Raw genomic sequence first — 72,089 nt, 5'->3', positions numbered from 1 at the left:
AGTTTTCCAGGTAAGGAGAGACGGGGGACGTCGCGGCCCATCCCCGGCCCCAAGTGCAGCTTCCGGGACAGAACATCTATGGGATTTTCAGCAGGTTGGGTGGCAACTTTGACCATCACATTACTATTAAAGATGTAGGCTGAGAAGAACACCTGGGGGAGAGAGAGAGAGAGAAAGAGAGAGAGAGAGAGAGAGGAGGAATTTAGCCGCTCATGTCGACACATTCTCATCTCACTTTTCCAGAGGCCAATGATGTCTTATCATTGATTATTTTGTCAAACATACCGTCATAAAACGCAAAAGAATTGAGTTCATAATCTTATGAAGACGAGCAAGAGAACACCCATTTTTGAGAAGATGTTGCCAGTTTGGTATTTGAATAAATTAATTAGTTGATCAATACATTTTGCCATTAATAGTTTCAGCTCTAGTTTATGCGGCTTTTGTATCTGTTTTATATCTTAATCACTCAGTCGCTGCTTCAACTTCTCAAAGCAGGTGGAGATGATTTATCGGATTTGTCTCACATCACATTCTTGTGAGCATAAAAGGTCAGCGGGGAAATAACACTGAAGGCAGCTGTGAAGTGAATGTGTTCACCGGTAGAGCCTCAGAAGAAGCCGTTTGTTGTGCAGCGTCAGTGATGATTAGTTCTGTCTGAGATCAGTTTGTATTTGTGTGTAACATAGTTTCACTCCGTCTGGCAAAACCTGTGAGAAGCCGTTTTCTGTAGTCAAATGGCAATGCTTATCGTTTTTTATCCTTTACAACAAGTAATGGCAGCAACTATTTAACCAAATGTATAATTATATGAATGAAACTGATAATACATCTAAAGCAGCAAGGTGCTCATAGTTTCCCTCAGATTAAGATCTTCACTGATTACTTTGTTCAGTGGTTTAATGAAAATATGGAGAAAGAAAATTACGTTTGCAGTTCATCAAACAACTCAAACAAACAAAAACAACACAAAACATGACTTCCCACCTCTGTCTATCACCAACCCACTGATGCACATCTTCATAATAAAATCCCCATTTATGATACCGGTTCTCCTTGACTTTGGTGCCACTTTAGCTGCTAAGTGGCCATTGCTTTTGTGTCTTGTGCCCAGTGCGGGACCGGATCCAAAATAGGGACGATGCCAGATATGGATGATAAATCAAACCTGAATCTACCAATGCCAGAAAAAGACAGCTGGACATAAATGTTTTATAATTTATCAGAGGAAATTGTGATGGACCATCCTAATTATGGCTTGTAACATGCTCGCCTTCCTCTTCATCATTTATCTTGTTCCTTTGCATTCATGAAGGATGAGTTTAGCAGAAAGCTCTCTTGTATTAGTTCAGCCATAGTGATGATCACTGCATCATCGCTAACTGCCCACTTCTTTTAAAACAGTGTGGCTGGAACATGTTAAAAATGAGTCACTTCCAAAGCAGCATGTAATCTAGCTGGCAAGGAGGTTTTTGCTCATGTATGTTTAAAAAACACACGTGGGCGTTCATAAGCTGAATCATTACTATTCTGTTTTAGGTTTTATAGAAAGCTACTATTTGTAGACATTCTTTTAATGATTGTAGATGTCAGCTGTGATAGGGCTGAAGTTTTGGATGGGAGCATAACTTACCCAAAATACATCATAAATGAGCAGTCCTGACAGCAGCAGGCAAGACACCTTCAGACTGGGAAGCCGCACAAAGGCGATCATGGCCACACACAAGCCCATGGCTAAAGCTGCAGAGAGGAAAAACAAAAGATATTAAAACACACAGTTCCACGTCTTAAATGAGCTGAACTAGCAACACAGGCACTGATTCTAGCAAGTTTATTTAAGAAACATTAATTACTGTGCACACAGGCCTAATTAATTAGTCAGACAATTCTGATAAAATTCCTGTTTTAATTCACTTTTGGGAGCACATGGAATGATCTGACGAGACAAGATGGCGTTGAGGTGAAACATGGGACCATGTAAGGGTTTTTATGCATGGAAGCGTTGAGTCATTTAAAGTAAATGTTTACTCGAGTAGAAGTGTATATAAAATGGCATGCATTTACTATAGCCGGTGTAATGGTGATAGGAACCCAGAGGGGCACTGTAACATTACTGTGGTTCCAATGCAGGGACATATATATCATGCTTGTAGGTATTTTTTGTTCTTCTATTGAGTTTATTGTCATTACATATATTTGTTATTGTAATCATATAAACATAGTTTGTGTTGTTATAATGATGTTAGATTGCAGCTAGACAGCCCCATTTATACAGGTGTGTGCCTCTCTTATTATGAGGAGTGTGGAAGAATAAACCGCAGTTAAAATGCTATATTATAAAAAGGTTAAAAGCTCACGTATATGAATTCAAGCTGAATTTTGTGTGAGATAAAAACATTTTAAATGTTTGGATCGCATGATACAGTTAGTCTAAAACTAATAATATTACTAAAGCCTGATGTTTATCTGCAACCGTGCAGAAACACTGGGATAAAAGTGAATGAACAGATGTGCAAAAAAAAAGCTGTGTAGCATTCAAATAACGTTTTAGAAATTGAATGTCAATTTTATGAATGACGCTTTGAAGCTTAAGTACAGCCCTGCAAGGTTGTTTCAAACTCTTCTACACATTTTGTCAACTTTATAATCAGATTTTGATTCTTCGGATCATTTTCTAATTAAAATGGTTTGATCTTTGCATGTAATTTTATTCGTAATGAGGAAATGCTGCCATTTGCATTAAGGCAGCGGAGTTTGCATTACTGAAAACTGCCAGTAATATGTTTCAAATTAAATAAATGAAGTACACAAGCATTTACTTTTCTCTGTTTCGTTGGTGCCTCACTAAGATTCCAACTTTGAAAGGTCAGATAGCTTAAATGCCAGTTAGCAGCTGACTAACAGTGTTAGCATGCATCACACTGCAATAAAAGCCTTAAAATAGTGCTGCGAAAAACTTCATATTGTATGAGTCATGATGGCAAGTTCCTTCTTCAACTGAAGATGATAAACTGAACTTTGTCCAGCCTCTATTGAAGATTGAGACGGCTACCTACGCACTTCAAATCATGGTCTAACAATTGACAATGCAATTAATGTGAACCACAAACCACCCTGCAGTTCAGAGTAATGTGACTAATCTTTAGACTAATCATTTTTTGGGAACCATGAATAAAAATAAAAAGTTCTGATGTGTACTGAATTCTGGTGGATGGAGCACTTTGTAGTTTGGCTTCCTTGAAGAAATTGTACTTTCTTGATTCTTGTTCTTCTGAGTTTGTACTCATGGTTGAATGCATTTATTGTAAGTTGCTTTGGATAAAAGCGTCAGCTAAATTAAATGTAATGTAAAAAAGAGTCGCAGCAGAGACGCACCGTCCATGAGGAGCCAGTGTCCAGTCAGCACCCAGATGAGCACCAACAATACGGAGAGGGAGAAGGACAGGAGCTCAGCCAGAGTGAAACGCCCACAGCAGCCAAAGGAAATCCTGCAATCAGACAAAGAGGAGACACTCTCAATCAGCCTAAATCATACAGAGCCAGGGTGAGAAGACACCAGAAAGGTGAGGAGAGACGGGTGGAGGGAATATCCCTGGGATTTTCAGTGTAAGAAGATGTGCAGGCAAACATTTACAGGCAATTTACTTTCAGTGGAGCAAGTGAGTCCCAGAGTTCGTAATTCATGAAACGGATTCCTCCAGTAGTTTATGGATACTTGTCAGCTAGCTAATGATGGCTAAACTGTTATTGTCGTAGCTTAACAGCGTAAGTGCAGAAGTTGTTCTTCTTCTTCGAGTTTTTGTTTGGTGACAAAACAGCTTCAGGTGCATTACCACCTCTGGAGTGGTGCTGAGCCTGATTGGCATGTAGCCAGAGACATAGGGCTAAGTGTAAATTAAATGACAAGGGGACTGAGATGTGTAATTAATAAATGTGCAAACTACAGCCTGAGCAGAATTTATTTATGTACACAAAATAACAACAACCTTAGCACCAAGTAGAAAAGGGCTTTTGGGTTGGAGGGTTATTACTGATTCTGTAAAGCAGACAAACGCTTTAGTGAAACGAGATAGAACGCTCTGGATCTGTAACAGAGAGGAGGCGATCATTTTGGTTATGGAGTGGCTGGGTTGTGTTGCTGGGGATTCCTTGTGCTTTAGATGTCCAGACACCCGATACCAGCGGCTAATAAAATGCTTTGTATTCCGTAAATTAAAATAATTAATAAACTGACATGGGTCTAGTTTGGCTCAAATAACAAAATGTACTTCCCACTTGCTCTTAGTGGTGTTATTAAGCCTTGCAGGCCGTTTCAGTTGCAATTGACCGGAAGCTGATTTATGCTGAAGCACAGACCGTTACACATATTTGTAAAAGAATACGAAACAGCTTAAAGCAGTTGCAGCGACAACAGACGTGATGTAAAGACACACAGACTTCGCATGATGTCCTTACTTGTTCTGTGGGGAGCAGGGTCTGGTCAGATACTGGCACATTGGCAACAAGAGGAATGCAAATGCAATTGTTGCAAGAACTGAGGAGGAGAAGAACAAATTACAGCAGTGAAACGAAGGCCGAACACAACTCGACTACTACGTCCAGTCGTTTTCTGTCAGTTTCACGGGGCAGCTAACGGTGGCTACGTTACGTCGCTTCAATCTCACGGGGAAGAGGACTGCCCCAGTGTCTAACTACTGAACAGAAACATGAAAGCCTTAGTATTTCTACTGCTGTTTTGTGCTATGAGCGGTTCTCACCTGCAGTGCAGATGGTGAAGACCACCTGTACCGAGTCAAAGAAGAAGAACATGACTAGCAGAGACACCGAGGCTCCTATGGGCAGGAACAGGGCCTGTGTGGAGTCTATAGTCTGAATACCTGCAACACAAAACAAAACAAAATGATAAGCGATCACTTGTATATTCAAAGAAAATAATTTGTTGTGTGGCAAAATATAAAATATACAGACACTCACTGTTGTTGGAGCCGTTATTGAAAGCTCCCGGCATGGGGTTACCGTCCTTATCCTTTTCCTGGTTCTCACAATCCATGTTTAATGATCTGCAGGAGGGAGGGAAAGAAAGAAAGTGTGTTAAAAATACTTATTCTACGGTGAATGAATTAGTGTAAGTAAGAGTGAAATGTTGAAAAGATGGTTCCATTTTGCAGAGTTGGAGGCCCTCGAAAACTTAAGCTGAACTGTGGCTCTACTACGAAACCTTAACATGTCTCACATCAAGCCCACAAAATATTTCCTTTTCCTTGCTTTTATTTCCTATTCATATCTGACATTAACAGTCATACCAAAATTTGCTTATGAAAATCCCTAAATATGCAAAAAAATGTAAGTTATTTCTTTACTCTCCATGCGTATTACCCTCTTACAGAGATTTTACTGAAGACATTTTGACACGTCACAATAGAAAAAACACAAGAGTCAATAATTAAATTAATGATGGCTGAATTTTATTTAGCTGCTTCAGTTTCAGGGTCCTGGTATTGTGCATGCTGGCTCACTGTAAAGGCTTACAGAGACACTTGAATAAAACATTAATGATGAGAGCATTAATGTTATTAGTAACACCTTTGCTTTTTCCACTAAGACAAATAAAAATATCTGCTGTTAAAACTAATGTTGGAAACGTGAACAGCAGAATCCTTAAACATCACTTTTCTATTCAAATGCAGCGCAACTTGTAAACAGAATATCCAAAACAAAAGCAAACTGAGGTAACTTTTCGTCCACTAATATTATGCAAGTGCGATGATAAGAGCCGTGACTGAAGACTTTATGTTTTCGGGTTGTCCGGTCTAGTTTCTTGAATGTGGTCTAAGTTTCGAAAGGATGTGATTTCTTCAGAAAATAAGACTAAAGGATGCAGTTCAAAGGTCAAGGTCACTCTGACCTCACATCCATCCCATTCTCCTGATAGGCCAAACATTGAGCAAATTTCATGAAATCACGCACTTGCACTCAAGATTGAACCGATTATAATTTGGTGGTCAAAGACACTGTAACCTCACAAAACATGTTTTTTTCCCATAACGCATTAATTGATATGATAATATCACACAGATGTATAGTAGGGTAAAATGATGATGTGAAAATTATGACATTTGGGAGTATAGGTCCTCGCTTGTGTGGCAAACAAGACATCATTGTTGACAGCTGAAGTGATTGTTTATTCAGAGACACTCACCTGAAGCTGCCATAGACGATGAGGAGGATGGAGATGAGGAAGGTGGACACCTGGCTGGAGTCAACTAGGGAGTACGCCCTACAGAGGACAGAGAGAACAATACTGAAGTTATGAAACTGCTCAAATAAACATCGCCATCACCTTTAATGTAATACTGGAGACAAAAGCAGTGTTTTTGCTGGTAAACCTTTAAAAGAAAATTGTATAGTTAATAATGTATTCCCTTTGTAAAACAAGTATGTTTATTGACATTCCATTGATTAATTTTCTACTTGACAGAAGATGCCACTTTCTTCAACATGAGATGAACAGCAAAATAGAAAATTAAATTAAATCAGCCTTAAATACACAAATGGTATTGTGAAAGGACTGTAAGACTAAAAGTCATTGTTACTTTGCTGCTTCCTCTTTTTGTTAGTCCGAACAGGAATCTTTTACACACTGCATGTTGCTCTGAAACCAGTTAGCTGACACCTAACTTGAGGACATTTTCAACTTCTCAATTTGATTTAATGAAAATATGGTTTGAACCTGAGATAGTACAGCATATCACAGTATGCCAAATACAGGAATATTCCCTTTTACACTCAATTAAAAACCACAAAGTGCATCTTAAGGACACAAGGTAATACAACAAACATAATCATTTTATAACTTCAGCCTTTTTTAACATAACATTTAAAAAAAAAGGCTGGGAATGAAGCGAACTATCACAAATAGTCCGGTGTGTAAACTCACGCAAGTAAAGTGTGTTGTGAACGCAGCATTGAGGAGCATTGAATTTAATTGAATTCAGTTTATTTTGTATAGCCCAAAATCACAAATTAAAATGATCCTCGGAGGGCTTTACAATCTGTACACATAACATCCCTGTTCCAGGGCCTCACAACGGATCAGGAAAAACTCCCCAAAAAATAGTAAAAACCCTTTCAAAGGGAAAAAAGTAAGAACCCTTCAGGAGAGCAAAATGGAGGATGCCTCCATCAGGATGGACAGAAGCAATAGATGTCATGTGACCAGAATGAACAGAGTTACAGCACATTACATGAATATGACAGAAATTGAATTGAATAAACGGCACTCTACTGCACTAATAATTCCCTTCAAAATAAAAGCACAGGATTTGTTTTTGCCCATGCAAAGGCCCGTGACCCGCGGGCCTTGAGTTTGACAGCAGGTGTAGAGAATGGTTAAGATTAAGTACAGTATGGATTTAACAATGTATACAATGGCCAACTGACCTGCACCTTCTGTATATGGGGAACTGTGTCGAATCAGCTCAATTTAAGTGTTCAACTAGAATCACTGTATTCAAAATGACTAGATGAATTTTAAATCTTTTTTTAGTCTACAAGAACACACAACACATTGATACCGCCCTCTTAAAGAAAATGCTGTATTGCAGAGACGAAGATATTCTATTACCCTGACATCAGTGTGCTTAAAATAAAAAGTGCAAATTTTGTCGGGAACTTGGGAAAAAACAAGCGATCGATTATTAAAATCAATAAGGCAAATGTGACCTATATGGTTCTCGGCACATTGGAAACTCTCTACAAAGCAACAACAATATTGTCTTCTACATTTTTAATTGGGCCTTTTGATGTAATTTGAGAGCATATGACTCATACATAGTTTACAAAAATAAGCATCAAATAGCTTTGGTTTAAAAAACAAACAATGAAAAACATGCAATTCAAATCATTTGGCAACAGCATAGAAGAAAAGAGGACAGTCTACTTCTTAATACCGCAAGAAGAAATACATTTTTATATTCATATATTGTTGTATTTGTTATATTGTACCTTTTTGAAAAGGTGCTTTATAAAGTGTAGCCCTTATTCACAGTTCAATTTGAATCAGTATTAAACATTATAAATCAGAATGTATAAGTTTGTATGGTATTTAATGAAAACATAACAAGACCCTGTCCTGAAACATCACACAGATATAAAGTAACTTCACAAAAATAAATGCCTGAACAGCCAGAAATGCATAAGGCAATTGACCCAAGTCCCGCCCCTTGAACGCAGACTGGCCAATCATTGCGTAGCATCGGTCAGCACCTAGAGAAAGCAGACATCTCTACGGGCGATACTTCCAAAACTAGGCAACTCACACCGAAACAATCTAGATTGATACATAGCACTACAGGGAAGAGGAAAAATGTGCTTTTTTTTAAAAGCTCTAGTACCTCCGTATACAATAGTGCATCCAGCTCAGGGTTCTCTCTGCCTAATAATGGTGGAGATTAATGTGTTGTGGTCCACTTGGAACCCAAATGTTTGCTCCATTAATATGTAAGTAATTTTTACAACAACAGTATGCAGGATTCTCTTCCTTCATTCAGCTTCATTGTTCAACTCCTGCGTGCCGACACCCAAGAATTCTGCTTACGGATATAGTCCAGTGTAGTTAAATTAAACTATTTGTCAAACTATTGTCTTAATCTAATAACTGTGGCCATGCATGCAATCATAGTCAATGTACAGCTCAAAATACCTTTTCACTTTACTTGAAACTGTTCACTTTGTTAATTTTGCAAGTTCTTAATTAAATGAGAAAATATTTTGTATTTAATTCACAAAACAGTAGTTTACCATGTGGTTATTTCATATAGACTATTTCATTATTTATTTACCAGAAACATGCTATATTGTGATATAAATATCATTATTGAGATATGAAAATACTCATTTAAAGTGTTATTGTCCTATTTCAGTCACTGTGGGTAATTAGATTTGTAACATGTAATCATGTTCTAAAACATGATCATGCAGACTTCTCAAAAGGTGGTGATAGCATTAATACCAGCTAGTGAAGAATAAGGGTCTGAACGTCAGTGGTACTATACAAAAGGCTTTTCCTTTATACTGTTTCTCTTTACAGCCATCTGAAGGCAGAGATTGTTTGGGTTTAAAACTAAACTTTAAAGATAATTCCCGTCCCAGACAACAATAATTTCCCTCCAGGAAAACTCTACAGGATTCCCTATAACCGTCAGTGTGTCATGTCCAGAAGAGCTCTGTGATTAACGGGGGTAAAAGTAATGAATGTGATTGGCCATGATTGTGACAGCCTCTAATGCACCAGCCTAAAATGTGCTCTTACTGATCCCAGGTGCGCCAAGCGAGCCTGGCAGTGAAATTACCACACACCTAGTGGTAGGCTAATCAGTTTCAGTTTTTTTAGCACACTGATGATACGTACGTACTTATCCAGAGTGCAAAAAATGGAAATAGCTTGAGTGCCACAGTCTGTGTGTGAGAGTTGGAAACCCTGGAAACAAACGTGTGGCACAGCAACGACAAGTGCTTATGTACTGAGGAAGTGGATCCGATGGTTGAACTCGGACGTAAAGACGTTACCAGTTCATATCAGTTCAAGGCCGTTCACTTTGAAGGAGCAATGGCCAATGAGAAAACTCCAACACTCGTCTTAACCAACGGTGAAACTTTATCACCGAGTGACTCAGTCAGTCAGCGACAGACTTGTGTGTTTATTGAGCTGGCCTCGCCTAGCCAAACATAATCTAAATTCCTCTTGACCTACATCATCCCCTTGCAATCTGTTATTGTGTGTTGGGAGAAAGATGAGACAAAACAAACAGGAGCTGATGAAGGACATCATAATGCAAGTCTTTGGCCAAGGGATGCTGTTAAAAAGAAGTATCACTTGGATGGTGGCATCTGCCTTCTGGTCCAGGAGACAAAGTGCACTTTCTAGATTAATATGGCGTTAAAACGTTCTATTTCTACAGCTATACACATCTGTTAATCAGTCAAACAAACAGATTTTTCCAAACTTTCCAAAACAAGAGGCTGTAAAGATTACAAATCTAATTAATCCCAAAATGTTATTATTTCCTAGTGTAATCAGGCTCCTAGTTTGCAGACTAGATGCAGCATTTAAGCACCAAACTGTTCCCATGTCAATGATCTGGGGCCTTGGCGTAGCGGAGACTTGACATGCGACCTTATAATGCAGCCTTTTCTGGGGGCAAAGACAAGGCTGGCATTGTGAAGTGGCTTCATGTGAGAGGTGCAGATTTGACCCCAATCCTGACCTGTCTGTCTCCTGTCAAACTCTCTGGCTATGGGTGAGGAATGCAGTCTGAAGTTAAAAAAACAAAAAAAAACAGTGACCCCTAATAATGTTATCACCATCTTAGCTCTCCCCAAATTTCATCAGGGACTTAAAAAGCCCCAATGCATCAACCGCTGAAACGTATTGGCTATCATCAGATCCACATGGCTGTCTAAAGCACTGATACCGTTCTATTTTTGGAATAAACCATCATTGGCTGAGTCTGAAATTGGCATTTTATTTAAGTGTCTGAATTCAGTATTGTGCCCTAAAAATTAAGGGGATGCTCCAATCGATCAGTTATCGGTTCGATTGGTGGTCTTTATAAAGCTTGATCAAAAGACGCAAAACAAGCAAGACAATTTTTCAAAAATTCCGCTACACAACCTGTTCAAGGTGGGAATGTTGTGCCGTAATTTCGCCTGGCTGTTCTGTATCAACAGTATACAGAATGGGGGGGCATTGTTGCTCCACCACTAAGGCGGCACTGTAGGAAGTCACAGAGTCAAATCGCCTTCTGGGTAAAAGGGAGAGCCGGCGTGGCGGGACTCCACGCACGCACGCACGCACGCACGCACGCACGCACGCACGCACGCACGCGTATATATATGACTGACAATAGATTAAATGTTGTCAATTCATGATACTTTCTTATCATTTAATTGTACTACGCCATGTACCATGTTTTTAAGAACAGCTAAATAAATAATGTCCCACATTAAATACAGAAGAAGGCTTCAAATAAATCCAATGACCGGTGTTTGTTATCGGCCGATACGGCTTCAAGCGATTGTCCCCAAAAATCATGATCGAAGCATGTCTACTATAAAACAACCCCCAATGCATTAATAATAAAAAATACAATAAAACTGTGGCCCAGATATGTTAACTAACCCTAGCCCAATCCCAAAATGCAATGCATCGCATTTTATACAAATGCCCTTGTACAACAACCTGAGTAACACATATGAGCCAATGTTAGCTTGCAGATATATTGTATTGATGAATGTTGGCCGATAACAAGTAATTGAAGCATATTATTGCCAAATATATGTTTGAGGATATTACTAAATAGTGTCACAATTACATAGTTTGTCCTCCACAGAGCAAACATATGTTTTAAATTCTAAAATGTCCGCTCCCTACTAATTTTAGGGATCGTAGGCAGATTTTAGAATCTCTCACATCTGTGAGGTGCATATAAATTCGGTATAGTTTGGGCTATACGAGTGAATGTTGGATTGCAGAATTTCCTGCTCACTATCTAATAAATAATTGAGTATTTATTATATTGAGAATAATAAATGAAACAAAGAGAGCCAAAGCTACAGAGGGTGTAAAGTGGCATAGGGAAAGCCTTTCAAATCATGATGACAGATGCACAGCACAGGAAACCACATTAGCAAAAAGGTCACAAAAACAGTCACAAGTTGACCCGGGTCATCTATGACTGAATGAGCTTAACAGGACATTTGTTACACTACGAGATATAGTAAAAAATAAAAATAAAAAAAACATAGAGTTGAATCAACATTTGGAACAGTTTCTGCTACTTGTTTCCCCCACTACTGGCATTTCTTTCTTTTTTATTAATGTATGATTTAGTGAGCTCTGGGTCATATTTTTGAAGGCAAAAATCTCCCACTCTACTACTACTCAGCTTGGTTAAAGTGCAGCACCACACATTGAATATAAATGGTTTTCCTCTGCAATAGACGGTATCATGCACTGCCAGCAAAAGTCGAAGGAATGTAGCATGGTAAAATGTTGATTACATTAAATTGATAAGAACGTATATGAATGTCTCCCTAACCATCGGTGCAGGGAAAATGAAAATGCACAAAATACCTACACAAGGAAACGTATAAAATCCATATAGAAAACCTTTATGGAGCATGAACATGGAGGGGTAACGCCATCATGGTCTGAACAGGGCTCATGAGTAAATGCATTTTGGTTTGGTCAGTAAAAGTTATGTCATTTGGATACTGTAAGCTGGGTTATAAACGGGGTAATAAACTATCTAACAGGGTAATCAAAGGGCACTATTTCTCATGTGTAGAAATACCAGGACCGGCAACGTAACTCTGCCATTTTCTGCTGGCATACAGTGAAAACTATTTCAGTTACGAGTGCCACTGAGCTGCAATACTAGTTTCCATTCAAGTACTGACAGAGACAACAGCCCTCGCATAACAAGACTCTGTGCTCTAAATCGTTTTTCATTCTGGTGTGCATGTGACGCAGGAATTCACAGGTTTCATTGTGATGCTGAAGGGAAAAAACAAGAATCTCCCGTCTCCTTTCATTCATTCATCAGTACAGGAATGACTGCCGGGTGTTTAGGAGGGGAGGGGTAACATGTAGTTCACTGTGGAAAAGGGACACTGGGACAATACTGCATCATGCCCTGGTCTTGTTTTATCCCATACAGGCCTCTACAAAATGACTAATACACACACTCGGCAGCACACTTAACAGATTTGACATACACAACAAGGTCGTTATATCCCAAATAAAGCCGAACCAATCACGAAACCATGTGTGCGTTTCATTTTTGTAAGTACTAAACTACACAGGTTAAATGTTTTGCCAACAGTTTAGCCTCAAGCATTAATACAGTGATTAAGAAACTGGCCTTGTTCTTCTACACAGACCCTAATGATGTCACTGCCTCACTGTCAACACAGCCAGTAGATAGACAGCTAGTTTAATCTACCACAGACCTAATTCATATTCTAGCATCGAACTGGTTCCTCTGAATTCTGCGCACAGCCGCCTGTAGAACATGGGTGAGATAGATGAATGGAACATTTAAAAACAAAATACAATCCCGGACTGTTGAGGGCTGGATGGCAGCCCAAAGTGCCATAAGACGTCCTTGTTCACTGACAGACTAGGTTTTCAATAACACAATTCCAATACCGTCCTCCATCAAGCCAGTTGCATGCATGACTTGACCATTAAGGGCCAGGTCACTAGCCTACAATGAAGACTTTTACGAATGCTGCCCTGTGTGTATTAAAACAAAATAATGTCTTACTCAGTTCTCACCAGATTATACACATGGAGAAACAAAGTGAAAGATTCTGCATATATATTGACTTAACAAGCACTATTAGTTACAGTAGCCACTGGTTGAAGTGGCCGCTGGACCTCCTATAGGGAAATAACATGCATATGCCTCCACTTTCTCATCCAATTATGGATGTAATGGGTTACATCCAACCGGTAGAAGAATGTAATTTGCAATCAACAATTACCTTTGTGCCTTTCTAAAGAGAAATACACCTCCCCCGCATTGCTGCCCTGTTGTGTGTTTACACCCTACTATGTTTCTCTCTTGTTTGAATGTGCTGATAAGATTTCAACATAGAAATGAATATAAAAGAATGCCATAATGGCATGTGAGTGTTGGGCATGTCATCTCATGTGCACAAGTACGCCCTGCAGAATTATGTCTCTCGGCAATTTAGAGAGAATATATATTTAAATTAGCTGCAGGTCAACATTTTAAGATTTCAGATTGAATTATTTTGTTATTTTTTTTCAGAACACATGGCTCAAAATGCAGTAGACCCCTGTATGTTCAAATCAAAACTATTTAGGCTTTGAAATTCTGACGGCTAATCTTAAATGGAGCTTCTGTTCAAGATGCAGGCAACAGGTGTTCAGTAATCTGTCAGATTCAAACAAAGCAATGAATGCTCTTAGCAGGACACAGAGGCATTAGTTGTGTCAATATAGTTCAAATATACAGTCGAGAAGAACCACAAGTGAGGATGTGACACAGTGCTTGCTGCCATTTGTCTTTTTTGGTGTACCACATATTCTTATTGAAAAAGACTGCAGACGCTCATTTACACTAGATATTTATGTTAATTACATGTATCGTTTTTAGTCTATAGTGAATGTGCTGAAGGCAATATTTTCACGCTCAACCTCACCTCCTGTGCCTAGAAATGCAGAGCTTGAACTAGATTGTACCGTGCATAGTCTAAATAGGATTTTGGGATAAGATCTCAGTAACCGTGTTTCTTGAGGAAGGATATTTCTTGAATTATTTAATAAAAAGGCAACAGTTTCAGCTATGATAGCATGTAGGATGTTATTGGATATCAATAATAAACAAGATGATTTCAAATTACATTTTTGAAAAACCTTTATCAAATCTGTGTGATAATACTTTCTGGAAAATATCCTCAGAAATTGTTGTTTTTACACTAACGAAGCAGCTGTTGTTGGTTTGTATGTACTCTGAGGTAATAACAGTAATGACTAATGTCAGGCAGCAAAAATCACAAACGATCTCTCTCTAAAACTCCCCATCTCTAATACAAGCCTGTGTGGAATTGCAGATGAAGAAAAACTATTGTTGTTGAGGGCGAAAATATTGACATATTCGCTAATAACCTTGCACACTTGCACAAACCCTGATTAGCTTGTAAAACATTTGCATACCAGTAAAAACAAGCTGCAGAGACGAGTTTGGCAGGTAACATGCTCGGTTTCTGCTTGTGATACCAGAAAATAAGGATCACATGTGTTAATGTACATCAAAGGATTTTCTCCATTTTCTTTATCAAGTAAAGTAACAATGGTTGTTAAACCTTCTTCTTGTGAGTATTCGTCATTATTTTTGACATTAGAACTATACTCAGCCAATATTAACCTCCATGATGTGTGGGAAACACATATTTCGAGGCAGAAATTCAAACTTTCAATTTGATTGATGTGGTTTTTCATACTGGAGACTTCAGCTCGAAGTGTGGGAAAAGTGGTTTCACTATAGCTCGGTCATGAAAAAAGATGATGCCTTTGTTTACCAATGTGTTACAAATACGTGTTGTCTGCTACTTTACCAACAAATCAAAAGGCACAATTGGGCAAAAGCAATGGCTGCAACAAAAGTTGTTAATTAAATAAATGTTCAGGCAAAACATAATGGTTTACTACTCAAGATAATTTATTCTTTCCCTTTCAAATTACTAGATTAAAAGATTCCATGTTATGGCACCAACAAGTGCAGAGACTGATCAATGTCTCCCAGATACAAATACAAAGAAGAGTGGCATACTACATTTGTCCTTTGCCTTTAATGGACAAGTATATTCAAACACTATAAGAGAACTGCATATGTCTGCTCTTACTTACACATGGCACGCTGCACAAATTAAAATGAGGAAGCGAAACTAGGAGAAAACAACTCCATTAACAAATAGCTGTACCAGTGTGACGATAACATAAAGCCACAGTTTGGACTCAAGCAAGCTGCGATAAAGCCACATGCAGCCATGAAGGTTGTTGAACATGTCATCAAACTACAACTTGCATGCTCTCAAAAAAGACACATACAAAACCACACGCCTTAACAGGGGTGGCTGTGGTTTATTTCTGAGCAAGTCATCCAGGCAGGCGATTGATAAATATAAAACTTGCAAACGGAACATGCAAATTCTGCCAAGCACAGCATCAAATTCAAACGCCTGCACATGCAATGTCATTAGGTCTGCGTCTTCTAAAACCTGCTTTAGTCAAGTATCACTTGTACAACAAATTATATTATCAATGTCCATGATCACTTAACGTAATGGTTTCCAAAATGCATTATTGCTTTTTTTATGCCCGTAAAGCAACACTTAAGTGAGTGGTACGTCACAACTTCCTGGGTGTTTGTACCTTTTCTGCTTCCAAATTGATGGGAGCATGGGGTTGCTTTTAATGGCTCAAGATGTGGAAGAAACACAGACACAACTGGAAGAGGTAACATTTTCAAACGACTTATGTTTGCTGAGGATGTACAACTGTCATCTGTTCATTTAAAAATAGAAAAAATAAAGCAGAGCATCATGTAACTTTAGGTTAGTTTAACTCACTGATGTTGGTATGAAGTAAAAGACTTCCTACTGAGCAGGTACGGTAATATGGAAGTGGTGAAGTTAAATGCAACAGCATTAACATTTTTCCACCACAATTACAACCACGCCAAATGCCGTGTTTCAAGAATGTTTACACTTCTGCATAGGTATGAGAACGATAACATTTTGAAAATGTGCAGCTTTGCAGTCTTGAAGCAACATAACTTAAGACTGGGAGCATTTCCATTGCCAATCAGCAGCTCCCAACATGGCAACGCTTGAGCCGGCGGCTTGTAGCTAACTGTTCTAACAACACTACCACAAAAGTGCTGACAGAGCTACCAGTGTTTACCTGAGGGGGAACCTGAGGGTGGGTACTACACTTTTACAACGACTAGACGGCATTATTATTAGCTGTAACTGGCGAACGAGAGCAGTGAGACGCAATAATGGGGCACGCTCACATGCATGAAAATGCACTAAAAGTGTGTGCGGCCGGCCCGGCTATGTCAACAAAGCAAAAAGAAGCTAGAACAACAAAACATGCAGAGTGATTTCATTCCCTGCTCAGGTAGACATTACTCTACTATATCTTCACATAGCAATAGTTGTTTGCTGTTTTATGAATGCTCTGAATGTCACATATTGTTCCTTTAAACACATACTCGCTCACAACCTAATACCTTTGAAATAAATGTAAGGAATTAAGCAAATAATGCAACCGATCATGTGACACTGTTCAACGATTGCATCTTGACATAAAGTGCATAAAGTTGGGCAGTCATTTGACCACATTGGCTGTCTTGAGGCTTTGCACACTGCAGTGATAAAAGCAAGTGTGACTTATCAGTTTGGTTGCACAGCAAAAACTAAATTGAAGCATGAATATAAGCTTCGGCTGTTTTGCCACCTTTAATCATCGCTCAAGGTTCATACACAGTTTTACAATACATTTTACGAGATTTTACTGACCATACATTCTCTAAAACTTCTGTGAAAAACAAGAATAAAATGTTGTGGTCTGACGTTAGCGCACAGAGAACAACGTAACATCTTATGAGCTGCACAAACATTTAAGCATTAGTTCAACCAGTATAGATTTTTCTCAGTTGATCTTAACTGAACACAAACACTCTATTATACAGGATTTAGGGAAGTCAATTACCATGACTTTTCCAAAGATTTCAGGTTCATTTATTTTTCCAAAACTTCTACAGACATGGAAATTGCTTTTGTTTTATTTTTATTTTATTAAACATGTTCAGGTGTTTTATGACCATACACAATGTGAATAGTGTGTGTTAACGAGAAATTGTAATATTACATCAGAGTGAAAAATCTGCAGTGGTTGGGCTTTTTCTTCTGCAAGCAATTTCACCAACAGTGCAGCTTTTTTTAAATGAAAACTACAATGACAAAAGCCAGCCAAAATATAAAAAAAGTCACGATGTAGCAGGACAAGCTTTTGTTACTTCATCTGAAACGGATAAAAAGGAAATACTCGAAAGAACACTGTCATTTCCAGGAAATAATCACAATGTGACATTAAACGAGATTTCGGTAAACCCATCAAATCAAATCACCACATTTCTGTGGACCTTCACTATTCAATAGACCTGGTCTGCTATTGGAGACGTATTGGTTTGGACTATTCATACATAAGACGATGCTGCTCTAAGCGGTGTGCCAACATTAAACCCGTGTTGCTGGGATCAAACAAGCATAATTGATCCCATTTTATTAACTAGGCCTCACTAAAGTCAGGACATATTAATTCATGGGGGCAACGCATTTCAGTGATCACAGCATCTCTGTCTGGCTTCCTTTCATCCATTCCTCAGCAAGCAGTAACATACAACTACAACGTTCATCTTGTTTCAAGTCAGTGCACCTGATATTTCCGCACATATCATTTGTGACACCCTGTCGTGTGTCACAAATGCCAACCTCACGCTCAAAACTGGCATTTGTTGGACACGACTGCGATGCCAGTGAGCTAGCTTAGCTCCACGGCGGAACCTTTGTTATTGTGTGCAGCGGATAGACGACGAATGCTAGCCATCTAAAGCAGCTAACGCCAATCCGCTGGCACAGCTAGTGTCCAATACTCGGCTTGACGCCGGCATGCGGTGTCATTACACTGACGATGGCAGCAAACTGGTCATTCCCCGACTGGTGAATACACTTATCAAGCCGTTAGCTAGGCAACTAGCTCACAATAGAAGTGGAGCTAGCTTAGCGTCAGCTGGTGGATCTGATTAGCCGCAGCTAGCTAACCAGTTAGCCGTTAGCAACATCACAGCTGCAGGGGGAAATGGGATTAGTGACATTTTACACGCCACACGGTGATAAATGCACCAGAAGGAGTCTGTGTGAAGAGCATTTCCGTGAATTGTGATAAATACAGTTTATTGGTTTAATGACCTATATCACGTAGCGGCGGCGGCTTGCGCACGGTAGCTACTAACGTTACTACTAATCGGTAGCGCGGTGCCTGTGCGCACTCACCAGGATGAGTAGCCCTGCTCCGCCATATCGCCGAAAACAGTGGGTTCCGCGACTGTGGCTAACACAGATTCAGGTCCCGGTGACAACCCGATGGGACCTCGAAGAGGTTTTCTGCGGATCCGTTCACGATCCAACGTCCTAGCAGTTACTTTTAGGTGACAACATGACGATACATCCCGGCAGGCAGCTAGCAGTCACTAGCTGGATCTCTTGCAAATTGAAATGGGAATGATGGTTTGCTATCGTTAGGTGGACAAGACAAAGCACCCCGAGAAAAAAAAAACACTGATGTTATTTTCGTCAGTTTCGCTAATGTCCCGCCGTCACCCCAGCCGTGAAGGCTCGGTCTCCAACGATGCTACACCCAGTGTAAATCCATATTCAACATGATGTATCCAGAATAAAATTCAGATATTCCTCAAGTCTGCACCCCTAGCTGTTATGGGAGACGCTCAGCTTTGTTTTCTATGGCGAGTCGCGGGAACGCGCAAAATCGCCCTGCTGTAGCGCTACACAAGTAGGACGTGCACTGAAACGCTTTCGTACACTGAAACGCTGGCAATGGTTTCCCTTCAGCGAGCAGCATTGTCGCTTATTGTATACACCTACAACTGTGGCCGCGGGCATTACATTTAGAGTAGAACATTTCATTTATGGTTATACATATTTTTGTTATTGCCGAATAATTTGATATAATCATAAACGTGATTTGGGATTACTGACAAAATACTAATGAACGGACAGCCCCTCGGTATTAGACTCATGTGAATAACCAGACAAGGGTTACACAAAACACGTCTTGTGAACAAATTGCAAGTGTTTGTATATACAAAGAAGATCTGGTATAGATTAGCCTAAATGTGCGTTAGGCTTTTTAATGTTATTTTTTTTTACAAAGAAAGACTGGCCCATTGGCTTCTGTCACATAATTGATTTACAGAATTATCTGAACAATTTTTTAATTAGTTTTACTCCAGGGTTTAAGGCCCCCTGGTAAAAAGTCATACATCATATATCAATTAGGCTATAATACATTATAAAACACAGTAAGATGAAAACAATAACTATCTTTAAAACATTATGTTGTGTTACGAAATTTTATAAAATTAGAATGTCCCGAAAATACCTGAGGCCTTACTCCTTTATTTATTTTTCATGTTTTCATTAGCAAATACATGTGGCGCCCCCTTAGGCGTATCAATGTAATTACAAAAAATGCTGTATCCAATGGTAGCCAAAAATGTAAACACTGTATCGTTCGGGTTTTAGCAGATGATTAATCGAAACAAGTATTGGAGAAGACACATTTTTCTACTGGAGACAGATCCTAAGAGTTCTCTGATCAGTGTTCGCAAACGTGTACAAGGAATTTTGTCGATTTTATGCTCTATAATAAATGCATTATTGTATTTACATATATCTTAAGATCCTCAGCGAAAGGGCAGGTCTTTATTGTTACCTCTTTTTTTTACATGTCTAACATAGATTACCATTCACCTTCATGAAACTTTCCTTAACACTGCTTGAGTTTTGTGTGTGTGAACAAACAAGATGATTCCCCACTTTGGCCGGTTGTACTACAGCCCCACTGGCACCCCGAGAGGCTGCAATATACAACGCTCGATATAAAACTGTTGGATGGAACAAACAACACACAATTTGTATTAGCCACGCTAGAGGCTCAAGGGATGGCAATGTCCGTTATCAGTCAGTTTCAACTTTGGTCCAAACTGATATATCTCAACCACCACTTGATGGCTTGCCGTTAAAGTTTGTACAGACATCCATGGTCTTCAGGGAAGTCTCCATACTTTAATTATCCCCTGATGTTTCCTCTAGTGCCACGATGAGGTTGCCATTGTGGGTTTGTAGTGAACTATGGGGTAGCTGCATTTGGTGCAAACATTCATGGTCTTTCTGAGTTTGGTAATCCCCTGACCTTTCATCTAGTGCGATCATTGTTTCAAAATTTCAAAATTGGCTAATTGAACCCATGAGCATGGCTTTGGACTCTTTGTCTTGTTTGTCTTGTTCTAAGGAGCCTTATCAATACGCATAAATTACATAAAAACAATGATGTAATATGAAAAAAGAAGCATATGGTCACAGTGATGTGTGCTTATACCGGAGCATGATCCGGTAGTGTTGGCAATGGTATTGCTCAAAAGGACATTGTTTATATTACCAGACAAATAAAGAACCTGATGTGTGGTGTAGACACAGCTTACTGTCAAAACTGTTCAGTAAAATTAACCATCCTTGTGAACCCATGAGCGTGCTATAAATCACGTGCAATTTGTTTTGCCTCATTGAAAGTCGACCTCACGGCTGCAGGCATAACATTGCAAAGCTTTTAATTTCCCGTCCTGATGAAGTTAACATCACAAAAAAAAATTCAGGAAAGCCATGTTTTTTCCTTTGTGTTAAATATGTGTATTAATCTGAGGTACGTTTCACACAAAGATTCAAGCCCAGTAAATGAATCATCATGCTTGACAATAGGACACTTTATTATAGGAGTTTAGCTGATGCCAGACCAGACAGTGTCTTTCCTGTAGATAAAGATGGCATCAGGGTTTAGAATGGGGTCAACGGGATTCCCTCTAGCCCAAGAGTGTGGGGGATTACCAAAGCCTGCAAAGAGCTGATTTTCTTACAGATTACGTGCATTCTGTTCTCAGAACCTCATATTCACCAGACATAGCAGCAGCATTAATCAAAAGGTTTATTCATTTAATGACAAAGAAGTTTTTTTTCTCCTGCAGCATCCACCGAGCTGCACACTTTGTGACACAAAACTAAATTAGTTGTATTTATGTAGTTATTTATGTAGTTAAGTTAACAATAACTCAAGATATGACAGGACACCCACAATATGTAATTTAGTCCACATGATAACCATGTTGTTGGCTAAGTAGTTCATATGAGAAGAACACTGTTCTCTGTTGATTATATGTATTATAAAAAGTCTTTATTTACATTTAACAACTTGACAAAGAGAATAATATAAAAACTGCCAGAGGGGAGTATTTATTGCGGCTGTGAACAGACAACTTTGTTGGATCCAAAAGCTGTTCATGAGTATAGAGTTAGATTGCAGGCAGCCACACATGTGAAATCACTGATAGTCTGAACCAAATACTGAAGACCAGAGGTTTGCTGTTAAAAAAAAGTTTGGCATTCTTGCTCCATCTGTACAAAGAAAAATAAGGTCTGATGGAAATATTGTTAATTCATTCTTGATTTCTGACAGGATGTTTCAAGTATAGGCTTCAAGTGGCTGTCATTTATTTTTTCAACTCAATTTGCTTCATATTGTTGTCAGCTACTAAAAGAAAGGCGCTAGTGTAATGATATCGTCCATTAGCTGGTTCACTGCTGTGTGAGTACTCAATACTAGCAGAGGTGTAGCTTTTATTGAGTAAATACATGAGCAACTTAAACCATTTGGATACTACATTTGGCACAAGTTTGGCCATCTCTGTCTTTCACTTTCAAATTCAGTTAGTTTATTTCTTAATTTGAGGTTGAATTGATCGTCCATCCATCCATTATCAGCCGCTTATCTGGGGTCGGGTCGCGGTGTATGGAGCTAAATCCAGGTCATATGTTTTGTTCATTTGAAAATAAGATTTGAACCTGAAAAATCAAGTTTTGTTGTTGAACTTTGAAAAAATATTTTTTTTTTTTTCAGTTTTCAGTAACAGATTTTATATTTTCAACTTTCACTCTTTCATTTGATAGTTTCAAATCTCTTTATTTTTCGGATTCAAATCTTTTTTTCAGGTTCAAATCTTTTTTTCAAATGAACAAAATATATGACCTGGATTTAGCTCCATAGAGGTGGCAGCAGGTTCAGCAGGCCGACCCAGGCTTCCTTCTCACCCGCAACACTTTCCAGCTCATTCTGGGGGACCCCGAGGCGTTCCAAGGTCAGCCGGGAGATATAATCCCTCCAGCGTGTCCTCGGTCTTCCCCGGGGTCTCCTACCAGTTGGACGTGCCTGGAAAACCTCTAATGGGAGGCGTCCAGGAGGCATCCTGACTAGATGCCCGAACCACCTCAGCTGACTCCTTTCGACACGAAGGAGCAGCGACTCGACTCCAAGCTCCCTCCTGATGTCCGAGCTCCTTACCCTATCTCTAAGGCTGAGGCCGGCCACCCTGCGGAGGAAGCTCATTTCGGCCGCTTGTATCCGAGACCTCGTTCTCTCGGTCATGACCCAGAGTTCGTGACCACAGGTGAGGGTTGCGACGTAGGCCAACCAGTAAATGGAGAGCTTCACCTTCCGGCTCAGCTCCTTCTTCACCAAGACGACCCGGTGCAGCGCCTGTTTTACAGCTGCAGCTGCACCGATCCGCCTGTCGATCTCCCGCTCCACCTTACCCTCACTCGTGAACAAGACCCTACTTGAACTCCTTCGCTTGGGGTAGGCATTTTGTCCCCACCTGGAGGGAGCAATCCACCGGTTTCCGGCAGAGCACCATGGCCTCAGATTTGGAGGTGCTAACTCTCATCCCTGCCGCTTCACACTCGGGAGTGGGGATACTCCGCTGTGTTGGAGTTTTCCCCGGAGAACGAGAGGGTCGCCTCCCTGCGCCTACAGGTTGCGGGGAGTAAGGCTCTCACTGTTGTTTGTGCTTATGCACCGAACAACAGGACATGGAATCCGAGTGGACCATGTTCAAAGCCTCTATTGTGGACGCGGCCGATAGGAGCTGTGGTCGGAAGGTCATCGGTGAATTGATCGGGATTTGTCTGAAACATTCAATTAAATAATTTTGAATTCATATACATCGTATTTTTCATACTTGAGGTTTTGTGCTCAATTACAAAAAAATGCATCCAAATACAAAACCTTCCCTCTGTACGGTGTAGTACCTCCGTTTGGCCGTTAGATGTCAGCCTTTACTTTGAGAAAGGTGGACAAGCGACACAGAGGGGCCGACCACAACAAGTCATGCAAAGGGAAAGAGTTGTACAGAAAAGCAGGAGGTGCATTCTTCAACAGTTTACTTACACATACAGAAATGTACTCTCCTTAGCATGTTCTCACTTTCATCTTTGTACCATTTGGTGCTGTAAGTAATGCCACATCAGTTACTTTGATGTACTTTGTACAGGGCAATGTCTTGTTCGCAAAATGTACATGTTATAGAACATAATTATGAACACATATAATATCAGAGTTGGCCCTCTTTCGTCTTCAGTTGAGGAATGGAGCTCATTAAACACATTACATGTTTCCCTTTCCACAGACTGCCGGTGCTAGATGCTTCAGTTGTCTACCTGATGAGCCAACACATCCTAAACTGATTTAATAGGGAGACTGAGTGCGCTGTCAGTATTGTTGTAGATCTGCAGAGAGTTCTAACTTCCAGGTCATGTGATCGTGAGTAGCAAAAAACTTTATGTGCCGTTCCTGTTGGTTCTGCATGTATAAGCACATAGTGTATTACTCTTTAACAAGATCCAAATTTAACAATGTAGGATACAGTTTCCACTAAGAATATATGCACCACCTATACAGATTGTGTGCACAGTTTGCAGTGATACATTAATTGGTTACTTCTGAGTCAGTCAATACCTGTTTTTACATAATCATTTCGCCTTCAAACACTCATGTGAAGTGAAAGCAGCAGGTTGGTTTGAGTTATTGTTGATCATTCCAAACATATCTTCAGGGTAGGATATTTGGATTAAATAAAATGTGGGATCAAGCACAACTCGCTTTGGCACAAAACAGTGTGTGTATTTTGTTGGGATTTTGTTAGGGGCTCTGTGCAATGCTGACCTTTTAAGAAAAGCAAATGTTCCTGCATGATGCATTTGTGCCACAAGTTCACCATGTGTTTTGTGACATGCCTCCCACTCAGGCAGGTATCATCCCTTGCTGTGGATCACAATACCAAAACACCAGTGACACCGATTATATGCTTACTGTCAAGGACACCGCTGACAAAAGCAGAAGTGACTTTCACATCCCTGTGCTGCACACCGTTCCCAGCCTCAAATGGCCTTACACTGGCTGCTGATCTCTTTTCCCGCAGCAAGTTTAACTCATGCAGAAAAAGTCTATCCGAAAGCAAAGGTGCCATCACAGATACTTGGTCTTAAAATCAGGATGTTTGCTGAATTAAAAGAAAGAGACACTGATGGCTTGCAGTTGAGTCAGGATCTCTGCAGCCTCTCTTCCTCTCAAGCAGAGTCAGGGGATGAACGCCTGTTTGAAGCTCTCCCCCTGGGCTCCAGGGTTCTGTGGGATCCGGGTGTGCTGACACTGTTATCGCGCCTGATATGAGAGCCTGATCAAAGCTGGCTCATTCTGCCTGACCGATTTCCACAGGATTAAGGATTAGGGAGACAGGAAGCTGGGAGAGGCACAGAGACAATCTGGGAGAGACAAAAAGGGATAGTGAGGTTTATGGGGAGTGAAAGGGATGAAAAAATGTTGAAGGGGTCATTAGGCACTGGCAAAGAACACCTTGAGAAACTACAGAAAAAGTCAGTGAAGAAATAAACCAGTTCACTAATAAGAGGAACAAGAAGTACAAATACAATAAAGGCATGTTTCTGGATAACATGTCTTTTCAAGCGATTTATAAGACAATGCAGCTTTAGTTTTTCTGGCTGGACCTTGTGGGAGCTCAGTCACCTTCTGTTACAAAGCAAGCTCTCCCAGAGGACTGAGCTGTGCCGCAGCTGAAGTGTTAAGTCTGACAAAGCCTGCTGTGCTTTAATAGTGAAATGTGGAAATCAATTCTAAAACTAACTAACTAAAACCAGTGTAGAACTGCTTAACGGGGGGCGAAAAGATCTTTTGTTCTTCGTTTGGCGAACAGCTGTAGTTTGGAAAACAGGAAGGAGAATAATATAGTCATCTAAAATGCAATGTTTTACAGTCACCAAATGACACAACATTTAATTTCAGAAATATATTTTAAAGGAAGGAAGCATAGACTGAGCACTTTTTTTTTGACAGCAAATATCAGAACCAATCACAATCAATGGTATATAGGGTAAATGTTGCTTGATAGGTTGCACAGTTATTAAAACTATTGTCGATAGTGAAATAGGAGACCTGTGATTGTTACAAAAGTGTTTTCCAGTGGAAAATAGCATCTTTAAAAGTAACAGGAGACAATCATAAGCAGGTGAGCTAAAAAGCTAATAAATTTGGGAACCTTTTTAGGAGGCACAGTGGTTGTTAAATAGCAGAATGACATATTATCATTACCTGTGATCATCAGGAACTTGACTGATTCTCACTTTGTATTTTGTATCAGCCTAATAGATCTTCTCATTCAGGATTGATTGACACATTTCATATTCAAGAACTTCAAAACATACGTAATGTTTCTATAGCACCTGTGTGATGTGGTCAGGTGGATCAGGTTTGACGTTTTGAAGGTGAAACATCAGCTATTGAGCCTAAGTGGAAACAAATAGTTTAGAACCAAGGCTATGTTGCTCGTGCCATCTTCTCTGAACAGGCACGTGTCAGATGTGTTTTAATGTGACTGAAATGGAGAGGGACATCCCAGTGTGGTTTTGTGGCAGATGGCAGTTACATGCACCTGACTTACATTATGCACTATTGTCTGCAGGTTTCTGTAACTCATTTTTGAGAAGTTTAGAGAGTTCACTTCCCAAGCCGAAACCGAGAGCTGATACATTTCTGCAATATTAAATGGCCACTAAAGAGGAAGCGGCTGTAGGTTGAGATTGAGCCTCAGTTGAAGGTAATTGATGTTCATAGTGAGGGAGAAAGTGACAGGCAGAAAGAATGGGGACAATTACACCACCTGCCTGCCAGAACGGATTAAAAGGGCTGGATGAAAGGTCAGGGAGCGGCAAAGTTGCTCACCCCCACCAGATGTGTGCTGGCTTTGGCCTATAGCCCATTAATTATCTCACAGTCCATGACACCAGAGTTGATGTCCGGGCAATTTCATTACACTACACACCCTGAGCAATCTGATCTGGGGATTTTTCCCGCTGTACAGTGTGTTTGTGTGTGTCAGGAGGAAGGGAGGAGTCTTTTTACACACTGGTGGCATCCATGATGACAACGCAATAATTCACATCATGCTCCAGCGCTGCGATCATTATGTTTCCATGTGTTCATCCATGCATGTGTTCTCTGTGGCTGCAGTCAAGCAAAACACATACATTGTTTGGTTGTTCCCAGAGATGAACAAGGAGTGTAATAAATAATAATAAAAAAAAAAACACCCATTCACACCCCATGGCATGCTGCCTCATTTGCCCAAGCCGCTATCAATGCTTGGTTATAGCCAATAGCAATAAAGGAAGTGGTCCCACTGTCACAGAAACAGTTGGCACGGAAACAGCACATTACACCATCGTCCAATCCCCCTCCCATTCCTTTGTCGTCATTTCTCCCCTCCCCTCTCTTCCTCTCCTCTCTAGTCCCCTCCTCTTCTTTCCTCTCTCCCTATCTTGTATGTTTTTTCAGTCATCAATGAAACACAACCAATCCTGCTGCTGGCCTGTCAGCAAACCATATAATAGATTAAGAAACAGATCTACTCACTGTATCATCTCCATTCCAGACGGAGGGGCTCAGATTTCTTGTATATTTGATCATTATAGCATGAAATAAAGATACACTGGGTGGTAGCTACCCCATCAAAGCCTGTTTTTCTCTCTCTGTCTGTTACTCTCATAATTTAATCCTGACCATTTCCCCCTTCTCTCTCTCTATCCCGGCTGACTCCTCCCTCCATTTCTGCCCTGCACTCCCTCTCTCTGCCTCTCTGTCTCTGACACACTCAAACACACGCACACATATATACACGCCCTCCACCCCCATCGCTGCAGTGTCTCAACTGCCTTGGAGCAAACAAGAGAGGATATAGAACGCAGACGTTAATAAGACAGAGAAAGAGGGGTGCTGAAAGAGACAGAGAGAGAAATGTGCTTGAGTGTGTCTGACCCTGTGAGTATGAGGAAGATTTGAAGATGAAGCAGCAGGACTAAAAGGTGGATTGCACAGAGCCTTTCTCTCCCTGTAAGGGCTTGTCTGCAGTATCCTTTGTAAATGGATGCTGGCTTGTGAACACGGTAAGCCTGACTATTCTCAAACAGACACAACGCTTCTTTTTTTGCAATCAGCGCAAGGCGGGTCTGGTTTGGACACAGAGGAAGAGCAAGATGCAATTTCATTGCAGTCATTCTGTGGAGGGCGAGTATGTTTTCCTGATAAAATGGGGAAGGTGATGTTCAGAGATGGCACCAAGGCAGGCAGCCTGTCCAGTCCCCTCCTCCACCCTGCTAGCTCTGTGCCAACGGACGCTGCTATATCTTATGCTTGCAATTTGACTCATTATCTCCCCAGAGCATCCTCGATCCATGGAGGATGCTTTTATCTGAATGCTTAGTTCATGTAATTACTGTATCTTGGACAAGTGAAGGATGCATCAAAGATGTGTGTGTGTGTGTGTGTGTGTGTGTGTGTGTGTGTGTGTGTGTGTGTGTGTGTGTGTGTGTGTATATGTCTATGTGAGTGTCTGTCCAAGCCATAAGCTAAGAAATGGAAAGAGGGTAAATGAGCGTAAAAGCACACTATCAGCTGTTCAGTACTTACAACGGGCTTCACAAGATATTGAATGTCAATTTGCTGTGGGAAGTGTACAAATCCCGCGAAGCTCGCAGGCACTGGGATAAGCGAGCAAATTTGGGCTTGACAGCAGCACAGGAACATTGTAGAATTTGAGTGGAGCTTTCTGTCTGCTGTTCTTTGGGGGAAATGTACCTCACCATTCATTAATAATCCACAGATGGGATGTATTTGGTTGTTTGTTTCAATAATCTGTCATATCTTTTACAGAGTTTACTGTATTTATTCAATGGGGGTTGGGATTGGCTGTGTAGCATCAGGAGAGCATGTGTATTTGTGCGTACTGTATGTGTGTTTGTGTTACATGAGAGACGCCGAGAGAGAGAGAGAGAGAGAGAAAGGGAGAGAGAGAGAGAGAGAGAAAGAAAGGGAGAGAGAGAGAGAGAGAGAGAGAGAGAGAGAGAGAGAGAGAGAAAGGGAGAGAGAGAGAGAACCAGTGCAGGGAGGGGTCGAGGGGCTGGGGGGTTTAACAGTAGGGAGGCAGATGGGGCAGAGGGGCGGAGGTTGATGCAGCAGAGAGCAAGAGAGAAAGAGAGAGAGAGAGAGCGAGATAGAAGGAAAGAGAAGATTTGGAACAGATTGGATGAAAGAGGGGGGGAAACCGTGATCATTTTATGTCGGTCGAAAGACAGCGCTTTTCTGAGCATGTGAAAGAAAAAAGAAAAAGCGCTGGATGTGGCTGTGATAGTTCCAGCGGCATCAGCTCACATCGAGAACCTGAGACATCTTTGAATCAAGGCAAAGATGGTGGATAAATTCCACCATGCCCTCATCTCTTGAGCACTACTGATACCAAAATGGATCAGGAACAGATTGATACTTTTGCTGAACCTGAGTCATGTTGCCTGATTCAGGTTTGTGATAAAGGAAGTGGTCCCACTGTCATTAAACTGGATAGGAATATTGATCGCTGTCTTAGTGTAATGCTGACAGATTGGAATAAGCCTGTGTGGGTAGCAAGTTTGTTATCAATGCTTGACATTATGGAATTCAGATAAGCAGCGATTGAAGCACCATATTCTTCAGGATGTGTAACTTTACCATGCGCTGAGATGCATCTATACCATGCTTAATTTCTTTCTAACCTCAAATTACCAATATTGATAAATCAAATAAATTAACATCCATATGTTTTTTTCAAGTCTAGATGACTGAAAGCGCAGTAAAGTGATGTATTGGTATTTGTTGTCAGTGCACAGTGCGGTATTGGTTTCATTAAAACTTCGAAGGGTCTTAGTTGTGATTTAGGGCGGTTACCAAAATGTGCAGATACTTAATTCTTCATGATGCCATTTCAACAAGATGCACGTCATGTTGTCAATTACTTGAAGAAAAACAGTGGCCTGTAATATCACAACAATAAATGTTTTGCATGCAAACAGCATTTTGTAGTCAAGACAGTGTGTCGCCGTCTGTGTTTTTTCACTCACAATTCAGAGGGACTTTGTAGATTTTGTCCAGTTGTGATCTTGTTCTCCTCCCAATATCAACTCCTAGGCTCTGTAACTTGGTGACCACTAGGAGACAAACCAAGGTCACATCCACTGTGACAAAAGCTCTAATGTACCCAAATTATTTCTGTTGAATTTTCAGTTTTCTTCTGCAAGCTGTCAAAAAATGTCAGAGATCACTAATGACCTTGGCTTTAAAAGGATGGACGACAAGGTCCAGTGGGGAATTTAAAGGTTAATCACATGCTTACACACACACACACACACACAGACAGACACACACACACACACACACACACACACACACACACACACACACACACACACACACACACACACACACACGTCATCATACCCTCATTCAGATTTGAAAATAATACTGAACATAATATTGGAAGAAATACAATTGGGGACAAGTGTTTTTTTCCGCCAAATATACAAACCGCAACATGAATTCTTAAACCAGTGGAATACACATCCCATAAATATCCACATTCCACAAAGTAAGCATGGGGCTTCTTCCTTCCAACAATGTTTTTGTTCTATTTTGTTTCAATGGTAATGTGCAGTATTCTGCCACTCTAGCAGCCTTTATATAAAAATGAGAGCAATAGTGTGACAAAACCTATGCTGAGTTGACCTCCTTCCACCTCCTTTGTTACTTGCTCCATCCACTCCACTTGGTGACATAATGGCAGGGGACAGCGGGGACAGACTTGGTTTTAAAGTGACAGTGGCTGTTGAGGTCGCAGCTCTAGCCCTGAGGAGGCCAATGTCACCGTCCGGTGCACTTTCAGCCATCTTACACCTTTTAGGTGACCACACAGTCGACGTGGACAATTAAACTCAGCTCTATTACACTTAAGCACCAAGGGGGGCAAACATAGTTCCCTTGGTATCCTACTTAATAAAATGATTAATGTAAGATGTCACTTTTCTCCTGGAGAGGGAGTACCAGAATGAACCTCTTCTTATACATTTGCTTTAGTGGTAGTGAGAATTAACATCGAAAGTGATCTTGCAGAAGCGATGAAATACCCTATTAAACCATGGAGGTAATGTCCATAAAGTTCAGATCTCTAACTTGCCTTGTCACTGTATATTCAGACAGGGCATTGCTTTGTTTCAGCTGGCTTAGCATTTGTGTTTGTTAGAGGTCTTTAATCCTTGCCAGGTACTCGGACAAAGTGTCATCTCCACACAAACGATGCGGAGACACTGATTGGCAGCCAAGTCTTTTCAACAGACACATATGTAGAAAGGGCAAATAAAGGACTTGACAGTAAAGCATCAGTGAGGAAAGCTGTCAGCTGAATCAAACAAAATCTCAGGGCGGGGCTCTGAGTGAGTTATCTTTTTTTTGGCTCAATTCATCCCTCTCTTTTTCTTCACCCTCCTTTCTAATCTTTGCTGTTAGTCACATACAGGGGCCTGTCTGTTTTTCCTGAGGCCGGCGAGTGAGAGGGCCTTTACTTACAGCACTCAAATCTAAGAGGGCAGAGCAGAGGGGACTAACAGAGCAACGTTGTGTTCCATGGCACACACATAACAGCGGTCATATGACAACAAGGAGGTGGAAGAGAGGGGGGGGGGGAGGGAGGGGGAATGATGAGGGAGTGTATGGCCTACTACGTACTGGTGGGGGATGTTGGTCTATACTGAAAGAAACAAAACGAGTGTGTGTGCAATGCATGCATGCATGGACGGACATTTAAGCCTGCATGTATTTGGTGAATACTACAGGCGCTCTTAGATACAACGTTTATATCACAACAATTATCTTGTTTTGATGAGGGCGTGCAGGTCTGCTTTTTCCGGGACAATACCCGAAAGTGGAGTGAAGCTGGTGGTGCATGTCAGTGACCTCTACAGTCCACTACTGCGGTCTTGTAGATAAATCAATTCTGATTTCCTGTGTTTAACATGCAGTATAATTGCCTTTCCCTGTTTGAACAGGTGCCATTTTGTCATATCTCTCCCCTACCCACACACTCATCCCGTACACATAACTGTTCGGTTGTTGGCTGGCATCAGTAAGGGGCTTGACAATAGAGCAAGATTATACATAATTTAATTAAAATATAGGTGTGGCTTTTTCAGATGGTGATTTCATCATTTGTTGTAAATCTTGCAAAGTCTCTCCATGGACAACTGCCCTAATGCAATATGTAAGACAGTCTACTCTTATTCCTTTTAGCATCTACTTCATCATTGTCCCTAACAGCTTTTATTTCATAGTGCCGATATTAATGGCTGTTGCATGTGCTGCAGTAGTTATTTCACCTTCTTCTGTTCCAGTTATCAAATCACCAACTGCAGATAACGTCTGTGGGTTGTAGACTGAAAGTGTCAGTTACCCACAACTTCCTTCTCTTGCAAAAAGCGTTTATCTTATCTGTCATGAAACAAATGAATCTTGCGTTGGAGTGTTTGAATGAAGATTAGACTGCGTATAGTACCAACCTGAATGGGTTTGATCTAAGTGAGAGACGTATGAAGGCAGAAACACATCTGTAAAGCACCAGCAGTGAATGATCTGAGCAGACAGATATCTCACATTTGCGTGTACATCAGTGAGCACATGCACACAAGTCTCTAGTGTCCACCTTGTGCCATCTTATCCCTTCGCATCACACAGCCTCCCCATAGCTCAGCCTGCGCACAAACATGCCATTGTCATCGCTGGCCGGCCTTGTGACTCAGTGTGACCCACTGGATTGGAGAAGAGGGAACACAGCCATTGAGATCAGAAACGTTAAACGGAGCATTATCATGAAAAAGTATCTAGCATACAGAGGCCAGACCCCCACCCCGCCTCCGAAACAGCCCACTGTTTTGGGGGAGTAGAGAGGAGAACACAGCCCATCATTGTTTCTCCTTATGAATGAGTAATGTCCTCACATGTGTGCAGTACAGGGAACTTTCTCTGAAGTCCGCATTCAGGACAGGATGTCAACGGTGATTACACGAAGTGATAGCACGAAATGTTTAACAAACTATTGTGAGAGATAAAATACGTGTTTACAATAACTGGGTTTGATAATTATATTACGATAGGGTTTTTTCAACAAAGCCAATGACTTTGTTGAATTGGATTTAGCTTCAACTCCCAGATGATTTGGTCCATCCATAATGAATAGGTAGATTCACATCACTGGAAAAAGAAAATGTGACACGCTTTCATGCATGTTATAAATGTCCGGAGCTAAGAACAGTGTCTCTCTTAAAGTTGCATTATGTCATTTTTGCCCCTAAAGTGCACAAAAAAGGGCCCTTAGCCAGCGGTACAGTTGTCTACTTGACATCCAGCAGACACGAAGCAACATTATCATTCATTTGGAGTCGTGTTTACAGGCATCAAATCCAGTGCCACTCCTCTTTTTAGCTCTGTTTTGGTCCCCACCAACATATTTTTGCAGGCTGTTTGACTCTCTTCACCAGCTAGTTGTCCACATTGTCTGTGTACCGTTTTAAGCTTGGCTTTTCATCTTTTTCTTTCCAGAAAAAAATACTAGTAGCAGTATATATGCAGGACACAGAACCATAACAATTTGCTAAAGCAGGCTATAAAGCGCTGTAAAGCTGCAGAGAAGGGTGATAATTCTCCATGATTTCAACCACTGCTACCATATTAACAGTACTGATTAATGCCAGTTAATGTAGTTTTCATTTAAGCTACACAAAACAGATTTCAGGAAATTTTTAGTTTACCTAACAGCTTTACTACAAGAACAAAAAAACCCTATGATGGTCCCTTACTACAACATCAATTCAAAATCCATTAGAAACAATGTCTCCTGACATATGAAGTGAAGGTGCTATATGACATTAGAGGCTTTCAAAATTCCCCCAGGAGTCTTTTCGTAAAGAAATCCTCGACACACTTTTTCTGACAGGCTTATTCTTGAGGCTCTTTGACAGCCAATTTAAATGTGTCTTCACTGTGTAAATGTGGTTAACTAGGTTTTCTTGTTCAGCCTGAATGACATGGTCCCTTGCTTAGTCATTTTTCACTAGCTATTCTTCAAAACAGATGACATACAAGGAGATAGAATTTAGTGTTGGAAAATGGACTGGATTATTATAGGGAAAGTAGGCCAGTCCGGACGCAGTTCTTTTCGGCTCAAAGGCTAAATCTTGCATTAAAAAACTGTTGAATAGTGCTGAGGATCACTCTGCCTGCGACCTACATCCCATATGATTTTGACGTGGGATGTGGAGACCACAAAGCTCTGACTCATAGGTTGGAAGACTTCATTTATTTAATTCCACTGAGAGATCCACAGAAAAACATGTATTTCAGTTATTAGGCTACTTGGCAAAAACAGGAGCATCACATGATATAACATTATCTACAGGATCTGTGTTAGTAACTGGCATTCGGCTTGTATTGATCTATCATTCTGCTGCTAGACGCATGAAATTGACTGTCTGCCTTTTAGACCACATCCCACATCATTTCAGTATATCCAGCATAGGGAAACCAAAACCCATGGTGTTCCCTGCAGATCACCCACATATGATTTACTGGATATCTTATTTCTGTCCCTTGGAAAGTTACCCACTTGTTCTTAGTTAGCATCTCGTCATGCATTAAATGCAGTGTGTAAAAAATATTATCAGGTGTATTGGAAGGAATTAAAGGACAACTGACCTTTTTTTTAACCCTTCATGGTTCCCACGTTTATTGTGGCAAAAGGATTTTGACAGATTAAGATTATAATCACCAAAGTAGCCAGCTCCATCTTATCAAAAGCTTCCGTGGCGTACAGTATTAGCTGCTAAACGTAAGACTTCATGGAAACCTTGCCAGACTGGTCACATCACTAGGACTCTTTCCAGTAGCTCTAGCACAACGGATTTAAGACTCCTCTTGGCTCTACTTTGAGGCAGTAGGCTTAAATAGATTGGAGTCAGGATCAGACAAGAGAGTGTGAAAAAAGATGGAAAATATTGGGTTGTATAACTGCTTTAATTGGATCTAGAGAATTTATCAATGTTGCTTTTTACAAGGTATATTTCAAAAATATTTTTTTCTATTTCCGATTCAAAGATTCCACCTTAAGTTTAGAGTTAAATGAGAAGTGAATGTATTCATCAACATATTAATCATGGCATAATTGTTTTGTTGAGAAATGTTCTTTTTATTCTGGTTCAAAGCTGCAGCCCTTTAAATGTTGCTACATGTACGTGGTACATGAAAAGTCTTAAAATGCATACAAATCACATATTGTATATGTTTCCATGGTAAAGTCTTCCACTCTCTCCCTTCCTCACCATATAATTAAGAAAAATAATCATCATCTAGATTGAACACAAACCGAGAGAAATAAAAACATCAAAAGGCAGTAAGTGCAAGACCCAAGAACAGACAAACAAACAGCTTAACCAAATGTAAACATAGTACTCTCATCCTCCAATGAATTCAAATTGGGCCATCCCAGTTTGGTACACTGGTGAAATTATCAATGCAAACTTTCTTCAACATATCATTATAGGTCAATTTTATCTTCTCTAAGATCTATTTCCAGCGTTCATCATTTAGACTACACTATCAAACTGGTCAATATTGACACTGACAACGCCCCCAATCAAGTTCACATACACCTCCTTCCTTTCAAATAATATTAATTTGCCAATTAACTTTGAATTAAATGAGTTAAGCTGCTGTGGTTGTGTCGCCGCAACATTAGGCCATGTTAGCAAAGTAGCACACGCACATCAGATTTGAGAATGACCGCAGAAAATAGCCAGCCCAATAAAATGCTAAAATTAAGAAGAAAGAAGAAACCACCGCTTCATCAAAGTTCACAGACACTTTTCAGGGGACTTTACAGCTGGTAGCAGTCTACGAACAATAATATCAAAACACAAAAAGCCCTTTGTCTATGGCGTGGTTCTAATAGAGGTGATGACAGTGATGATTGAAATGTTATTAAAGGGTCGTAAATGTAAGACAGAAAATATGTCTGTTCGTGGTTATGTAGAACGGGCGCTACGAGTAGCTCTTTACCACTTTCATTTTGTCAAATTAGCTTCCAAAGGTAAAAAGTATTATCATGATAATATCACTGATATTATCATGATAATATCACTGATATTATCATGATATTATTTGCATAGCTTTTCAGGAAAATGTGAAATCTGTAAGTGGCCATAATCATTATGTCCACACAATGTTCACATGCGAGCTATACACCTGGTTCATATTACAGCACACTCTAATTCCAACAGAATGATTTCCTTTGGGTATCTACCTCGATGCAAGTGAGGCCTAAAGAGTTTAAGCTTTAAAGGCTTGATTTGAGTCATGTGCAGCGCATCAGCCACACATATCTTGTGGTCCGGTATTTAGCACTGCAAAGATTGAAAACTCATGTCTTGAGCCTAAAATTGAATCTGTGTTTTCTTTCTATAATGAAAGGCTTCTACTTTTAGATTAATTCATGTAATGTTGCAATCTCTTAATACTTTATTACTGACCCCACCCATGTCCTTTGTTATGATAGGCTTATTCTCTTTGATTCATTTTACTTTAATTTATATTAATAAGTTCAAGCAAGCTGTAAAATTGATTGTTTGCAAGTGGATCCCATTTCGCGATTGCAATAACAAATACTTTAGGGTTTTATCTCTTTCAAAATATGCAAATTGCAAATAAGAATATTTAGAGCTACAGTGCTTTAATGAAAATACAAGAGCTGGGAGAACATGTCTGCCCCTGATTAAATATTTAAAAACCTCCAGTGATTACAGTCTCAAGACTACAATCGCTTTGCCAATGACCAAACAAACAAACAAGTTAATATATCAATATTCAATATCTTACCTTTGCACAGACACTATTTTGTGATATTTCTTTGGAAGCATCACACTAAGACTTAACCCTGCTCCTAAAGGAGTGCCGCTTTTCTGTTTACTGTTTTCAGATGATATTTTGATAGTTTGTTTCAACTGTCAACAGCGTCACTAGACTTGAATTTCTCATCTCTTTCAAAGAAATGCTAATGCCCATGGACATTTCAGTTCAGCAGGTGTGCAGTGCTGATGCGCTGCCGTAGCTCAATAACAACAACAACACAGCTCCAACGATCTACACAAACCTATGAATGTCACCCTGACCCCCACCCTTGGGGTCAGCAGCCTTATTCATAGGTGCAAATCCACTTCAGTGCATTTTTAAATCAATTTTTCCATCATTTCATTGCCTGTTCGTCTCTGCCACATTTCAAATCACTGCCCTGTGTGGAAATAAAAAGCTATAAAAAGTTATAGCTTTTAATGTATTCATTTTTGTCCTTTTCAACTCAATCATCAAAATTCCTATTCCTGACTTCTGTAAAAGTCTGTTATATCTGTCCATACCAGTCTTACTAGCTGTGCTCTTGTGGTGACCATATACACTGTTGAAGACATCAGCAGCTGGGGAAAGCATACCTATTGATCACCTCAGACTGTGTCACTAATGCATTGCTTATTCACTACCTCTGGGGCATAAATAGATTAATGGCGTTTCATCAGCAGAACCTCTTGTCTCGTTCAGAGGCCATCTCTGTTCGGCTGGGCAACTTTTCGTCCCTTTTTTCGATCTGCTGATTTCTTTGCCTCTTGGTTTTTTATACAATTTTGAAAGCGAAGACTATGACTCAGAATGGAAAGATCGCATAGACTTGGTCTTAACAGTTGCCACAGAGCTCATACATATCCGACACGGCCTAAAGGTTTGATCGCAGTTTTACGCTAACTGCTTAATCTTGACACAATAGCAGGATTTATTCCAGATCAGGGGATTAGCTACTGTTTTACTCCTGGGGTTTGGGATATTATTGTAAGAATCATTCTCTTATATCCCACTAAAAATCTCTGTATATGGACACCGACCAGACAGCCTTAAGTCTTTCAGTAACCTCTTTTTGTTGGTCTGTCAGGGGAAAGCTAGTCAGAAGCAGAAAGCAAACCCAGAATCTCACTAAAACAGCTAGATGAGAAAGCATGAGCGTTGTGCAGCTGGTTGTAAGGCATGTGAGCTGTTTTGTTTTCTGTGCATGCATTGTATATTAGTTTGCTGGAGGGAGCCTAACTGCTGGGATGCCAACAATACCAACATCCATCAGGAGGCTAGAGATACATTGCGCTTATTATTTGTACTTATATAACAACATGTTTACGACACAATTGTTGGCCTGTTGTAAAAAACGCATGAATGATGGTAACACATAAGGTTCAGTAGGTCTGCTAGCCCATGGCGCATATGGATATGAACTACCATTCAGTCATTAAGGGGTCACATTTCTGTAGCACAATACTGTTCTGAATAGTCGAGGATGAATTGTCCATAAATACAAATGCCTTTCTGTATAATCTTAATGACAATGCTGAATGAGCGCCAGCCTTACTTTTGGCTGGACCACAGTGAAGCGGAGCCAGGACTATAAATGTGAAAGTCTGTCCTTTACTTACCAGGTGAGTGAGTGATGGAGTCACACCATTGGCTGCTGCGCTTTCAAAATAGGCACGGACAAATTGCCAGGAGATGCCAAGAAACGTTATGACACTCAAGATATTCCGCAATGCGAATTGTCCAATTTTGTCCGCATTTCAAAAAAATGTTGAAGGAGAGAGAGAGTTGTTGGTCACAGATGAAGCGTTTGTGAAAACAGGTGCAAAGTTAACTTGCGACACATACACAAAATCTGCTTGTAATTTCTCTGTAGAAACAGGAGTTGCAGCTCTAAATACATCATGCCATGCAGCAGCCTTTAAAAAGTTGCACCGTGTAATGCCTAGCCACCTGCTCTGAAGAAATTGGGGTCATCATTTCACCTCTACTACTGGGTCCATACAATCTAAATTTAGTCATCAGTTATAAAAACGAACAACTACTAACAGCAAGAATAGGCAACATTTGACCAAACTCTAAGAGCGCTTTAAAGTAACACTGCTATCTTATAATTTTCCCTTGTGGCATTGGCCTCCAGTGTACGTGAGTCATCAGTGTGATTATTGTGGCACTAACCGGGGGCTGTACAGTACGCTTTGGCAGTTAGTGTTTTCCCTTCAACCTGGGGTAGCTCAGTTTACTCACTATGCCGTCTTAAAAAAACAGGGCTTGCAGTGTGAGCATACATTTCACCAGAAGCCGCCCCATCCCCCGCCCCCCAAGTGCTATTGGGAAACCCTGAAATTGAAAGAATATGCTGCCACATGCACTATCTTTAAAGCATTGTTTTCCTGATGTGTAATGTCCTTTTTATTTTAACGCCCATGGCAGTGTATGAGTTGAGTCATAAGGCCTTGCAGTGGCCTTTGTCTGCAATCAGTTATGTGCTCGTGGAAACACATATTACTAAGACTACTGCAGAACTCTGCAGATAAACATTAAAGATCCAGGAATTCACACTACCACTGACTATCGGTTTATCATTTTAACGGAGTCATGTTCAGTGCCAAGACCTTGGCCTGCTTAGCTGTGATGAATCGGCAATTTTCTGGCTTAAGTTGGTCTTGATATAAATGGGTTATTGGTTAATAAATGAGAAACATGACTGCTTGCTGGTCCCCCGCTGAAGACAACAGTTATTTATGACGGCAGATGTTGTGAAGTGCAGTACTCTTCCTACTGCCTGACGACGGCAGGCTTATTCTCACTTGAACACCTCATCTGATCCCTTTTGAAATGCAAACCTGCTGACCACACACCTGCCCGCCTCATTCATAAAGCATTGCAATATGACTAAAAGAGACATGCGTCTTCTCAGACCTTTGATTTTCATCCATTGGAAAAACTTTTTTTTTCTGCATTTTCTTTTGCTCATCTTTGACACACCTAAGCACAAGTGGGACTCATAATGCTTAATACCAATGCGCCACAGCTTCACATGCGTTTTTTTCTTCTCCATTTCTCCTCTGAAATCATATGTGGTTTGATTAATTTTATTTAAATTGTGTCTTCCGTGGCACACGGTGAAATTGATTTCACAGCAACACATAATGGATTTAACACACTCGTGTAGCTCTTTAAAATAGAGCTGATATGAGATACAATTGAATGCTCTATATGTGTTCAACAATATCTAGTGACCTGGAAAACCAAGTTTATTGTCACCATTTACCTGGTGACGTGCTCGCTGAGCCTGCAAACAGATGAGGGTGTACCTGCCGACTTTCTCTTTCATGTCCTCTTTTTGAAATTTGGGTTTTTGTGGTTGTTTGAATATAAATCAACCACCTGGTTTTCTTATCCTCTCAGGTGTTACGCGGCTACAAATATCCACACCATTTAAACACACTGGTACGTCCATGTGTTTTTCATCATCAATGGAAGATGTGAGTGTATTCTTGGCATCTGTAGATACCATATTGCATTTTTCTTCGAACACATTTTGTGTGAGCAATTACATTGAGCATCTGATGGATTACAATCACCAATCAACCTAATGTGATTGACCCCAATTTTAATAGGCTATTTGTGGACTCATCAACCACAGCAGGTAAGAAGAGAGTTATACAACAGAAATACACTGTGACTGCATGTACTCATCTCTAATAAAGAGCGGGATTGTAATTATTTGCAGCATGGAGAATTAATAGGAGGTGAGAGTGATGGAGGGAGAGCTGATGGGCCGTGCTGTGAAGGAGAGTAACCAATGTCTAATCTTGGCTATCACATTACCTCAGCCCTCATGATACATTGAGATGCTAGCCTCTCTACGTGGCCCCCATGGCTCTACCTCCACTCACTTACTCTTAAAGTGGCACGTCTCTTCTTCGTACCTGAGCCAACTTAGCACAGGTGTCCTCGTAGCACCTTTTCTCTGGAGGATGGTTTGACATATATGAGGATAGATAGGACTTGCCAGAGGTGGTGAGCCTGGAAATGAAACCCTAATGAGTAAAGATGACGACACTGTAGGCATCTAGTGGAAACGAGGTGGTATATTATTTGTCGTTGCTTTCATTCAGAGCTATTTCAACTTCAAACATGTAATTTGTTACAAAGAGTAAGCATGTTTTTATCCTGAAGGCACTTTCTTAATTAATTTTTGCTCTTTTTTAAATTATTATTCGAAGTTTCAGGCTTTTTGCTCTGCTGTGGTGTGCTCCAGTTATTAGGGTGTCAGTCAGCAACAGACCATGTTTTATTCTATCCAGTGTAAAAGCATGGGGAATATTATTAATACAAATTTAATTTGATCATAATATGCACTGGTTTTGCACTGCCGGTACACTACTTCCTTAGCAATTATCTAAAGTGGTGTGGCTTCAAAAAGTGCGGAAATGCAAGTGTTGCATATTTCTGAAATAGCAAATTGAAAAGACTTCACACGCAGCATTACTGTGTTTCATAGGCTCTCAAAATCAGTGATGTGCATTAACCGGTTTGGCTGGCTATGCCATTTTGAGAGGGTAGTCAGGTGCCTGGAGCCAGGAAACAATGCTCTGCACTCTGTTTGTGTTGTGATGCTTTGTTATGGCTTTGTTCTGCTCTGTTTGTCCTCTCCGTCATTTGAAGAGTGGACCTCACTCACTGAGCGCCGAGAATCTCTCTCTCTCTCTCTCTCTCTCTCTCTCTCTCTCTCTCCTCTCTCTCTCTCTCTCTCTCTCTCTCTCTCTCTCTCCTCTCTCTCTCTCCTCTCTCTCTCTCTCTCTCTCTCTCTCTCTCTCTCTCTCTCTCTCTCTCTCTCTCTCTCTCTCTCTCTCTCTCTCTCTCGTCTGCAGAGTATAGTTTCGCCAACCAAACTAGGCCACAGTATGATTTCACATTCATTGCTTAGCCAATAGCATGCAAGCTTGTTTCAATGTGCATCTATTTATCACAGATTCCCACAGCTCTGAATTAGTTTTTGCTTTACATTTATCATATCCTATAAGATAGTATTTTATACAGAGCAGCTCTTAGAGTCAGGGGTGCTGCGTTGTAGTGTGAATAGAGGAAGATACCATTGGGTACAAGGAAAGACGTGTCATGTTAATCCTGCACCCGTTCCCTTTCAAATAGTGGCGTTTGTTTTTCTCGGTCTGTTGATATGCGTTTGTTTGATCTTGATTGTGTATATAATCAGTGTCTGTGTGTGTGTGTGCGGTGGTGTTAAATGGATGGGCGTGGTGAGCTGAGAACTACTTTGGCTCAGGATCTGTGGTAACACAGGCCTGCTGAGGGAGAACGTTGGGTAGTGTAACTATTAGAAGCAGAAATCTCAAGAGGTAGTGTACACAGAACAAGGGTGACATGGCAATGGTTGAATGGGAAGGGTGCAGGTCAGTATGCATGTGACTGTATAGGCTTTCATTGCTAACAGGTCAATTTACATTTTATGGATGAAAAAATTACATGAGACATGTTTTTCTTTTGTTTGTCATGCAATTGAAATATGCAGATTGGTGTTACTGTCTTGTCAGTGTCATAATGTAGAGCTAGAGCCAGAAGGACAATTAGCATAAAGACTGGAATCGTTTGTTTGAATGGCACAGTTGCAAAAACAATCATTTGTGGTTTATCTATCCAGCAAGCACTACTATGCAGAGTGTGGGTTCAGTCAGTGGGCCCAGATTTCGGTTTCAAGATGAAGGTCAAGATATTTCTAATCTTTGGAGGGAGCCAAGCTTACTGGCTCCTCCTGCTTCCATGAGAAGATAGGCTAACTACCTCTGGCTCCAGCTATTAATCTAATGCACAGACATAAGAGTGAAATCAATCCTTTTTTCTCCAAGAGAAAGCGAATAAGCATATTTTGTATGTATACATATTATGTATGTGATGGAAAGTGATGAAACTGCTCTTACTTGTCCTAAACGTGCAATTCATTTCTTTTCTCTTTTTATCTTGTGTGTTGGCAGACTTCAGTTGCTGGGGAGATATCACACCACAGAAGAAGCATACAAGATTTTATCAGGAACATCAAACAAAACAGGCCAATATCGAACTAAGGTGGACGGTTGCAGAAGCTAAACAAGGTCAACGTACCACAAGAGCCATGTGGGAGCAGAGTGAGGGGGTTTTGCTATTCTCACGCATCAAGCCCAAACAAATTGTGTACTGATAAACGTAACGTTCACCAGCTATTTCGCAGAGCTTTTCCTCAGGGGGAGCCCCTGCTATGCCCCCCGGCTCCATTGCCTTCAGCAGGCAGTCCAACCCTGAGTGCCAGGCGCTGTGTGGGCATCCCACAAGTCTGGGTTCTGCCCACACAGGACTCACCGACTGCCCCTGAACAAAAAGAATGAAATACTCCCGCGCCACTCCTCAGTGTGGTGGCTCTCCTGTCTAGTGTTAAATTGGTCTGTTGTGAAGTTCGGTCGGCCTCTTCACTGGCAAGTTCCTACCTTTGGTAAAAACCCTCTCCAGCTCTTCCACCAGCTCCTTTTAGGTCACCACTTCGTTATAATTTGCTTTCCCATCAAGCAGCAGCACGAGTTCCTTTGCGCTCACCACGTGGTGGAGGACCATGGGATGCCGTCAGAGCTCGGAGGAGAAAGAAGCGGCGCGGCGCTCTCGGCGAATCGATCGCCACTTGCGCTCAGAGAGTCAGCGGCAGCGGCGTGAGATCAAGCTACTGTTGCTGGGCACCAGCAACTCTGGCAAGAGCACCATTGTCAAGCAGATGAAGATTATCCACAGTGGAGGCTTCAACCTGGAGGCCTGCAAGGAATACAAGCCCCTCATCCTGTACAATGCCATCGACTCGCTCACCCGCATCATCCGCGCACTCACCACCCTCAAGATCGAGTTTCACAATGCTGATCGCGCCTACGATGCTGTGCAGCTCTTTGCCCTCACAGGGCCGGCCGAGAGCAAAGGGGAGATCACCACAGAGCTGCAGGGGGTCATGAAGCGTCTGTGGGCCGACTCAGGGGTCCAGGAGTGCTTTCAACGATCCAATGAGTACCACTTAGAGGACAACACTGCCTACTACCTGAATGATCTGGACCGCATCTCTGCGCTCGAGTTCATCCCAACTGTAGAGGACATCCTACGGTCCCGCGACATGACCACCGGCATTGTGGAGAACAAGTTCACCTTCAAGGAGCTCACCTTCAAGATGGTAGATGTGGGCGGACAGCGTTCGGAGAGAAAGAAGTGGATCCACTGCTTTGAGGGCGTGACTGCAATCATTTTCTGTGTCGAGCTAAGTGGCTATGACCTCAAACTCTACGAGGACAACCAGACGGTAAGAAAAGTCTCTTTTTATAAGGGCCCACATTTTCACAGTAAATGTATGCACATGCACACGTGTACTAGCACATGCTTGCACACAGCAGCCCTTCTCCCTAACACAGAGATCAGATATCAACCCAATTAGCCCAAATTATACACATTCTCTCTCCTATTAACTTTTGATACCATTTGTGAGGAGAAGTGTTTCCATTATTTCCGAAAAATGTGTTGAGGTAATTCAAGTGGAGAGAAAATATCTCTTATGTAAGACATAATATTTATCTGACTCATGATCTTTGATACCAATAAGCTTGGTTTCTAGATTTCTGTCAAAGCAATTACTTAAAATAATGATTGCATCATACACATTTTTCAGATGTGGCAATTTGAAATGAATAACAGTTATTTCCAAAATGATTTTGGGAAACTGGGTTGTTTGATGATTACTTCTAATTAACATACTACTATTTAATAAAAGAAAGAGCTTTAACCATTTTAGTTACACCAATTAGGAATTAAAATATGATTGTTTCCCAGCATTTCTCTAAGTCGATCAAATACATTGCACTTTCATTTTAAATGACTATATGTTTACTTTGGTGGGAACAAATGGCCAATCTTTGGCTGACTGAAAGATTCCTAAAGCACCAAACTGCTGAACAGCTTACCATTCAAAGAAGGAAGACCGACCTAAACAAACAGAGTGTTAAAATGCATTCTACTAAGTGAACTATTTAGTGGACTTTGAGTTCAGGTCTACAGCTACAGAATGCATACGTAAAATGTATACCCAAAGTTGGGCATCAAAGGTTGCGTGAGTTATCTTTTCTTTTTGAGAGAAGGCTACCTTATTTGCCACAGAGCCCAGAAAAACCTCTCACCATGTTGGGTAGATGTTAATTTAATTATGGCACAGATGCAAAGTTTTCATCATGTTATTCTCATCCTAAAAAAACACCACTAACTAATGCTATCCCTCTACAGTTCATTCAGTTTTGTTTAATAAACAATTTAGAAAGCCTTATCCAAATGTGATGGTGCTAATACAGAGTTCCTTGGCTGGAGGCATGAATGGACATTTCTAATCTCCCCTTCATGGTTGTGGAATTTGAACGATTAACATGTCTGTGTTGTTATCTGAGTGTTTTGGAATAGTTGGGTAGTTATTGCTTGTTTAACTGCCTTTTTGATAATGGAAGGTCAACAGTAGATACTATTTTACTTTTGTAGGCTACACCAGCTATGAGGGGTTACAGCTATGTTTCATTCCTTCACAGGCATGATCACATTTCTTTCCTAAAGAGATTCCAGTGTCTGTATACATCTCTTTATACACAATAAATACCTTGAGAACAGAGGGAACTTTGTGATTCCTGTAACTGAACGAGCCTGATAATGCATGGGTTACCCGGATAAAACAGGGAGTCCACCATGCTGGGTTATAACATGAAATCAATTAATTTTACAGGTTAAAAATAAAGTCTGACGAGAAAAATGCAGCATGGTGTTAATTGAGTTCACAGAATAAAGTGTGAGGCTGTACCTGTGAGAATTAGCAAATTGTGAAGGCACTGTGTAGCAATGGGAGTTCACAGGTGCGAGAACAAAACCAGCTTGTATTATTCTAAGACAGGAGAGGAAGAATATTAAGCAATGGATCAAAAGTGCTAGGAATATGATTTTCATGGTTGGGTTGTGGTTGAATTAATTACTGCCTTTACAAGTTTATGTCTTTGAACACGTGAAGCAAATTATCTCTTTGAACACACCAGGGGTTTCTTCAGTTGGACGAAGGCAAACTTGTGACATCGTAACATTAATACCGGTTGTGATTTTCAGAGGCCAGACTGTAACATGTTGCCTTATCTGATTCAATTGAAACCGGCTCACAAAAAAGCCTTTGTGTTTCCATCAACTTGTATTTGGACTCGTTCAGCTGATGTCTGACAAGTATTTGTACATCTTGTACATTTTAGATTTAGATGTGTTTTAAATTTCACATTGTCGCCTGTATGTTGTTGTTGCGGCTGCTGTGATGAGCACACAAAGTGGTATTCTTCATTAGTAGATTGGTGCTATTCACATGTAGTCACCAGTAAATTAATCTAACCGTACGCTGAGGGGACAGTCCCACTGAGCCACGAATAGTTGTACTTGTCAAAATTATTGTTGAAAACATGCAACCTTAATGGTTTTGCATTTCCAAAATGTTTTTCTTGCATGGGCACTGGGGAAGGGTAACTTGGTAGCTATTCTATAATCCTTTATATAGCAATGAGATACTTTTTTTTGTTGTTTAAAGACATTAAAGACATTAAAATGCTAAATGTGTGAAACATGTTAAATCAATCAAGTACTAATTCAACACCGCACAGTATATGCCAAATCTAATATTCATGACTTTCAAGACTTAAAGAAACACGTGTTATACGTTATAATTATAAAGACAAGAATGTAGGAAAAATCAACATTTTGTAGGGTAATGTGAAAGAATTGTACATAGTAGGCTATATCTTATATAACTTGCAATTACATTGTGGTGTGTGTGTGTGTCCTAATGCCCCCAAGTACAATTCCAGTTATATACAATATACAATGGATGGATAGAACATGCATATGGCAGAAATGTGCAGAAGTGTATTAGGATGCAGAGCTTATTAAAGTATGACCTGGAGAGATGATCTCCCCACATTTTAAATTGAATATCACACTGTGCATGGGGCGTGTAATTAGTCTAATGTAGTCACACCACAGCAATGCTGATTAAATATGTATATATATGTATGTATATATATATATATATATATATATATATATGTAATACATTAATTAGTGGCTGAAATGTTACAGTAATTTGTAGTACAAATAAAATGTAACAGCGTCCTATGCAGACTATTGAAAGAGAGGCTGTACTAGCACCACATGGTGGTGGCCATACTGGACATCAGGCCACGCCTTTTTAAATCTACAGGACCATCAGGCAGACGCATAATGCAGCAGCAGCTCTAAAAGTCACATTCAGTGTACTAAATGCTACTGGATTAAGTGCAGGTTTGTTGCTGTGGTTCCTTCAACATCTACAGAAGGCTCCTCAGTGAACTCCTGCACCACTTCTCTTACCACAGTCAGCTGACACCACACTGCTGAACAGCTGTTACCTAACACAATGTCTAACCTCTACATGCTCAATACATCTGCAATGTGAGGAAGAGAAGAGTGTTTGTATCTGTGTACTGCATGCGTGTCTGGCCACAACGTTTACATGATGCAACATGGGAATATCACAGCAGTGAAACCCAAATTGGTTTCTATTAGATTGGGTTGAACATCAGTTAATATTAAAGGAATGAAGGTCAGTACAATGTGAGGGCAAAGGACTGACCCGGATTCTGGTGCAGAGAGAGCAGAGTACTAACGCGCTACAGTTGTATAGAACATTATAGAAATAAATTCAGCAGATTTGCAAAGATACAGACAAAACACTATTCCTTTGGAATAAACAAATTAACATACAATGCCTATAGTATACAATACTTCAAATATATCCAGAAGTCACCATTGTGTTAGGCAGAAAACATGCTTCTAACACAGTTATCTGAATAGGGAAAAAAAACATGTCAGCCACTCTGCGCCAAACACAGACGTATCTCAACATACCAGAAAACAGATTCTGACAATTAAGTAGAGCAAGAATGATAATAAATAGCAAAATAGTAGGCAGGCTGATCTCAGGGGAAATTTGTACATATTTCGAAGAAATGTTTTCCTTCGGTTAAACCTTCCATGAAGAAACACATGTTACATTTGCAGGGAAGCTGTTACATTGATTGCTAAGTAATGGCTCCTTTACTCATGTGAGTACAACATGAACCTGCCAGAAAGGATATAATTTACTTTACCTCCTATAACCCAACTGAGTCGATAATGTTCAATGGCATAAACCTTTGTGAGTTGAAACTGATTCAACTTTCTGGAACAAAAGTGCAAGAACCACAGTAGCAGAACACTTGGTTAACAAGCGTGCTTGAATGAAAAGCAGCAGAACAGGGATTATAGAAGTTTAATGGCACGCCTAAAAGAGGCAAAGCACCAATTTTGAGGGTTCATCAGTTTTTTTGTACATGAACATGCACTGTGATCACTAATTAATGGCTCCTGGAAACAGTCACATATATAAAAAAATCGTTGCTTTGATAAGAAAGGTGTCATTTTCTTTAAGATGGCTTGTTGTGTCCACTGATCATCTGAGTGATGTAACCCTTTAAAGCTTTTGACAATGTCACACGAGCAGAAAACAAACTCCATCCGACGAAATCAACGCCGTTTCAGTTTCAATGCACCAGCTCACACAAGACACCATAATAATTACAGTATAACATTTCCCCATCAACCCATTCCCTGATGCATTTTCCCTGTCCCATCCCTGTCTTCGTAATGAATCGGTTGCCTTGGCTACTGTTGCTTAGCAACAGGCCAGTCAAATGCTCCTAATCCTGCGCTGTTGACAGTGAGCTGTGGCTAGGGAAGGGAGGATGAGAAGGGGAGAGCAGGGAAGAAGGGAGGAGGGGTGCAACAAACATCGGCGCTGGGGAGAATAGATATGAGGTGTATGCGTGCATGCTTGTATTGTGTGTGCTCGTGGGTGCAATATCATGAATGTGTAGTGCAGGTTTATATGCAGTGGCTGAGGCTGAGCAACTGCAGCGGATCCTATGTATGCGAGTTGAAAATGAAAAGCTGAGATGTGGGTTATAGCGCTTGTTTAAGATGGTGTTAGCCAGACATCAAGGCAGACACTGACTGCAGTGTCAGCTCTATTGCTATTGTCTCAATTATTTTTGTATTTAATCTCTCAAAACAGGAATGAATTAGCCGTCACATGAAAGACGAATGGAAATGAATCACCAGTGTTTCATGATTTTAAGTCACAGTTTGTCATGTTATGCTATAAAGCCTCAGCAAAGACGACTGATGAACTGAACTTAATGTGAAATGACGGTTTCCCTGATCGCTGACTTTAAATCACATCAGGTCCTTTCAGAAACAGAGGACGGTGTCAGACTGGTGTCTCAAAAGGTTTTCAGGAACACTCTCCCTCACTCGGCTACAGGATCTTCACCGCCTAATGGCTTATCAAAAGGTATTACTATCATGCAATTTAATTGCATCATTTGACAAAGGCGTTTTGAAAAAGAGTTTTCCAGGAAACGGATTGAGATTGTGAATATATTTCACATTAGCAAACAATTATTTATTGTATTTATTTATTGTATGTCGTCCAGATTCAATTTACCCTAAATGTTAGTAAAAAGGCTCTAAGATGACCTTGAGTCTGAACATTTAGTGCTACACGCGACTATACATGTTTCATGTTAGCTCAGTAGTCTCACCTCGGCCTCGGAGTAGAACAATTTGTCATCCTTTTGGTTTGGATGATAGCGGATAGAGACACTGATATTGTATTATCCACAACATTACAACATAATTAAGAATCAGTAACAGTATTTTTAACCTGAGTGTGAATCTTAACCCAGCAGTGTTGCTGCCACATATATTAGTAGAAAACAGAAAGGGAGAACTTGTTGTAAGTGCAGAAGGAAAAAAAAAACATGGTGACTAAGAAGATCATCTCAGATAAGAGCAAAACACTCCTTGTAAGACTGTGGCATTTAAAATGAGCCGTAATGAATTAGGAAGGGCTGGCTATACACTTAAGTGATTTGTATTTATGGGAAACAAAGCAATGACTTCTTCATTAATACTTAAGCTTAATTAAAGCCTGCGCCTCTGGACTACTCTGACAGGAAGAGGTGAGGGGGAAAGAAGTGTGTGGTTGTGTGTGTGTGTGTGTGGTTGTGTGTGTGTGTGTGTGTGTGTGTGTGTGTGTGTGTGTGTGTGTGTGTGTGTGTGTGTGTGTGTGTGTGTGTGTGTGTGTGTGTGTGTGTGTGTGTATCAGTGGGTGTTTGAAGCGTAGGAAGGGGGGTCTGCATGCTTTAGTGCTCCTAGACGGCGCCTCCTCCCCTCTTCCCGCTCCCCATTAAGAAAGTCTTAATGTAGGAGCACCATAGTGTCCAGGTGAAAAGACTATCGACTCCCGGACGCCGTCCTCTCTCTGTTTTCACACCCTGAAAAAAGAGTAGTGAGGTCAAACAGCCAGACGTGACTGTGCTCAATGTTTAGGGGCCAGTCTTAGTCCCTGAGGGAAACATACTTATACAGAAAGGAGAGCTTATGTTTTAGTGTGAGGATAATAACATGTGAGAGAACGGGAGCAGAAAGGAAAACATATACATGAAGAAGGATCAGTGCAGAACGGGGATCTGCAAGCACATTCTTATGCAATTTGTATTGAACAAAGCCTTAGTTTGTTCATTCTGTGTCGTGTCATTTTAGTTGTTAAATCGGACAAAAAGTGTTTTTGGAGAAAATGTTTACAGTATCTTAGTTCGCAGTACTTGTGGTTCAATATTTTCAGTGTGTTCTTGGAAATATTTGTCCCTTCAAAAGTTTTCCTTCAGAGACGTATTTATTATTAGGGGCAACTGTGTCAAATTTGAACATGAGGGAAGTAGCGAAGGATTTGACAATCAGAGTGTAGATTCAAAATTAAACCTGCTATATTTGCGTATATAGCGTATTTTAAACGCTATATTTGTCTATGTAATCTATTATAATGAGGACATTTTAATGGACATAAATAAAGAGTTTTTACTTGAGGTGATGTAAAAACATGGACTGCATATAAGCGTTACATGCAACTTTGGTTTTTCATATCTGTAGTTTTTCATATCTGTAGGCAGTAACAATATTTTGAACCTGAGTGTGAACACATCTCCCTTCATCCACAACATAAAAAGAGCATTATACAATGTAAATCAAATGTAGCGTAGCTGATAATCAAAAGTGTGATTTTGATGAGATTTTAGTGCAAGAATATTATTATGTACATGTGAACAAATGGGTTGAATGTTTGCTTTGAAATCTTAACCCAGCAGTGTTGCTGCCACATATATTAGTAGAAAACAGAAAGGGAGAACTTGTTGTAAGTGCAGAAGGAAAAAAAAAACATGGTGACTAAGAAGATCATCTCAGATAAGAGCAAAACACTCCTTGTAAGACTGTGGCATTTAAAATGAGCCGTAATGAATTAGGAAGGGCTGGCTATACACTTAAGTGATTTGTATTTATGGGAAACAAAGCAATGACTTCTTCATTAATACTTAAGCTTAATTAAAGCCTGCGCCTCTGGACTACTCTGACAGGAAGAGGTGAGGGGGAAAGAAGTGTGTGGTTGTGTGTGTGTGTGTGTGTATCAGTGGGTGTTTGAAGCGTAGGAAGGGGGGTCTGCATGCTTTAGTGCTCTTAGATGGCGCCTCCTCCCCTCTTCCCGCTCCCCATTAAGGAAGTCTTAATGTAGGAGCGCTATAGTGTCCAGGTGAAAAGACTATCGACTCCCGGACGCAGCTTGCCGTCTCCTGCCGTCCTCTCTCTGTTTTCACACCCTGAAAAAAGAGTAGTGATGTCAAACAGCCAGACGTGACTGTGTTCAATGTTTAGGGGCCAGTCTTAGTCCCCGAGGGAAACATACTTATACAGAAAGGAGAGCTTATGTTTCAGTGTGAGGATAATAACATGTGAGAGAACGGGAGCAGAAAGGAAAACATATACATGAAGAAGGATCAGTGCAGAACGGGGATCTGCAAGCACATTCTTATGCAATTTGTATTGAACAAAGCCTTAGTTTGTTCATTCTGTGTCGTGTCATTTTAGTTGTTAAATCGGACAAAAAGTGTTTTTGGAGAAAATGTTTACAGTATCTTAGTTCGCAGTACTTGTGGTTCAATATTTTCAGTGTGTTCTTGGAAATATTTGTCCCTTCAAAAGTTTTCCTTCAGAGACGTATTTATTATTAGGGGCAACTGTGTCAAATTTGAACATGAGGGAAGTAGCGAAGGATTTGACAATCAGAGTGTAGATTCAAAATTAAACCTGCTATATTTGCGTATATAGCGTATTTTAAACGCTATATTTGTCTATGTAATCTATTATAATGAGGACATTTTAATGGACATAAATAAAGAGTTTTTACTTGAGGTGATGTAAAAACATGGACTGCATATAAGCGTTACATGCAACTTTGGTTTTTCATATCTGTAGTTTTTCATATCTGTAGGCAGTAACAATATTTTGAACCTGAGTGTGAACACATCTCCCTTCATCCACAACATAAAAAGAGCATTATACAATGTAAATCAAATGTAGCGTAGCTGATAATCAAAAGTGTGATTTTGATGAGATTTTAGTGCAAGAATATTATTATGTACATGTGAACAAATGGGTTGAATGTTTGCTTTGAAATCTTAACCCAGCAGTGTTGCTGCCACATATATTAGTAGAAAACAGAAAGGGAGAACTTGTTGTAAGTGCAGAAGGAAAAAAAAAACATGGTGACTAAGAAGATCATCTCAGATAAGAGCAAAACACTCCTTGTAAGACTGTGGCATTTAAAATGAGCCGTAATGAATTAGGAAGGGCTGGCTATACACTTAAGTGATTTGTATTTATGGGAAACAAAGCAATGACTTCTTCATTAATACTTAAGCTTAATTAAAGCCTGCGCCTCTGGACTACTCTGACAGGAAGAGGTGAGGGGGAAAGAAGTGTGTGGTTGTGTGTGTGTGTGTGTGTATCAGTGGGTGTTTGAAGCGTAGGAAGGGGGGTCTGCATGCTTTAGTGCTCTTAGATGGCGCCTCCTCCCCTCTTCCCGCTCCCCATTAAGGAAGTCTTAATGTAGGAGCGCTATAGTGTCCAGGTGAAAAGACTATCGACTCCCGGACGCAGCTTGCCGTCTCCTGCCGTCCTCTCTCTGTTTTCACACCCTGAAAAAAGAGTAGTGATGTCAAACAGCCAGACGTGACTGTGTTCAATGTTTAGGGGCCAGTCTTAGTCCCCGAGGGAAACATACTTATACAGAAAGGAGAGCTTATGTTTCAGTGTGAGGATAATAACATGTGAGAGAACGGGAGCAGAAAGGAAAACATATACATGAAGAAGGATCAGTGCAGAACGGGGATCTGCAAGCACATTCTTATGCAATTTGTATTGAACAAAGCCTTAGTTTGTTCCTTCTGTGTTGTGTCATTTTAGTTATTAGTTATTATTATTATTTATTATAAATAAAGAGTTTTACTTGAGGTGATGTAAAAACATGGACTGCATATAAGCCTTACGTGCAACTTTGGTTTTTCATATCTGTAGGCTTTTCATAATTTTTCCCAAATAGTGCACTTACAGCACTATTAAGCAGGTTTAATTTTGAATCTACACTCTGATTGTCAAATCCTTCGCTACTCCCCTCCGTATCTGTTTTCATGCTGTGCAGATCTTGTGATTTGCTCACAGCACCATGTTGTTTCTGTAACCTTTTAAACAGCAGTTTTCCTTCTGACAACCTCCCAGTCACAAGCTGCTGGCCAGTTGCCACATGCCAGCAGCTGCCATGAACAAATCAACTTTCTTTTTCACTTTTTTCTCTCATACATTCATCGTCACATGAGCATACACACACACACACACACACACACACACGCACGCACACACACACACACACACACACACACACACACACACACACACACACACACACACACACATTTTTATTCTGGACCAAAATCAACAGATTGTAACCAAACAATACTTTTTTGTTATGTCTTGTTCTGCTTGCAATGGAATCAAATGAAAAAACGATAAGTGATAAACACATTACACACAAAATAAACACATGTTAAGTGTGGTACAGTGTTACGGTCTGATTTAATGCTAATGGAAAACACATGGTTAATATTTTTTTTTGCTTCACATTCTTGCTGCTGGACTCTTCCTCGCTTTATCTTTTGTGTAATTCATTTATCTGCAGGACGAGGCAGTCATCGGTGATTTCCATTATTGTGAAACCCCCCCCCAAAAAATGCAACACCTAATATGGTCCTGAGGACTATAAATGGTAATGCATCAACATTTGGAGGACCGTTGTTAAGATTAATGTATGAAGTTGAGGCTGAAGAATAAAACCACATCATAGAGCACTGGAAGAGAACATTACGGCAGTCTGTCTGAGGTATCTGCCTCCATGTGATTCATTCAGATGTTCATATATGACAGTTATAGCCACATTTTCAGTTATTCGCAATCGCGAGATGAATCTGTAATGAGTAAAGCGACACATTTCCTGTGACTGGTCATTTTACAGTTTTGGACTCGGAGAACGAGAGTAGTGGTAAAAAGAAGTAATCAGAAGTTTCAGAGGAGAATGTGAGAGAGAATTCAAACGCAGGACTTCACGTGTCTGCGCCTCAAGTCTCTGTTGACATAACAGAGAAGGCCCGCCAGTGAGTCTTCATTTTCACCCTCAACTCTTGCCGTACATGGTCTCTATTTTCTCTCTTGGGTTACATGACCCTTCTCGTGTGATAGATTGGGCTAGTTTGGGTTGATGCTTCAAAGTAAATAATTTCTTCATGGTCTGATCTTCTTCTATATGTCCTTTCTCTCTCCACATCCACACAGAGCCGCATGGCCGAGAGCTTGCGCCTGTTCGACTCCATTTGCAACAACAACTGGTTCACCAACACGTCGCTCATCCTCTTCCTCAACAAGAAGGACCTGTTGGCTGAGAAGATCAAACGCATTCCTCTGACAGTGTGCTTCCCTGACTACAAAGGTCAGAACACCTACGAGGAGGCAGCTGTCTATGTGCAACGGCAGTTTGAGGACCTCAACCGCAACAAGGAGACCAAGGAGATCTATTCGCACTTCACCTGTGCCACTGACACCAGCAACATCCAGTTTGTGTTCGACGCTGTCACGGACGTGATCATCCAGAACAATCTCAAGTACATTGGGCTGTGCTAGGACCTGATTCTGGCAGGGAGGTGGGGGCCGCTTGGCAGCAGTCGGCCCGCCACCAGGCTGGATAAACAAAAAGGCATGTCCGTCTGCCTGACAGTTTATCTCTTTGAAGAGGTGCAACAGAGACCTGCAAAAGAAATGAGGAAGTGAGATGGTCAGGGATGGACGATACTGTAGATTTATGTGTTTCAGTTGAAACAAAAGAGCTGATGGGCCATGGTCAAGATGGGATTTTTACCCAATGTGTTTGCACTGAATATGAGTATGCAGAGACACACAGACACACACAGACACACACGCACCAACACATATCTTTATGTTTGCTCACACAAAAGATCTTTCGATCAACAGTCAAGCACTTGTTTGAGAAGGCAACACTGGAAATGTTAGACAGCTGCCCCTACCTGCCTGCCAAACCCGAGGTAGTAGGTCTGTACTGGTGGTTTTCACAACTTTTGTCTCCTTCATTTTATTTGCCACAGTCAATTAATGCTGCTTTACAAGACGATTTTTGACAGAATCAATGGCCTCTAATGGGTTGTCACCCTAACAATAACCAGTGAGTGCACCTGATGAGACGTGGGGAGAGCCTGTATATCTGAGGAAAAAAAAAAAAATGTCAGTAGACATGATGTCACAGGGTTTCTGCCTAAAAGAAGAAACTGCCACAGTATAAAGCTGAAGTGAAATACGTTTTCTATACACTATTTCTGTTTTTCCCTCCTGGTCAATTATCTAATGTTGTTCTTTTCCCTCTATCCTTTATCGTTTTTTTGTGGTTTAAAAAAAGAATATGTCTCTCAAACCTGCCTTTTACAGCAGGTCACTGACTTAAAATACCTAGAGAGTGTTTTGCTCGCTAGTCAAAAGTATTCTTTATGATCATTCCAGTTTCCAGCAAAGAGACAACAAAAATAGTGCCAAGATCAATTTGTAAATAAAACCAGATCCCATCCATTATGTTCATTTTTGTTTATTTTTTATGGACAAATACATTAAAACATGCATGATTTTGTTACTTTGGGATACTAATATATTTTCTTTGGGATTATGTTCCTCTTTTCTTAGGTTTAAATAATATATTCCCGAAAGTATATATATATATATATATATACACATACACACACACACACACACACACACATACATATATATATATATATATATATATATACACGTATATATATATATGTGTATATATATGTGTATATATATACACGTATATATATACACGTATATATATATATATATATATATATGTGTATATATATGTGTATATATATACACGTATATATATATATATATATATATATATATATATATATATATATATATATATATATATACACACGTGTATATATATATATATGTATATATATATATATACACATATATACACACAAATATATAAATATATACATAAGTCAAACACTGTGTACGATTGTACAGTTGTCAGAGAGGAATCTATTAAAAAGAGTTATATAAATATAATTATGGTAAATATGATGTTATGATGATGATCATGATCATGATGATGATGTTGATGATGATGATGATGAAAAAGATGATGGATGATGATAGTGGTTATGCTGATTACAATAATGTCAAGGAAAGTCTCACTACAAAGTTAGCATGAGATGAAAAAGTGGATCAAAGGAGAACAAGACTGTAGAAAAACATGAAAACGAAGAAGCAAATCTTGAAAGTTAAATCTTCCTTGCATTACCTAAGTGGAAATTGTTAAACAGCCAGTGAGTATGATGTGTAAATAAACTGTAAGGTACACTCTTTGTTTAAACAAATGAAATTAAAGGTTGAGTTGGGCTATTGTAAATGAGAGAAAGAGAGAGTGAGAGAAAGAGAAGGAGGAAAACCCCACTCCACTCCTCCTCTTACCCTTTCTTTTCAGTTCAGAGGGTGGTGTGCAAACAACTCAGCTAAGGGCTTCAGGCTTGACTTGATGGGATGTCCACTTCAACAAAAGACAAAACAACTAAAAAAGAAGTATAAAGAGGACAATAACTATGAATAAAACAACTTATGCAAATTTCCATGGTGTAGTAAATGTGTTTTTGGGTGGTGTCAAAAGTGCTTTAATTGTGTTTGGGATGGGACTGTTCATCTTTCATAATTGTACTGCATCAAATGATTTGCAACCTGGAAGAGGACACACTGTCCAAAGTCCTGGCTTCCATCCTCAATGTACAAAACCATGACATAAAAAGTGTTTGTCCTCGCCATACAATGGAGTCACTGGGGCAAGAATAATTCAGACATAAAGTATGCAATTAAATTACTCCTGAATGAACTCGGCCTATGTGTGATGAGGTGACAGCGGACGGATTCCACTCTAATTGGTGTATGAACCCCAGCTGACCCAACGCGTCTGCTAATGTGTCTATCCCCAAATACAAGTTTGGTTTTGCCATCTTTAATCTTTAAAAAGTGAAATATCCCACTTATCATACACTTTTGATTCCATTTAATGCAATATTCATACAGATACGTTTTGGCAAACCTCAACCACTGCATAAAAAGGATACAATGATACAAACCTGTAACAGGATGATGTTTCTACTCAGCAGGCCACTCTGTTATCTTTTTGTCACACGCATGTGGTATGAAGATTTTTTTTCATTTTTAAACACCATTTTAGTGTTGATGATGTTTTTAGTCTGTCAGACTATGGGGAGCATACATAAAACATAAAAATGACTGTGTGGCTGATGGTTTTTTAAATTATTTTTATTTATCTTATATTTACTGTATATCACTGAGGGAAAAAAACATCTTCGAGTCATGAGGATATTCATTGAAGGATTGATTTAAGCAACAGTGGGATTCTGTTTTAGAGATGACCATGAATAAAATCCAGTATTGAGAAGGGAGATGACATCATGCCTTGTGACTGTCATGTGGGAGTCTGTGGCAACAATAAAAACAAGATACTCAATGGCTGAAAAGTAATCAAAGGAGGTATAGAACGCTTCCTTTTTTACTTATTCCAATGAACCAGGGAGGAAGCGACAGGGTTTTCTCACGAATAATGTCACAGGGTGGTGCTAAGCAGCTGATGTTCAAGTAATGGACTGGAAATCACTTTGCTAGAATACTTAAGACTCTCAGTATTTACTGCAGAAGACATTCTAAACTGAAAAGTTGTTCAAATGCAGAATAGAGAGGACATTACGGAGACCAAATGCACACTGTGCACATAGTACTCCGATGTATAAGACTGGAATACCATTAAACTGTGGCATGTGCAATCAATGCAAAACAGTTTGTATAATTGACACAGATTAACAGACACATATATAGTTTCACTGAGAAGATATGCACATATAGTAAAAAGAAAAAAGCACTGAGCCAGCATAAATTGCAAAAAGTTACCATAATAAGCGATAACGTTAAAGGGAGGTGCGGGTAAGACTGAGAATGAAGATGGGGGCAGAATTCTTTATCAGGAGCTTTTCCTCACTCTCCAAGTCCTAGTACTCCCATGAATCGATAAGTCCTAGTACTCCCATGAATCGATACTAAAGCCATTGATGTTACATAGCAAAAAAAACTGCAAGGCCTTACAAAAACAAATAAGTCCATTTTACATGTTTATAACTCAATCCAACCATAAATATTAACATAAACCATAAATATGACTCGAAGAACATGGAATCCAAGTGCCAAGATTCTGCCAAGTTCATTTTAAAAATCGTGAGCAGATCTATGGACGGGTCTAAGGATCCAAATTTAATATCCAAATTTATCTGAGAGGTTTCTATAATATTTAGGAACCCTGAACAGAAATACTTCTGTCTTTACTTTTATATTTCGGAAACATCAAAGGAGCTTTGTCCATAGATGTACGATTTAAACTGGGGCCATGCCAAACTCAGATTTGTCATCTGTATTGAGATGTCTGATATCTAATAAGGAAAAGGGATTGAGGGCATTTCTAAAAATGTAAGTAGTTCACAGGCACAAGTATACATTCTTGGCCCTATGACAGTTCTGAAACAATACATATATTTAATCCCTGGCATGTTCCACGGCCCTGTCTATTTCTAGGCCTCCTGAATCATTCAGACATTTCTAAGAAAAAGAGAGCGACAAGGACAAGGCCCTTGCCACTAACCTCGCTTGACCCTTGCTGTCCAGCACTTATTTCCCTCTCCACTCACTCCTTAAGATATCTCCTAAACTGGTTTTCCTCACACCAACAGCACTGTATGAAGTGATGTATCTGCTCCCACCTGTCCTCAGCTCCCCTCTCATTACTCCTCCCAGCGGTCTCCTCGGTGACCTCAGCATTTATACCTGCCCTCTTATCCCCTCTGGACCTTGTCCCCTTTCCTCAATCTGCCCCCACCTGCTCCTTGGTTGTAAACCACCTGGTTGAATCAAATGGTCAAGCCTCCAGGCCACTGGAGGAAAATCTGGCTTTCTTAACAGTGTTTTAAAATCTCATCTCCTCTCTCTGCTGGCAAAACTTGCCATGTGTAACTTCCAGTCTCTTGCTTCTGACCCACAGAAGCTCATCCCCATCCTCTCCTCTCGTGTCAGCACTACTTCCTCCTCTTTTCTCTTCACAAAAAGAGTGATTACATCCAAGGCTCATCCTCCGGGACCTCCTCTGACCCCTTTAACATGCGCTTAATGTCTCCCTCAACACATGGGAACCATGTATGCTCTGATGAAGGTCGCTCAGACCGAAAGCTAAAAGTAAAGTGATCTCTTCATATATTTATGTGAGTGGATGTCTATTCCGGCACCTTATTTAAGTTAAAGCCCGGTGAAGTGGTGGTTATCCTGCATTTCTCTCAACACATTTAAAATTAAGTCTTAGAAAAATCCCATGATCAGACTTAACTCCTGCACTCTTGAACCCACTCCCCCCTCCTCATGGACTATCACTGCTGATCTGCTCTACTTTTCAACTGATATCGCCAACCCCTCCCTGACGTCTGGCTGGAAACCATCTGTCTTTAGAGCCACTGTTCTCCTCACACAACCTTAAACTGGATTGGACATCGACTGCTGCCCCGCCTTTCTTTCCTTGCTGTTGCTGCAAGTCTAATTTATTATAATTATTTTAAAGCAAGTTATGCGAGAGTCCAGATTAGTGGTTTTCTAAAAGGAAGCTGTACAAGCTTGTGCTAAAAATGCAATAAAACATAACCAGTGAGCTGGTTGAAAACGAAGAATGTCTGCACAAAATGTCATGGCAGTGGTGGACTGCTTGTTTGACTAACCAACATACAAATCAATAGACAGCATGGATAAAAAAAACAATCCACTGGATAGCATGTTATGCTAGTGATTTTTTGAGGATAAACAGCTCACATTAATGGTCACATTAACTTATTATTGTTCCCTGCCAGTTTAAATGTACATAAATGTTACAATCTGTTGTCATCGTGTTAGCCCTCCTCTTGTGCCAGCAGGACATGCCAGGAGACTGCAGACCCTGCAGACATACTGGCATGTGAGCCCTCTACAGCCTTCCTCGACGGGTACACTGAATACAGTGAACATAACCTCTTCTTCTTCAGCACCTCTCCACCGAGTCCTCATGCCTACATCTTGATCTCTTATGGTTCCATGGTCAAGAAGCTCAAGAGTCAACCCTGTCTTTTCATATTATAAACAGCAGGCCTTGCAAGGTAGCTGTTGTGCCGCTATAAAGAGTAGAACCAGGACTCTCTGCTGTGGCCTGGATGTAATAAAAACATGGGATTACCTTACCCAGCCTTTGGAGAGGCCTAGCATTGATCAACTCCATCTCACAGTGCTTCTGGGCCAACATTCCTGCGCTGAAGCAAGCGTATAAATGTGACTGATATTTAACAGCAGAGGTTGAACGTGATAGCACATGGCCGGCAAATGTAGCCAGAAATATAAAAATAAGGCAGAGGGTTAGGGCTCGGTCTTACCAGGCGTTATATATTTCAGTCAGAAATCCATGTATTTCAACGGAAGCCACATGTTCAGGTTTCAACGTTCTTCAATTTTGAAAACGTAAACTTGTGCCAATTCACTTAATGTTGCAACAGTTTACCAGACCAACACTTAGTGCATCTAGAGTCCCAACATTTTGATAGTAACACATAAAACTGTGGACTACTAATACACAGTCAATTGGGAAACTGATTCAACAATCTGACAAGGCAGTGGCCAGAAAAAAAACACACCTTTAATAATCAGAAAACACATGCAAACACATGAACTAACACCCTAAACCAGGGGTCTCAAACTGCTGGTGCATTTATGGCCCCCCTCCCTACGGCCCGCTACATAATGCCAAAATTATCATATTATCCGGCCCGCAAAATTATATTTTTTATTTAATACATTTTTGTTGTTTCATATAAATTCAAACTACCCCTTGGCTCAAAATAATGTCAAAGGTCAAAGACACATGACCGGGCCATTTTGGATAAGAAGAGAAGGTTGCGCAGGGATTTGTTGGTTGTTTGGCTGCAATCAACAAAAATGTCTCTTTCCAAAAGTGCATGATGTACACAGACAGTTTCAACATAGATGGACATTGTACTATTTTTTTTTAGGAGTTTAATAGAAATGTTACTTGCCGGATATGCAAAGAAAAAGTAGCTGTTTTAAAGGAATACAATCTCAAGCACCATTACTCGACTAAACACGGAGAACAGTACGAGAAGTACCGAGAGGAGAGGAGAAAACAAGCCATGCAGCTTCAGAAAGAACTTACATGTCAGCAAAGTATTTTCATTAGGCCAAGAAGGACGGCGATCCTGCAGTTGAGGCAAGTTATATGTGGTGAGTGAGTTCATCGCCAAAGCAGGGAAGCCGCTCACCGAAGGCTAGTTTCTGATGGGTTGCATGTCGCATGTCGCTGATATTCTGTGTCCAGAAAAGAAGAGCTTCTTCAGCAATATCTCTCTATCGGTTAAACGCAGTGGCAGAGCAGATTAACGAGCTATCGAGAGACATTTATGATCGGTTACGTGTACAAGCCAGAGGCTTCACTGCATACTCTGTGGTGCTCGATGAAAGCACAGACAAAACAGACAATGCTCAGCTAACCATATTATATATATATATATATATATATATATATATATATATATATATATAATATATATGTATATATATTATATAAATATATATATATATATCAGGGGCATTAATGAGCAATTCAAAGTGACAGAATAATTGCTGAGTTTGTGTCCAATGCACGGAGCGAGCAGATCCAGCAGTTGTTCTGCTCTGCATTATACACCAACAGTCACTGTGCAGCAAAATATGAACATGTCATGTCTGTTGTCCTGAAATGTACCAACTACATCAGGCCCAGGAGTGTACAGCACCGCCAGTTCAGGACCTTTCTAGAAGAAAATTAGTCAACTTTGATGCACTTTATTTTACTGAGGTGTGCTGGCTCAGCAAGGGTAATGTCCTGAAGAGATTTTTGGAGTTAAGAGCAGAAATTAAGAAATTCATGGAAGATAGCAGAATGGATGTTTCTGAACTTGATGATCAAAGATGGGTTATGGACCTAGTGGACATATCACAGGAGCTGAACATCCTTAACCTGTAGCTCCAGGGCCCTGCTCAGCCAATCACAGCAGCTTATGATTTAAGAACGTGTGATTTTGGGGCGATACAAATTAATGTTTATTTTTAAACGTTATGATAGTATGTATTTTATCACAGCTGTTATGCTGCAAATTGAATAACTTTTAATGCAATTGACAACACAACTAAGTTCAGTCCCTTTTCAGTCTCTCACTTCTGCGGCTTCTGCTCCCTAAAGCCAATCTTATCACCGCTGTCAAACTGTAAAGAGCTGTTCTCTCCATGCTGCCAGTTTTGTCATTTCAGTACGAACAGATCTTCATCACATCCAGCGCTCGAGGTTTCTCCTGCTGAGCTCAGCATGACAAGAGACGTCCCGCTCCACATCCCGACAGCTAACTCGCCACCACCAGTGTTTAGACTCCGGGGGGATATTCGGCATCACCAGCCCTCCCCTAAATACCACTACGTCACGATGAGGCCTAATAGGCAAAGACTCTCCTCATTTCTAATTTGATTGTGCACAAATCTAATAAATGTATTAGTTGTAAATTAAGTCTCTCTTAAATGTATGTATTTGTCTCTGCTCTCACATTTAATAGTTATTCTCATAAACTAATTTGCGTTCATAAGAAACGTGGTCTTTGTTGGTGGTACAGAACTATGACTTACGATAAAACCCTTATATGTAGCAGAGCAAGATCTCTCAGGTGTGTTTTATTCTAGGCTTCATTTCAGTGTATGCCATTCCAAAATTATTCATATTCACTGACTGTGAGGGCTGAGATGCAAAAGAAGCCTAATTCTCCTTTCCAATAAATGATTAGCAAATGTTTACAATCATATTATCAGATTAAGATACATCATAATTAAGGCAACTGTATATATGGAGGAATAGTGGCGTTTGAATGTTACAGACAGACATGGCTGTGGAGGATTTGTATGGTTGTGTAAAGCCACAGTCTGTTTGTACTTGTTAGGAGATAGAAACATAAAGCAGTGCATGTAGAGCTCACAGTCCTTGTGGTTATGCAAATAAAAAGCACACAACTTCCACTGGGTTAACCCACAGTCAATGGGTGTACCGTGTCTCCTCAGCCTCACTCTGCTGCTTATTTTAGTCCAGTCATTTCTTTAGTTAAATGAAGGCAGTAAAAAAACAAATTTTGGCAAATTTATGAACAGCTATCTCTGAATCAACTGCAATACTTATCCTGCTCTTTAATAGCAGCTATAGTGCCAAAACTTGTGGTAGTCTGTAGCAATTACTTTTAGGTGTTTGAATGTTGGCGGAAATGCAGCATTATTAGAGTGAGTAAAAGTATACAGAGTTCAGTAACTCCACCAGTCATTTCCTGTGCTGCCTACTAGGTACAAACCCACTCTGCATGTATCTTACTGTGGGGCTCTGCTGTTCAGTGAGTTAACAGGTTTGTCATTTTTCCATGGGCATGACCCTGATTTGCTATGGTCCCCGAGTAAATCATTCCCATGACTGACTGGCATTTGGAACATGTGCATAAAATCAATTCACCAGACTGTAATGCTAATAACAGCTCAGGGAGGGGTTAAGACTGAAGCAAAAGTTGCTCTGCATTAAAGACTTCCTTGTCAAAATAATGGTTGTCCTTAAGTTGTTGCCTAGAAACTATCATCAGATGTATTTCAACTCATTCTTTTTTTTCTTACTTCTACTTTCTGTTTGGGTAACTTTGCTTTCCTGCATTTTGAAAATAACTGACTCAGTGCTTCACTCCAACCAGCTGCCATTTTAAACGATATGGTATAGTTGCTATTCAAGTCCCACAGGAAAAAAAAGACCCAAACAAGCAATGTGTTCTCAACACTGGCCGTAAATGCACTAGTTCCTACTGAAGACGTCATTTTTTTTAATTAATTCTTTTAACGACCCATGATGAAAAAAGGCTCAATCAATTACTAAAACAGATGGGTCACTATAGTATTTAGTAAATGCTACTCAAACAACAGTAAATACTGCATTTCCGGGGACTATTTTCAGCAGTGGACTGTTTTTGTACAACAATAGAAGTATAAGCTATATCAGAAGAATACAGTCGTTAGTGGAGGAGCTCATTGCTTCACTGCTGGTTCTGGTCCTTTCATGTAATTTGTTGACAGGAAGAAAAATATAGAATATCACCAGATGCTTCAAAGTCAGAGAAGGATGCATTATTGTTTCTCTCGCGTTTAAGAGGGGCGAGGTCGAATAGTCCCGGTTACACAACTGGCAGCAATGTAGTTTGAACTGTAGGTCTGTTTGGACCCCTTTCTGGTCAACGCTGAATATTTCTCATTACTACTCAAAAGGAAGATAAGGACAATCTTTATGCGCTCTCCTGACCTGAGTGACCAGCATACAATCCCTCTGTCCTAATAAGTACAATATCTGATATTGTGAATCACTTCTTTTTTTTAATAAATAACTAACCCTTATATAGTAAATTACAATTCTTTTCCACATCAGGAACGCAGCTAAACTATTTTCCAATTTATCTTCTATTAATCTCCATTTCCATGGAGACCCTCCATTGCATGATCCCACTTAAAGGGATGATTCATTTCCAGCCCCTGTAAGTCCTTTTGTTGTCATATGTTCCATTACTTCAAAAAGATATGATTTCAGAGACGCAATCCACCTATAATTAATAGGCTTACTGGCTTCCAAATTCTGGGCAATCTGCCCTCCTGCCAGACTTTGTTACACCAGACTAAAAACGCCTCTAATACATGATCTAACGCAACCTTTTAAAACATTGTAGCATTGAATTATCCTTTTCTAATAATAACAAAAATGCATTTCTTACAGATTCCCACTCAAAATATTGTTTACTTTCTGATACCCATCCATTTATCTCTTCTTTCCACATATTCACAAGAGTATGCTAACAAAAAACTAAAGATTTTTTTCAGACATCATTTCCAGTTTCAAAATAAGATATGTGGTTTATATAGGACCAAAATCATTGAATATTTTCTTCTTACAGCACACAGCTTTTTATATCAATTGTTAATATATGATTAATGGACTGGTTAACAGAAATGGAGACAAATCGACAAGGAACTGGGCTGGTATGTGTAGAAACTGGCGAATGGGGAAGTGAGCATGAAGGTCTGGTGACTGCAGCGCTGATGAGACAGGTGAAACTAATCAGACAATCAACAAAAGCGGGAAAACACACCCAAGAGGCAAGGAAGTAAAACCAGGGGTGAGTGAACTTACTGAAAATAAAAGCAGGAAACACTTAAACCTTAATGAATAACATAAAACAACAAACAGAAGACCAAAAAACACACACACAAAGACACAATGTCAGCAGCCACAGAGCCGAACTGTGACGCCGGGAGAATGAGACGGTGCTTCGCCTCCCAAGACTTCACAAATGTCCTTTTAGTTTTTTTGTACAGGTTCAGCTTAATCTGTGTTAGTTGAATCAATTTGCACATCCGCTTGTGATGATGAGGGGTTAGTTGAACTTTTCACCTGACAGTCAAATAACTTTATTTGTTTTGCCGTCGTCTCTAAAAGAGATGTTTGTGTGCATGTGAGTAACCGCAACGCACATGCATTATCACATGCAGCGTTGTGGTTTTTTATTTTTTTTTTTTTTTTTTCTCAAAATGGATGTCAATGACAACGCCTACCGTCGAGCCCTGCCTTATCTAAAACAGCAATTTTTTAGACTGAAACAGCAATACTTAAATATATCTGATGCAACAACTATTTTTGCTGTCCATATTCTCCATATGTTAAACGCAATTGCCACTGATGGTAACCAAACGCCCAAAATTGGTCGCCAATTTCTCAAAATGGAAGTCAATGACAACACCTATCCGTCGATCCCTGCATTATCTACCTCCACATTCAGCATTTTTCAACTGTCGTCTTCTCGCCACAGTCCAATTTCCCATCACTCCCTACGGACCCCACTTAGGTGAGAGATCAGTTATGATGGGGGATTTCAAATAACACAATCCAGTCAGTTTATATTCTAATTTAATTTTGAGTATCTAACTATTAAAATGCTGCTTTTAAATAACATTAAGTCACTTGTAAAGATCGAGTAAATCAAATCTTACAAGCAAAAATGCCAAACATTTATTGGTTCCAGCTTCTCAATTGTAAGGATTTGATGCATTTCTTTGAGTTATGCAATGATTAAATACATACATTTGATTATAATTTATTAATAAATTAAGGATTTGTATTATTTATTATCATTCCTTTTTCTAAATTTGAGGTAATTAAGGAAGCACGACAATAGCCGCAGGTTCATTGTGAGAAAATTGGTCCGTTGTAATTTAATTAATAGCAAACAGGTCTTTTTCACAGCAATCATTCTGACATGTCACAGCGGGAAATGCACATGTATAACTAATAACATTGGCTACATTTCATTTAATTAAGTCCAGGTATAGTGCATGCTGGCTCAATGTCTGTTAAGAAGCCGTTGACATTATTGGTTCCACCTGTGCTTTTGCTGCTACGACAACTCATACTGTAAAAAAAACAATGTACTTGTCCAGGAATACGCACAATTAAAGCATCATATTAATTGAATTGATAAGGGCACTAAAAAACTTGCTGCATTATGACCGAATCTTATTTTAATTTGTGTAACATGTGCTCACATGGTGCATGTTCCCAGACAAATTTGTGGTTAATCAAATTGCCACACACTAATTGATACAAGGCAAACTTGAGGTCAGGGATGACTACTGATGAGGAACTGATTAGCTTCTTAGTTTCTAAAGAAATTATAATTAAGCTGCCATATAAAGTCTGTGGTACTGTTTCTACTCACGGGGACTTGATGTGTTCATATTTTACAAATCGTATTGAGTTAAATACAACTTTATATTTATAAGTCTATATGGGTTACTTGATTTATTAATAATCCCCTTTATTTGGGTATATAAAACCCATGTCCAAGACATAAAGTCAAAGAAATTGGGTGGTTTATCCCCTCCAGTGTTCAACGTTTAAATTTGGCAGTCAATATTAAAACCTTAATTTACTGGCTAGATCAGTTCCCTTGTACAAGTGAGCTCTCTGACACCCCCAAGTGGTTGCAATAGGAGTCTCATGCATCCAGAAACTTCTCTTTTAGCTCTTCTGTTTTCTGCTAAGCATTATTCATTGAATGAAGTGGAAGATAGTTTTGTTCTGAAAAACTCAATTAACTTTAAAATAATAATAATTGTGTTCCATCCCAATCTGATCAAGCCTTTAAACAACCCATTTTCTTCTGGAGCTGAAAGAAACATTCCTCCTTATTAAAGACCCCTTTTTACAAGTATGACATTTTGTTAAACATCCATCCGCTATCAATAACTGCTTATCCTATTCAAGGTTGCGGGGAGGAGGAGGAGGAGGAGGAAGAGGAGGAGGGGGGTGAAGCCGAGCCCAGCTGACATTTGGTGAAGGCAGGCTACGCCCTAGACAGGTCACCAGACTAACTCAGGGCACAAATAGACAGAAAACCATTCATGCTCACATTCACACCTACAGGCAATTTTAGTGGTGATGGAAAAGCCACCGAAACTATATTTTTTTGCTATAGTGAACAACATCCTGGTTCTAAACAGCTTGTCGCAAAATGTTTGTTACTGTTTTCTATTATGACTGTATCATCAAATCTGCCTGGGAGGCAGGTCTTGGTGTGGAGTTGACTGAGGAGGTGTGGAGAAAGGGGATGGAGAGTAATGCCAGGTTGCGGCTGATAGTTATGCATCAGTCATGCATATTTCATGATTCCAAAGAAAAATATATATATTGTTAATCCTAACAATATGCAAATGTTTTTTTGATATTTGTGACAGATGTAACATATCAAAAGGTACTCATGCTTTCTGGTTTTGTTTTAAGATTGTCCATTTTTGGATTGTCCTGGTATTAAAATGTAGGATTCACAGATTGAACACGATGCACCATGTTGCTTTGTTTGTTTGTTCCGAAGCTTCTTTTGCACTGCCACGTGCTGCACAGCAGACCCTTATGTGGTATATTAGGAGCAAAGGGGATAATTGCCAAGGATTGGATGGCTAAGTGCTCCTTATTTCTCTATATGGTTCAGGGAACTAGTCTCAACCCTTAAAGGGGCCTCAAAGCAACATGCGTTGAAGCAACATTGGAACACTTTTTTTTTTCTTTCTTATGAAAACCTTCTTGAAAAAGGAAACAGATTAAATGGCAGGTGATAATCAACCCTGGGTGCATACATTACATACGTCATAAGGGACTAAAACAAACAGAACCACTAATATAGTTTGAAATGTAGTTTCAGACACTATAACAATTGGTGATATTTCCCTCCCAAAAAAGGTTGAAGATAATGGGGCCAGCAAGAGGCAAAGAGAAACCTCCTGGAGTTCAGGCATGACTGAAATTGGTTTTAGATGGTTGACAGACTGAATGACACTGAATCCCCAGGACTTTTATCTCTTCTGACAGGTAGCGTAATGATAAGGCGCATTGCAGCAAGAAGGCTTCAGGCTTCCGTTTCACCCTGTCAGGTACTGGAAGCAGGTCGTTTTGAGAAACAGAAAGCTTTTCCTTCAACTGTTAGCATTAGCATTATCTAAGCTAACATGACATTCTGTGACGCCATGTTTCTTGACTTCACAGATGATTAACTTTGCTGGTATTTCTGCAATGGCAAGACGTTTGGCAATATTTTCTACTCGTCTCTAGCAGAACAAAATCCCTGGAAATTAAACTGGATTTATTTGGCTCTAATTAGCAGACAGACTACAGCTGAATTGAGAGAAACTGTTAGCCTAGCAACATTAAAGCTACATACTGCAGTCTAAGAAGCATACACATCTCACTCTGGCATGTGCTGCTCATGCATACAACAGGTGAAAACTGTTTCAAGGCAGGAAAGCTAAGAAAAGGACTGCATACAAACTCAATTACTTACACCCATCAACAAAGTCATTCATGACAATTAGTAGTTGATATTAACTGGGCATTACTGAGTTGCTGAAAGAAAGCCTCCGATATACAATCTGAAAATACATTTACGCAGTATAGTTCATAGAATGACGATCTAAGAGTCCAATCTATTAGTATTATTTTTTTATGTTATCAAATGTTTTAGCTGCGAGAGCCCTTTCATTTTCTTCTCCCTAACATCACAGTGATGCACCATTTCAGCAGTTTTGGACTACTTTGCCACCTTGTGGCTAACATAGCCTTAAAAGGTTGAGTCTTAGTTTCTGTTGTGCATAGGACATTTGCAAGTTAAACCTTGAGGTTTAGACACCACGTATAATGTTCTCCTTCTTAACTTAAACTTAAAGTTTCTTCATAGTTTGGATTCGACTGACGACACTTGACTGCACTTGACATGTTTTGAACTGACTAGATGTTATTATCCCTTGCTAATATCAGAGCACATTTAACAGTTAAGATTCATGACTTCTTCACAGCAAACATCTTGACTTTCCATTGCTTGAACGACAGGTGGAACTAATAAGGTTAACGATGGTTCTGTTCCAGCAATTAACGATGTTACCAGTTACACCTGGGTTTGCCAAGTCAAAATGTCCACTGTGAAAAGGCCCCCAAAGCCGCTGAGCCAAGGACTTGTTACCCTCACTGTTGAAGGTGAGTGGCTGCAAATGGATGAAGGCTCAGCACAAACCACTGAGCTGAAGAAAAGGCCTTAGATGCCTCGTCCCAGAATTCTGCCCACATGAACCCCCAGCGCAATCAGAAAAAGGGGGCATTGTGGTTGTGCCTATTCTGTAATGAATGCCACAGGGTCTGTGTGCAAGTTCCGGCTTATCACCTTGAAGCACTCTTCACCCGTATTACTCTGTATGATATTAACAGCTCCTTGGGTAGAAAGCCTGCAGTCTTTTTCATGACTTGTGTCTACAATGCCCCTCTGTTACTGAACAGTACCACTCTTTATTAATTATTGCACATCAATTATGTTGAACTCTATCAAATCAGTTTTTATTATTCCTATTTTTGTAACAACCTTGTCTCCTAAAAATTATTACAAATACGTTGATTATACACGTATACGTTGACTATAAACGCATTTTTGTCTACCGGCCTCACAACAGCGGGCAAGCCATCTTCAGACCGGCCTCACCCCGCCCCTCTTCGCTTGCCGCAACTGAGGGAATCCTTTTTCTTTTCCTCCGCAGAGTTTAGAAATTAAAATATGCTTAAATTCAGCGGGAAAGCAAGAAAACAATAACGCAAACACATGATTATAAACATATTTGTAATACTTCAAACATAAAAACAATAAAACAAAAATACGTGTATAATCAACGTGTACAATCAACGTATTTGTAATACGTCAAACACAAACATAATCAGGGAGGAGATATGTTTCTGGTCAAATGTAATTGAGAATGCGTTTTAGTTCTGGGGGAATGTAATTTTTAGGAGACAGGGTTGTTTTTGAATTAATAAATATCAGCTACTTGGATACTGAGGTTTTCCTAATTCACTGTACTGCATATATTCGGTGTGCTCTGTTCCATGAGTTTCTATTACACAAAATGTCTTTAAATCAAAAGTTTCTTTTATTGAACATCCTGAGAAGCTGAAACATAATATTCTCATAACACACTTTTTTTCACAGCAGCCATTTTGACAAGACCCTTAAATGAAAGGTAAACAATGAATCACATTGCATTTATTTTTCATTTTATGTTCAGCAGTCAATGGTTTCTATCAATGTTATGGAAATCAACAGACTTTAAAAAAAGGTAATCTATTCCATCTGACATTTGTATTATTATTAATGGTTGTTTTGAAAAGCGTCCTGGGTGAAATAGTTCTTGAGATTTTGGTGGAAACAGACAAGCAAGCAAACTTGGCTGATGTTAAAATGATCATGTATATATGGTAGATTTGTGCCCTGGTTTTTAACATTTTAGCTGACAGAGAAACCTGGACAACGCATGGAGTACTCACCAGTGGGGTTGAAATCACAAGATAATTACTGTCCATCCGTCTGTTTTTTGAGGCCAGGCCAGTGAGTTTCTTTCCCCGTTTCAGTCCATGGGCCATTCTGCCAGAGTTTCCTGTATAATGGATCAGACAGGAAGGAGTTTATAAGACACAATTGTGTCTGTTGACTGCAGGTCAGGTCACTCAATCACTTCTCTGTTTGCCAAAGACAACTCCAGTAGTTTCCCACACTATACAGAGACTATGTATGGAGAACACGCTCCTGCAATCAATTTCTTGCACTAATCAGCCGTGTTTGTTTGTGGTTTTGCTGCACTGGGCTGTGATCGTCTCTGTGATGTGTTTGTGTTTTAAGCACCAACTATAGTACTTGCCAGGGTTATGATCAGATTTCCGCCTCAGTGAACATACACATATACTGGGCTAAACAAAATCAAATAAGTCTGAGAAAGTCTGGACCTGTCTGGAGGGGGTTACAAATTCAAAGGCTTCTCTCAGGACTGAAATCAGTGAGTATGACTGAGCCTTAATCCCCACAGAGCACTGGTCTCATTCCAATCATTGATTCTCATTCAAGTGAATATTGATTGTCCCCATTTAGAGATTTCAAGCAGCCATTTGTAACCGTATCAGTCTGATGACTTCCCCCATCTCACTCCCTTACCTCTCTTGTGTGTTACATTTCTGTAGAAAGCTTTAGTGGTCAATGTAGTGGTTTGGTTTTTGATCAGCCATTTTGATGTGGAACATTAACACAGCAACAAAAATAAT

The 72,089-nt window shown here is 40.0% G+C and overlaps 2 protein-coding genes across 2 annotated transcripts in view; one reads left to right on the top strand and one right to left on the bottom strand.

The window, feature by feature from the left end:
• sppl3 (signal peptide peptidase 3) overlaps positions 1-18,677 on the bottom strand; it is a gene marked incomplete at both ends in the record, with an annotated part of 19,950 nt that extends 1,273 nt beyond the window's left edge. Inside the window, 8 exons of the mRNA XM_079234951.1 lie at positions 1-152; positions 1,634-1,740; positions 3,376-3,488; positions 4,456-4,534; positions 4,758-4,877; positions 4,975-5,060; positions 6,200-6,277; positions 18,652-18,677. The exon at positions 1-152 is cut by the window's left edge and continues 12 nt beyond it. Coding sequence (XP_079091077.1) covers positions 1-152; positions 1,634-1,740; positions 3,376-3,488; positions 4,456-4,534; positions 4,758-4,877; positions 4,975-5,060; positions 6,200-6,277; positions 18,652-18,677 — 761 coding nt within the window. The remainder of the gene's footprint in view (positions 153-1,633; positions 1,741-3,375; positions 3,489-4,455; positions 4,535-4,757; positions 4,878-4,974; positions 5,061-6,199; positions 6,278-18,651) is intronic.
• A 24,513-nt stretch (positions 18,678-43,190) lies between these two features.
• gnaz (guanine nucleotide binding protein (G protein), alpha z polypeptide) lies at positions 43,191-54,811 on the top strand (the record flags this gene model as incomplete). The annotated part of the gene is made up of 2 exons (XM_079235044.1): positions 43,191-43,913; positions 54,467-54,811. The coding sequence occupies 2 exons, from the start codon at positions 43,191-43,193 to the stop codon at positions 54,809-54,811; spliced, it is 1,068 nt and encodes a 355-aa protein (XP_079091170.1).
• Positions 54,812-72,089: the final 17,278 nt, after the last annotated feature.

The sequence above is a fragment of the Taurulus bubalis genome (assembly GCF_910589615.1).
Source record: "Taurulus bubalis genome assembly, chromosome: 19".
Lineage (NCBI taxonomy): Eukaryota > Metazoa > Chordata > Actinopteri > Perciformes > Cottidae > Taurulus > Taurulus bubalis.
Note: the sequence above shows the minus strand (reverse complement) of the source record. Positions and strands in the feature narration are given on the sequence as shown.